We start from the raw sequence: 59,483 nt of genomic DNA, 5'->3' as shown, positions 1-59,483 counted from the left end.
GTGCCAGCTGCCAACTCCACATGGGTCTTTGAGGAAGCTACGACCTTACTTTTTCCTTTATTCTTCATTGAGGAACCATTCTTGGGCCCCTTTAAGACCCAACACTTGACCATTGGGCTTGAAAGGCACCCGGCCCACATCAAAATTAGGAGGCCAAGCATGCTTGGACTGGGTTGAGCCCACTCCCATCTTTATGGCCTACCTGCCATCAACAAGGCCCACACCTTCGTGTCAGCTTAGCGACAGCCCGCACGCAGCCCCAGTCAATGGCCCAAAGCGGTTAGTGCCTAGGCTTAGGTCTGCAATGGCCTCCGCATGCATCTCCATAGTCCCCATGTCAGATCCAACCTTTGGATTAGACTTTGATTTGACCGGAGATCGCCGTTGTGCGAATTTGATAGGCTGGATCCAGCCATTGAATTGGGCCACTGATTTGGCCAATCCGAGTCCCCATCAGCCACTTCCAACCCGAGTTGATTCGTCTTCGGATCTGGCTGAGTCAACCTGGCCACCATCTTTCTCGAGCCGGTCTGAGTCTGTCTCCGGCTAACACCGGTGGATAGCCACCAAAGACGGCTCCAGGCACGTCCCCTCTGGCCAGTCATCAATAGGGTCCTACCGATGAGATCTCGTCAGGCCGTCACCCCCTTTCTCCGATCTAGCACATCTTCTCCGACAAGTGGAAGCGGCCGCAATGGAAGCAAATCCCCTCAAGATTTTTGTAGATGAATCTCTGTCAGAAAATGCCAACCGGTCCTTTAACAAGCATCCCCGACCTCAATGATCGAGGGAGATCGACCTTCACACACACGCTCGGATGAAGCCAAAGTGTTGTGTCGTGCAGTCATCCGCTACAGTTAGATTTTCGACCAGACAAAAGATCTTTCAGATCGCTGCCTCCTCCTAAAATTTTATTGGAAGCCACGGAAGCCGGCCCAAAACAGAGCCATTCCGATCGCACCCTCTTCCGGAAAGGACCCCGGCCGCTACGGCAGATGCCGTTCAAAAGCTGTTTTGATAGACACCCAGAAGGTTGCTCGAACATGGCACGTACCATGTACGGGCAGAGTAATACATTTTAAAGAATTTTAAATCATGACACTGCTTTACTATGCGATACAATCAATCCTCGACTTCGTGCTATGGTACGAAGAACTCTGGCAAGGCTTGGCGCCAATAATATCTTTGGATTCGTAAGGCCAAAACTTAACAGATTATTTAACTCAACATCTGACAGCTAAAACTAAGCCGGAATTTCCCACTTTTTCAGTTGATTTACTTTCTTTAAAATTGCTAGTGTGCAAGTCGCCCTTTGCTCAATCAGCTCTGAATCTCTCTGCCTGAAGATTGGAATTTTCAGCGACAGGGAGAAATGAGAATAATATATATATTTTTTTTGAGAAGATAAAATGGGTATAATATGTCTTACAAAAGAGGGTAAAATATCAGATATGTGACAAGTTCAATTATCTTCACAATGATTTGAACGAAGCTGGTGACACTTGTCAGGCACCAACGGCCAGCACCACCAGTCCCCGCAATCAAGAAATCGTTCTTCCAGACAACGCGAGGAGATGGTACCTTCATCCTTTCCATATCTTGCAACAATTCTGATAACGAAGTGCTTAATTTACGACAAAGATATTGAGTTTCACCGTCCAGAATTCTGCCATTTCACCATCCAGAAATTTAGTTTCAGCATTTCATTCCAATAAATTGTTCAATTCATGCCAAAGAGATACTGCATTCATGCCAATTCTCCTGCTTCATTTGTCATGTAACTCGGTACGATCATAAATTTCAGCTATAAAACCTCTACATTGGTTCTCCTTGAACCCAACTCTGTCAGACTTACCTATACACAGCCAATCCAATCTCAAGCTTGACACTGGTATTAGTGTCCGATCCTGAACATAGGCAGTTGATAATAACCTATACACACGGTCAATCAAAATTAAGCTCAACAATACAGTGTATGGATCATCCGAAACTTGAACAGCGACATATTGTATGGAAATTCCAGCGTGTTGAATGCAGCCAATTCACAATAACCTATACACAGTCATCGAACATGTTCCTTCAACCCGCACATATTGATTCAACAAAATTCTTAATACAAACTAAACACGGCCATAACTCTATCCACATCAAACACGCATCCTACGACCCAGACACAGCTATAATTTTATCCTCGTCATGGTACCTAATCTAAAATAAGTTCCAAAGAGGATGTCCAAAAGGAAACCTCATATCACGCCCCAAATCCGGGACATAACACGGCCATGCTACCGAGAGATGGAGCCCACGATAACACGAAGCCAATCCATCATAATCATCTAAAATCCGTCAAATAAAAAGATTCAATTCTATTATTCATCAAATAATCGAACCAATATTGGTTCAGAGCATCTAAATCCAAAAGCAAATACCAACCCGAATCTCAATAGTTATAAATAACTACAAATCCGTGATTATAAAATAACTAAACTTCTGCTACCAAATTTTCAAGCTTGCTATGCAGATCTTCAAGCTTGGATTTTTTGTGCCGATCCTAACCTTATTCCTCTGTTCAAACAAAAAGAAAACAAAAAGAATATGAGCTACACTAGCCCAGTAAGTAGAACTTGCGCTTCCTTATCGGATCAAGCATAAATTTTTCATGATAATACAATATTTAGAAAATAACAGATAATACAAAATAAAGTATTTCATAGAGCATATAACAAAACAAGTTATAAACTCATCATGCATGCATAAATCATGTATATTTCACAATCATGAATCATAAATCATTTTCATCATGTATTCATGTCATGTTTCAAAACATTGCTCACAGATATTCATGCTAAGGTCACTATTATACCTGTGACAGGGCCATATTTCTTAATCAACAGAGTTCTTAATTCATGTGCCAACTTTATACCCGCTGGCAGGGCCATGTTTCATATGGATGCTAGCTCCGGACGTCGACCTTCCCGAAGGGATTCATTCATAGCCATCTGAGAGTCTTTTTGAAATCATTATATCTTTTTCTTAAAACATACATATACATAGATGGAAAACAATAAAATTTCATACTTCATAATCATGCAATTTTTTATAAAACATATTCATAAAATCAATGCTCATAATAAAACATGCTTTTTCATATCACATATGCCGATCTTTATTTTATGAAAAATTATGATTTCATCAATAGCAATTCTTTGCATAAAAACATGATCATTTAAAAATAAATAAGAAGCATAAGATCTACTTACCTCATTCATCTTAGATCTTCAGACTTCATTAGAAGAATCGGCTAATCCTATTTAAAATATCAAATTATTATCAAATTCTATTCCATAAATATAACAAGATTAAATCATAAGGAAAGAGGACTGTTGACCGGATGTGTCGGACCATCAAGATACCAGGATAATTCAGGATCTCTGATCTGAGGGTCAAATTCAAGTGACTTGATCAAGAAATTGTGAAGCACAGATTAGATTAAGATCAATCAATAGAGTTCATTAATAATGAATTTGAAAGATCTTTGCTACGATCAAATGAGATTGACATACAGTACGGATATCAAAGTAATTTCGGATCATCTTGTTAGAGTCAATATGAACCCCTAAAAGATGAAGGCAGGATTTGGTACAGGATTCATAGACCTTCTTAGAGAGAGAAAGTCAATCATGAGAAAGAAAGTAGAGAGAGAAAGTGAAGAGAGAATCTTCGTATCCTTCAAAAGTGGCAATCATGATTGAGATCATTAGAGGTTATATCAGGGTGACTTAATATGAATTAACCATGATTGATATTATCAATTTCAAATAAGGATTGGATCGGAATCCAATCTACTGCACGAATTTCGGAGCAGTCTCAGGTCATCATATTTTCATCTCAAGTTTATCCTAGGGTCTATAAAGCAATCAGAGAGAGAGAATGACTCTAGAGAGATAAAATCCATAAAAAAAGATAAAAAGTCTAGAGAGAGAAAATAAAAAAATATAGAGAGAGAAAATAGAGAGAGAATTTAGAGAGAGAAAATATAGAGAGAATGTAGAGAGAGAAAATTCAATTTTAGAGAGAGAAAGATTTAAGAGAGAGATGAGAGAAACTTTCTCTCACATGTATTTATTATTATTATTATTATTATTATTATTATTATTATTATTATTTTCTTTTTTTTTTTCTTTTTTTTTCTTTTTTTCTTTTTCTTTTCTTTTTCTTTTTCTTGTTCCCATGGCCTTCTTTGGCCGAAATAGGGGACTTAGAGGTCCCCGTGCCTTTGACCGGCCGATCATGGCCATTCCCTGCCCGACGATGGCCGGCGGTAAGGGGCGACCCTCCCGTGCTCGGAGGCCGAAGCCGGCGGTCGACAGTGACCGTCGGTGCCATAAAAAAAATCAAGAAAAGGGAGAGAAGAACATGGCTTTCTTCTCCGACGAAATTCGACGGCTCCTGTCGCCGGCGGTCGTATCCACAGGCATGGGAAAGAAGGGAGAGAAGAGAGGAAGAGAAGGAAGGACTTACCACGGCCTCCGATGACCCCCACCGACGTGAAATCGCGGCAAGCACGAGTCGAGGGGCCGCGACTTCAATCGAGAAAATCGGAGAAGAACTCCGGCGATCGTCGGTGACTATTGTGTCCTCTCTTAGAGGAGAGGAGGGGGTTCTTATAGGGCTCGTCCTAGGGTCTTTTAATGGCCCTAGGACTCTGATTCCTGATCGGAACCGGGGAAGGGGAAGACTCCGATTGGGAGTCTTCTTCCCTATTTTTTTTTTGGGTGGGCTTTGTGGCTTTAGGCCCAGTGGGCCGGGTTATCACATTCTACCCCCTCTAAAAAAAAATTTCGTCCTCAAAATTTAACATACCTTCATTTTCAAATAAGTATGGATATCTCGTCTTCATATCATCTTCAAGCTCCCATGTAGCCTCTCTCTCTCTTCATAATTACTCCAATGAATCTTCACATATGAAATGATACGCCGTCTTAGAACTTACTCTTTTCGATCAATAATTCGGAGGAAAAATTTTTCATAGATTAAGTCTTCATGAACTTGCAATGATTCATACTTTATCACATTATTTGGATCAGGTACAAATTTTTTTTTTTTAGTAGTGAAACATGAAAGACATTGTGCACTTAGAATAAATCTGGTGGTAAAGCTAGTTCGTAAGCAACATCTCCTACTCGGCTCAAAATTTCAAAAGGTCTAATATATCGCAGACTCAGCTTGCCATGTCTCCCAAATCTCATGACACTTTTTGTAGGTGATACTTTTAAAAAAATATGATCATCGAAGTGAAATTTCAATTCTCTTCTTTTTCTATCTGCCCAACTCTTCTGTCTATCCTATGCTGCTTTGAGTCTTTCTTTGATCAGATAGATTTTCTCTCTAGCATCCATTTATTATCAGTAAAATTCTTCATTATTTACAACTAACGTATTTCATAATATCTTTTAATTTAAAGGATTAATATTTCAAATCAATTTAGACCACCACGCTTTTGCTGCGCACTCTGATCTCAACTTACCAAATTATCTAAGTCTATCAAAAATAAAAATATCTTTATATATTAAATCAATCAGAGATAGATCCAACTTTTAGATTTCATATACAATTTAGGATAAAATTTAAGGTTTTCTTATCATTACTATCTCTTAGGCATAGTACATCAAAATTAAATCTTCATCCACCTTCTATGTTTGAACTTATTACATAAGCTTCACCACTCCTCAAGAATCCAATATGTCTAGAATTAATTTGAGTTAATCTTTGATTTACCTTACAATCATTTAGACAACTTCCAAACCAACTTTTTTTTGCAAAGAAATTAACATCAGAATCAGCAAAGTTATCATATCCTTTATCCATATAGGTTTAGCATTCCAATGTCATCAAATATACCTAACATAATATATCAATACCTTCCACTTCATTCTAGGGTCAACACTTCTCGTACTCAGATTAACCTTGCTAATTGAAATCTAAGATATAACTCGTCAATTCTATTATAGATATCATATGCCACTTATGCATAAATTTCATCATAATACCTATTGATTCGAAATCAAATTATTAAATCCTTTCTTTTATATCTATCATGTTCCTCATGATTTTAGCCTCAAGTTCAAATATCACTAAAGTCACAATCCCGAATAATGATAACCTTAAATTCAAATACCACTTAAGTCATATCTCTAGTGATCATAACCTAAACTTTATATCATTCTATCACGTTCTTAATGATCATAATCTTAAGCTCTGATATTATCCATTATACTCCACTCGGTCACATCCTATTGATCATACATAAAATTTTGATATCACTTTATAATCTCAATGATCTTAAACCTAAGCTCTGATATTATTCTATCATATCCTAATCATTTATATTATTTATATCATAATCTCCAAAGATTATAACCTAAGCTCTGATACCATAAAATGTCACACCCCAAATCCGAGACATAACACGGCCATGCTATCGAGAGATGGAGCCCACGATAACACGAAGCCAATCCATCATAATCATCTAAAATCCATCAAATAAAAAGATTCAATTTCATTATTCATCAAATAATCGAACCAATATTTGTTCAGAGCATCTAAATCCAAAAGCAAGTACCAACCCGAATCTCAATAGTTATAAATAACTACAAATCCATGATTATAAAATAACTAAACTTCTGCTACCAAATTTTCAAGCTTGCTATGCAGATCTTCAAGCTTGGATTCTTTTTGTCGATCCTAACCTTATTCCTCTGTTCAAACAAAAAGAAAACAAAAAGAATATGAGCTACACTAGTCCAGTAAGTAGAACTTGCGCTTCCTTATCGGATCAAGCATAAGTTTTTCATAATAATGTAATATTTAAAAAATAATAGATAATACAAAATAAAGCATTTCATAGAACATATAACAAAACAAGTTGTAAACTCATCATGCATGCATAAATCATGTATATTTCACAATTATGAATCGTAAATCATTTTCATCATGTATTCATGTCATGTTTGAAAACATTGCTCACAGATATTCATGCTAAGGTCACTATTATATCCGTGACAGGGCCATGTTTCTTAATCGACAGAGTTCTTAATTCATGTGCCAACTTTATACCCGCTGGCAGTGCCATGTTTCGTGTGGATGCTAGCTCCGAATGTCGACCTTCCTGAAGGGATTCATTCATAGCCATCTGAGAGTCTTTTTGAAATCATTATATCTTTTTCTTAAAACATACATATGCATAGATGAAAAACAATAAAATTTCATGCTTCATAATCATGCAACTTTTTATAAGACATATTCATGAAATCAATGCTCATAATAAAATATGCTTTTTCATATCACATATACCGATCCTTATTTTATGAAAAATTATGATTTCATCAATAGCAATTCTTTGCATAAAAATATGATCATTTAAAAATAAATAAGGAGCATAAGATCTACTCACCTCGTTCATCTTAGATCTTCAGACTTCATTAGAAGAATCAGCTAATCCTATTTAAAATATCAAATCATTATCAAATTCTATTCCATAAATATAACAAGATTAAATCATAAGGAAAGAGAACTGTTGACCGGATGTGTCGGACCATTAAGATACCAGGGCAATTCAGGATCTCTGATCTGAGGGTCAAATTCAAGTGACTTGATCAAGAAATTGTGAAGCACAGATTAGATCAAGATCAATCAATAGAGTTCATTTATAATGAATTTGAAAGATCTTTAATACGATCAAATGAGGTTGACATACAGTATGGATATCAAAGCAATTTCAGATCATCTTGTTACAGTCAGTATGAATCCCTAAAAGATGAAGGCAGAATTTGGTACAGGATTCATAGACCTTCTTAGAGAGAGAAAGTCAATCATGAGAAAGAAAATGGAGAGAGAATCTTCGTATCTTTCAAAAGTGGCAATCATGATTGAAATCATCAGAGGTTATATCAGGATGACTTAATATGAATTAACCATGATTGATGTTATCAATTTCGAATAAGGATCTGATCGGGATCCAATCTACTGCACGAATTTTGGAGCAGTCTCAGGTCATCATATTTTCATCTCAAGTTTATCCTAGGGTCTATAAAGCAATCAGAGAGAGAGAATGACCCTAGAGAGATAAAATCCATAAAAAGAGATAAAAAGTCTAGAGAGAAAAAATAAAAAAAAATCTAGAGAGAGAAAATAGAGAGAGAATTTAGAGAGAGAAAATGTAGAGAGAAAGTAGAGAGAGAAAGTTCAATTCTAGAGAGAGAAAGACTTAAGAGAGAGAGATGAGAGAAACTTTCTCTCACATATATTTATTTTTTTTTTCTTTTTTTTCTTTTTTCTTTTTCTTTTTTTTCTTTTTCTTTTTCCTTTTTCTTTTCTTTTTCTTTTTCTTGTTCCCGTGGCCTTCTTTGGCCGAAACAGGGGACCTAGAGGTCCCCGTGCCTTTGACCGGCCGATCACGGCCATTCCCCACCCGGTGGTGACCGGCGGCAAGGGGCGATCCTCCCGTGCTCGGAGGCCGAAGCCGGCGGTCGGCGGTGACCGTCGGTGCCATAAAAAAAATCAGAAAAAAAGAGAGAAGAACATGACTTTCTTCTCCGACAAAATCCGACGACTCCTGTTGCCGGCGGTCGTATCCACAGGCATGGGAAAGAAGGGAGAGAAGAGAGGAAGAGGAGGAAGGACTTACCACGGCCTCCGATGACTCCCACCGGCGTGAAATCACAGCGAGCACGAGTCGAGGGGCCGCGGCTTCAATCAGAAAAATCGGAGAAGAACTCCGACGATCGTCGGTGACTATTGTGTCTTCTCTTAGAGGAGAGGAGGGGGTTTCTTATAGGGCTCGTCCTAGGGTCTTTTAATGGCCCTAGGACTCCGATTCCTGATCGGAATCAGAGAAGGGGAAGACTCCGATCGGGAGTCTTCTTCCTTTTTTTCTTTTTTTCTTTTTTTTTTTGGGTGGGCTTTGTGGCTTTAGGCCCAGTGGGCCGGGTTATCACAACCTCAGTCACAATACATCATGGAAACCAGTGCCCAGCAAAAATGTTTTTCCTTGATAAGAAGTCCCCTAAAGGGAGGATCCTTCAATTCATTCCTTTTTTTTTTTGGCTTTTTCCTCTGCTGGCTCAGGGGCAGCAGCTGCAACCAAGCGCTCGGGGCTGCAGATTTCTGCTGCAGTTGGAAGACTGTCAGCTTCGTCTGCGACTGGTGTAGACTCTTCTTGCTGATGGAGCTCGCCTTGAACTCGTCTGGCTGTGTCTCTATTTATTTGGGCTGTATGGTTGCGGTTGGGTCGTCTTGACCCATAAGCTTATGTTTGTGCTTGTCTGAACCCTGTCTCTTTTTGTTCGAGCGGGTGGAATAGTTTATTCGCCCGTCCCAATCTTGGCTCAGTGGTGAATAGGTATTCTGAAAAATTATACATCATTATTCTCTAAACTAGAATAAGATAAAATTATTTTTCATCATTTTTTTAGAATAAGCTACTCTACGGTGAAATATGGAATAGTTTAAATTAGATGAAAGGAAATAAGAGGCATATAATGCACCTCTGATCAAAATTGTAAAACCTATGAACCCCACTGCCATTTCATAGTATGTTTGAAAAAATAAGATGGAATAAATCTTTATTCCACCTTGTTCCTGGCAACCAAACGCTATCAAAGGATTCGTAATTGATATCCATATCCATTGCACGTAAATCCCCTTCCAATCCAACTCTACGTCGGCACCATCCCACGCCATGTTTGTCCCTCGCGTGCATTGCACATCACACCACCGCTGCCTCTTTCTTCAGCACAAATGCATCCGAAAACATATTCTGCCCAACCCAATGATTAAAGCCAACAACCCACTGCCCACTCTGACGCTGACGTTACATAATGCCTGATAGTCTAAATACTGAAAAAAGAAACCTTCTCCCACTGGGTGACGCAATACAGATGCGAAGAACCAAACTTTGTTAAGAATTTGGGAAGATGAACCGAATAAAGAGTTTGAAAGAGAACAAATAACAAAGCATATAGAATCCAAAGACAAGATCAAGTCAATCCGTTTCTGATAACCATATCCAACAAAAGCCTGGCCACAAGGCCGAAAACAAGCAGCCTTTCAACAAAAAAACATGACATCTTTGACGTTGCCCTTGATCTGCGGAAGCTGGCACACCACAGAAAGCTTATCCCTGGTGTTGGACCTACCAACCGATGTTGATCCTCCATCCGAAAGATCAGCCTCCATGTAATATCTTGCTCGAAAAGCAACCAAATGCGCATAGTATGCTGGAGGGACTGTGCAAAGAAAATAAAATTTTTAAATATATATAGATATATAAGAAACGAGACAAGGAGACAAGTAGAAGAGCAGACCAGAGATTAGCGACTACAAAACCTACCAACTGAGATGGATCGAGTGCAGCAAGCATACCTGCAATTCACAAGCAAGAAAACAATAAGACATGCAGATGAATCAAGAATAGAGTAAACAAAACAAGATCTTCATAACATTAAGAACCAAGGCAAACAAACAACCTATAAAATGAAGCCAAACTAACTAAATATTTTTCAACATATAAAGGGGAGATGAAAGTTTAACTCACGTATAACAAAGATTGTTAGTCAACATTTGTAGTTTATCAGCAGAAAAATAATTCTCATCCAGCAATACATGATAATGTGTTGGTCTGCTGGTCCCCTGAATGAAAACAAATTGGTTAATATGATAAAAAATATTCAGAGAACTAGGCAAAACTTGAATGGACAAGTATTTACAATCAAAATGATTAGCTGTATGCCAGCATGGCTGCAAATATAGAAATCAAACTCTGTCGGATGGCAATCTTTGTGTCCACCACAGTTCCTGAGTAAACATATTATAATGTCACTTTCTACTCCAAGCATACAATAGCTACAGAACGATACCTGGTAATATATTTCCACTTCTATCTGTTGAATCTCGATCCCATGGACTTGAGGAAAGACTGGAGGAAACAGACGAGTATGATGCCTCTTCTGTACTACAATAAATGTTACAGGAGGAAGATACTCATCCTCTGACGAGGCACAAGCCTGGCATGTGCATGCAAAGCAATAACACAATTAGGGATCAAAGCATGATTATAATTTACCGGAGAAAATTAATCATCGGCCAAAAAAAAAAAAAATCAATGATGCATATGCAGGTTAAAATAAGAATTACCTTCCTTATGGCATCCATCTCATGAAGCAATACATCAGCAAACTGGCCTTCACTAACACCATCCCTGCACATCTAACATGTCAATGCTTCCATTGTGTGACACAAGAACACAGTTCCAACAGAAAGGTTAATATTGTTAAAGCCTGTAGAATATAATTCTATGTGGCTTCCGATTTGTCGCTCAGTGGAAAGAAAGCAATAACTCCTTGCAAAAGCAAAAGAACAAAATAAAGAGCATTTAAACTCAACATCACATATGTTGAATCTAAGCCTTTAGACTAAACTTACCTTATCATGCCACCGTATACAAGCCTCTTCTGTGGGTCCTGTTTAAATGTAAAAAGATCTTGTATTATCTCCTGCCTATGTTGTTGGGCAGAGACTAGACCTTTGTACTTCGTGATCTCTGGCCAGTCCATAGAAGCAACCACCTACACAAAATCGAACAGCAATATAAAGATTTGTAGAAATGTGGGGCCAAACCTATGCCTTTGAAACCATAAAATGGGCTGCTAAAATAAATGAATGCTTGTGCGAAAAGAATTTACAAATAGAGATAACTACTGCGACCATATGAAAAATAACTCTTTGATGATAAGGGCTTGATTGACCAACCTTAACAAAAACAGATTACATTAACATCAACTTTCTAGTTCTTTTCCATATTTAAATTTGCAAAAGGATGTGTTACAAAGAATAGCCAAATGACAAGCACACATGCAAGGGATCCCCTAACAAAATAAACATCATCCACAATGGAAGCGATGAGAAAATCAAACCGCTGCAATCGACGAAGAAGAATCTTCCCCTGGAGGTGGATGTGTAACATCAGCCCCAAATATAATTGTTGGCACATCAGTTACAAAGGGAATGTTATAATGAAGGGCATCTTCCAGTACTGTGTTGCGCCCTCCAACCTGTCCACTTAAGCATGCAAGCACATCAGAAAAATGATTCATCTACATTAACCAAAATACATAGAGTCACTAACCTTAACATTGATTTTTAGAGCAACATTCTCAAGATACTGCTTGCTTCCCTTAGAAACATGTCTTGGTAAGCAGCATTGCGATACAATGCCAAGCTCAGTTTCACATACCCGTTTGAGCTTTCCTGTGAACATATAGTAGAAAAAGGGTGGGAAGAATTAAATTAAACCTGGTTATATAACAATCTAAAATTTGCATACCATAGAGTCCACTTGTTTCAGGCAATATCACAATCAGCAACTGAATATGCTTCCCCTGCATTCCCAGGCAACCTAGTTTTTCTGTAGATTGATTATGGACATCTCGAAGGGCAGATTCCATGTTATCAGGGCGGGCTGACCGGATGTCAATAAATGGTTTTGGATTGAATACCTTTAAAATTTACAGCAGAATTAGATATACTTGACGTGAATGCAGAATTGCAGGTGCAGAAAGCTGATAAGAAGTCTTAATACCATCCCAATGTTATTACACATCCCAACCAGATCATCACAAAACCGAAAGACATAATTTGCTTGAAGATGTGAAAAACTCAAACATGTCCAGTACTCTACCATGCCACCATCAACCATTTTCTGCACATTCACCACGAAGGATTAACTCAACAGTAAACCAGAGTACCAGTAAGAAAAATGCAGGTTGATCACAAGCACAAGGATTATAGGTGCATATCAAGCAAAAAGTACAGATACTATACTGGAAAACTAGATAGCGGAGATGCACTGGGGCAGAAAAAGTCGTGCCTAAAAATGGAAGAAGAAATTTTCCAAAAATTTGCACTAATTCATTAGAATTAAAAGGCACCTGAGAAATTGTACAAAGGATGAAAAAAATGAAGACAGAAAAGGATAAATTACTGGGAAACCTTTGTGTTTGCTATGGAACATGTACGTTTTCCAGCAAAATGGCAATTTTTCCTTGCCTGCACATACAATAACTCTAAGAGATCCAAAGCCTATGCAGTAACAGTAAGTGAGCTAGAAAAACGCTCTATGATTTAAATTAATGCACCATTTTAATTCATCAAATGATGTAGACCAATTCAGCACCTGCTTAGCAATCCACCCACATCTGCAGGTGGCTTTGCTTTAATCAAGTAGCCAGACCCCCCACTAGACCTAAGCAGTCAGAGAGATAGAAACAAGAAGAAAAACTTGCATCACCTTGTTGATCATGTTCCATTTACCCACACTAGGACTGCACATCTTCTCTTTCCCCAAGTCATGATATTTTAGCTGAAGCACTCAAACAAAGTGATTCCACATTAGTGCAGGTAAACTAATTTCAAGTAAACATGATTACCACAAGTAACATACCCTTGGAGGTGGCAAAACTCGGGCATCAACTGTTGCAAGCTGATTCATAATCTTGATTCCAAACTCTTGCATAGTTATCATTATTATAACTGTTATGAATCACAATCTGCAATAGTGATTACATCAATATAGATCCAAGTCGATGGGAAGACCTAAAATTTTGCTCAATAAGTTTCAATCAGCAAATCCATGATATCAAAGCCAACTTGGAGGAATACAAAGCAGCCACAAAATCTCATCAGGAATCCAGAGATCTTTGGACTAGCGATGCATCTTTGAAAGCTAAAATCAAGTTCAGGAAAAAGAAAGGTTCAAACCTCCCGAATATTCTTCTCCCTCTCTTGAGGGCGTTGGCATGTAGACCTCAATATTTCAGTTACTTGCCGCTCATTCAGCTTTTTCCTGTACCTCTGTCCTTCCAAAATTTTGCAGACCTAGCAACAATTTGAATACATCAGCATCCACTATTGTCAAAATTAAACATCAAAAATAACAATCAAAATGAGTAAACATATAATAATGTATAAATGAAACAAAACAACCTCCATTGGCAAGTACGTTGGCCTGCTATCACTCCCAGCTTGAAGACAAGGCCAACGGGTATACTTGAGATTGTAGTTGTAACGTTGTCTAAAATACTGGACGACAGAAATCTTTGCTGCCCCTTCTTCGGGGGCAAACCTGAACAAAATGCACCATCCTCACATCATAATATTAAAGGAATGGAGAAGAGGCCAAAGAGAATGAAGAATGGAGAGAAACAGAATACATCAATTGATTCGTTGGCATTGAGGTTATCCCTGTGATCTTATAGCGTATGCTTGATTCTCTCCTATGAATGACATTAACCCTTAACCTCTCAGAGCTTTCTTTATCTACAAATTTGAAGCAATAAAATGTGATAAAAAAGGTTAAGCAACGCTTACTACAATAATCAATAAGCAGTGATCAGTCGACAGGATGTGTACCTTGACACGGTCTGAGTCAGATAAGGGCCTCGATCCATCTCGGAGATGAAGATACTCAAGTACGAAGTCTACAACAGGTACAGACTTATAAAATGACGTTGCAGCAATGTCTGTGATTAAGCATGAGATGCCAGCATTAAGTGATGCAACAATATATCGAGATGAGATACAGTACTAACATGTTTTACCCAATGCAATCCCAGGGAATGTCAAACGAGAGACATATACTGCAACTAAATTTAAACCATAAATTGTAAATAGTGCTAAGCTTGACATTGAAAAAACAATACCAATGTTCAAAGAAACTCCCATCTGCGTCGGCCGAAGACTCTGATAGTAACCCTTCCAACATTCTACGCCATCCCCAATATCCTTTGGATTTCCAAACATGGGAGAGAAGAATGACCTTGATGCAGTAGTATAACTGCACCAAGCAAAATTGGACAGGTTGAAAAGCTCAGTATGAATGTCCTAAATGACTAAGATGACGAACGAAAGAAAAGGAACAAAAACGCTACTTTATTGAAGGCGACTCCCTCAAAACCACATCAAGTACTTGGATAGTTTCTTGCGGAGCGTCCATGTGCCTCCCACGTATGAACTGTTGGAGATGGTGGAGATCAGCCCGCCCGGCAAGCCTAATCGTCACTTTGTATTCCTTCTCTCCCCTGCCATACCAAATAACTACCAACATTAATCAAGCACCAAAGAACCAACCATTCAAATACCATGACGGGAAAGACACGAGTCACGACAAGGATTTCGAAACAACAGCCTGACCGACCTCACATTGCCATTTCCACCATTGGGGGGCAATTTTATCACGAAAACCTTGGACGTAAAAGGCAGAGCACCAGCAGTGTACAAGCTTTTCCTTCCTCATAAACAGGCACTCGCCTGCCTAACGGGACTCCTTGTGCAACCTAACAAGCTCGCTGATTATATTTCTGTTGGTAGTCCTTGATATACACTCGGGGTTGATTGCAACCTAATCAATCCATGGAAACGAATACTTAATTCAAATAAGCTCCAAGTACAGCACATAAAAACACTATAGATGTATGTGAGATGGAACAGAATAAGTTTCCTAAAAGAAAAAAAGAAAAGAAAAAAATCATCAAACTACGATGATTTTTTATTTTTTTTTTAAAGAGAAAACAATCCAACATCCACATCGAATCAAAACTCTAAATACAACAAATAGAAGAAAACTCCCAAGGCCTACATAATCTAAAACCGGCAAAAACCATTTTATTTGAAGAGTCAGGAGAACGGAAACATCGAAGTAAAAGAACATAGAAAACAAATATCGGGTTTAAAAAAAAGAAAACTAGCGACCTAAACGAAGAAACAAGATGTTGAGGAAGAGTGGTTCCGTGACTCACGTCATAATGACACAGGTCCTTATCCGCCACTTCCACTAGGAAGTGATTCGCCTTCACGACGAATCTCCTCCCCACCGTCCCGAACCCCGGCCGCGGCGGATGACTCAGCGCTTTGCTTGACGCCGGAGACGTTGCCGGCGGCAGCGGCGCAGCAGAGCCGGAGGCCCTGGACTCCACTGGATCACTGATGGAGAGCCGGCGTTCCATGTCCTGACTCAAGGACGAGGAGGAGGCTGTCGCGGTCGCCGACGAGGGTGGATGATTGGCCTGCCCCTTCCACTCCTCCTGTGGCGGGGGTGGGGATAGTAAGCGGCGTCCGGCGGAGGATCGTAGTGATCTCGCTGAGGAGGGGGCGGATCGTTCCCTTCTTCGTAGCCACCACGGCGGCCTCCTCCACCGCCCCGTCCTCTGCCTCGTCCGCCTCTACCGGCCCGTCCTCCTCGCCGGCCGGAGGATGGAGCATCGGGTTGCAGCTCCCGGTAGAAATCGCCTCCTCCCCGGCGGCCGCCGCCACGCCTCGACATCTGGAGATCGATCTCGACAGAGAAGGAAACGTAAACGTACAGAGAACAGAAGAGAAAACGTCAGGGAGGCGAAGGGGCGAGTAGAGATGAAGAAGAGAGAACAGGTGTGTGGCGTTTATATAGAGCAGAGTGGGGGAGAGTGGGAGCGGGAGCTGCGTCACATGCACTCATTTTCCAACCCTCTTGCATACCCGCCACTCAGACACGTGGGCCTGCGTGACCGTGAGTCGTTGCGTCGTCCGCATTCGCGGTGAGCCTCCGTCTGTCACTGACGGTCACCATAACGTCCGTCAAGGGGATGTGAGGGAATGAATCAATGAAGCGACCGTCCAGGCGCGGGAAGTCGGAGTGCATGGTCGATTATGCCTCCGTTCGAATTCTAGAATCCCGGCGACGTGTGCTCGCAAGCTTCGTAGGCTTCAGGAATTGAAAACTAGCGGTGACCAGACCAGCCAACGCCGTACCACCCCGAAAGGAGAAATTGCACCTGGTCCAATTTCCCTTTTGAACCAGGGAAAGGGTCACTTGGGTCGACTACCAGGAGACCGCCGACCCACCAGGGTACGGTCTCGGTCTACGACTGATGGTGACTAGCTCACTGGCGGTGACACGATCCAGAATGGATGTGGGCATCCATGCATCGATGATTATGATTCATGGGAGTAGTCCCGGGACAAATCTTGCCACTGTTTTTTTTTTTTTTTTAAGTACAAAATCATGGCAGTGGTTGCATATATTTAAAACATCTAAAACTGATAGGCCGCGGGAGGATACTTCTTTTGATATAAAAAAAATTAATGTGCTTTAGCATAATAGTGATCTAAATTTGTTAACGAGAAAAAAAATACAAGAAAAAAAAAAATCCTTCAATCTAATAATTAAAATTTGAATTTAAAATTTAAATTTCAAATTCTTCTTTACTAATTTATCAACTAATATTTAAAAATTTAAAATTTTTTTAACAAAAATTGAAAGAGAGGATAATGGAACTATCAAGAAGCATGTATTTTAGTTAGGAAAGGAGGGAAAAAAAAAAGAATGGCATGTATCTTGAATGGTAATTAGATATATGGCGATCGTTTCATAATACTTCAAATGCAACAAACATATAATCAAGCCTATCATTGTGTAATTAAGAATTAGCTTGTAAAGGTTGACAGTACTTGATATGGCACAAACAGATATTCAATTTGAATCAATCCAGTAGCTTCTACTCAACCCACTGCAACCGAGGCATGTGTCCCATGTCATCCAGGAACAATGTGACCATTGATTATATTGGTCTCATTTTTGATATAGTCCGGTAGGTTCATTTCACAATTCAGCAAATAATAACGAGCAGCAACGATTTAAGCTTATAAATAGGGCTTCCCTTCAGAAAAAGAAAAGAAAAAAAAAACATATAAATAGGGCCGCATGGTTAATCTGCACCTCGCGGGCGTTCTACCTCCCTGATACCCATGAGAAGCATGCCATGTATTCCATGCATGCATGCATAAATCCAATCCCAAATTTGCATGCACGGGGAACGGTACGGAAGATATACGGTATCGGCCCTGGGCGGCGGGAAGGCGGGGATGTACTCTGGCCAGCGGGGTGGAGTGCAGCGGGGCGCGATCCCCTCCCCCCGAGCATTATATATATATATATATATATATATATATATATATATATATTTTATTATATTTTATTTATTTGGATGGAATTAATTATATTTTATAAACAATAGACCTCAATGACACGTAATAACTTATGGTAGCTTCTCATAAAATGATTATATCTGCGAAAAATAAATTCGATCGGCATAATTATTTTCACCTTGGTACTTTTCAACAATTTTAACTGATTTATTTCAAGCTTCATGCTTCTTTTATACCCGGTCCGACGATAGCGTCTTTAGTCCTATTATTTAGTCTTCTTTGTCTATTTCCATATATGCACTCTTACATATGGACGAGGGACTGGAGTTGCCAAGAACGATAGCACAAGTATGGAATGTGACATGCACTTGTTTAATTCGAGAAGATGATATAATCCGAGTTATGATACTATTTTTTTTTTGAATTTATTTTTTTCATTAATCTATCTATTCGCTACCATTATAAGAAGCCAAACATGCACATTGTCAAATAAATTGGCAAGCTAGAAAAGATAATGAGAACTATTATTGGAGGTTTCCTAAACAAATATTTTCCAATCTCCTAATCATGCAATCACTATATTTTTTAAATTCATTTTAAAATATTTACCAAAAATACATTTTAAAACAGTGCCACTTTGTTTACTTACACATTATGCATGTTTATTTGGTAATTTTGCATTAGAAAAGAGCATTTTGAGGTCAATTTGTTGCTTGCGTATGTATCAATTATACGTATTTTCTATAATTTTTCTCCATTTAATATGCCATTTGAATTTACGATTCTGGTACTACTCCACCATTCTTGCCATTTCAAGGTCATTAATATCTTCACTTTGTAAAGCTCCTCGCCTCCTTCCCCTCACGGGGGAGGTCATTATTGCCCATTTTTATCTATTTCATTAATACTCCACTATAATAAAACTTTTCATCACTCTTTCCTATTAGTGTGTGTGTATGTATGCATGCATGTCTAGGGAGCGGATCCTCTGCTAATTTTTGCACCATGCCATATATGTTTGGATTATCTCACATGAAATAAAGCACATCCTATAGAATTTTTTTTTCAAAAGATTTAATGTCCTGATAGGATCTCTTCTTAAAACTAATGATGAGATTTAATGATATGGCTTGATTTAATGATGCATATTAAAATAATATGGAGTTAAAATAAATTTAATGGCAACACTCTTCTTTTCTCCTTTGAGAGAGGATGGCCTCCTGTATTGCTCCTCCCTCTCTAACATTGATTTATCAAGAAGGAGTTTGATCAATTTTTAAAAATTAATATTATTTTATTTTTTAAAAAAATATTCATCTTAGAAGATAGTGGATTTGGTCTGATCTTTCTCGATGAACAACGACAGACCTTCTTAACTCTCTCATCCTCTAAATCTTTCTTAATCAATAATAATGTAAGAAAGATATTACAATCCTTCACAATCATCATTCATCATTTTTACCATCACACCAATAAAGATCATTCCATATTCATTATCATTGTTCTCTATTTCTTTCATTTTTTATTGATCATGTTTTATATGGATTATTATTTTTTATCGCATATTAAGTGTTTGTGAAAGTGTCCAATAAGCTAACTTATCTATGAAACATGTAATAAGTAATTGAAAAGTATAAATATTTATATTATAATATATTATATTGTTTGATCTTGTTGCCGCTGATAAAAATTATTTTTGTAATAAAGAAAAAAGAGCTTGGTGTGCCACTGACGAAGTAATGAAAGGAATGGTACGGTGGATGCTTTGTAATAAAGTAATGACTGGGCAAGGAGAACCTAGTAAAATAGAGTCCGGTGTAGGAAATTGTTTGGTCTAATATGATTGTTTATGTCAGATATAGGATCAAAAAGAAGAGTCTTAAATGAAACCAATATCTATGGAAAAGGCTTATTGTCTATGTTATTGCATTGTTTTGTTGCGTCGTCTACCAGCCTATCAAATTTTTAGTAATAAAAAATAAAAAGCAAAGCCAAAAATATTTAATTAAGAACTTAAAAAATTATCATGTTGTAGCTCATTATTGTGCTTGTTAAATTAGCAAGGATATATGGATGTTGTTTTCCTTTCAAAGCCTCTAAAGATAGTTTCTTACAATGTAGCCTTGCATTTATAACTATAGAATATATTAGAAAACTATAACATCAATCTAAAGACGACATAACATATTAGATAAATAATCGTTATTATATTGACTAATTTATTATGCAATCAATAATCTTATATATGTTTGAAATCTTTTATTGTATGTTGTTACTAATATTTAGTTAATTTATGCTAATATGCGGGAGGCAGAGAGTCAAGTTGATGAAAATATGGTTGATTCCCATGATTTTCATAGATACATCCCTAAAATAGGCATGGAATTTGAATCTGAAAATCATACATACGAATTTTGCAATCATTATGGATGGATAATTGGATTTAGTATTCGGAGAGACTATGCAAACCAACATCAAAAGACCAATCAAGTAACCTCTGAAAAATTTACTTGTTGTAAAAAGGTTTCCGACTTCTAGGCAAATGTGATGATCATGTAAAGAATCATCATGCTGAAATGAGAATCGGCTGCATGGCACATATGCTTAGTAAGTTCAACAAAAATAGTAGAATATTTTAAATTGAGAGCTTTGTAGTGGAGCATAACCATCCTCTTCATATTCCATCATGCTCCTACATGATGCCATCCCAACGTAAAATATCAGAAGTCCAGATATATGAAATTGATTTAGCAGATGATGTCAGTATTAGGTTGAAGGATTCTCTTGAAATCATGAGTCAGCATGTTGGCGGTAGGGCCAAATATTGGATTCACTGAACAAGATCACAAAAATATCCTTTGAACCAGACGACAATGAGAAATGGAACATGAAGAAGCTGGGGCGCTGATGAAGTATTTTCAAGAGCAATTATTGAAAAATTCTGCTTTTTCCTATGCAGTGCAATTAGATGCAGATGAAAAAATAACCAATATTTTTTAGGCAGATGCTAAGATGATTATAGATTATGGTTATTTTGATGATGTGATTTCATTTGATACAATATTTAGAACTAACAAAGAGTTTTGACCTTTTGCATCCTTAATTGGTTTCAATCATCACAGGGAGACAGTCATTTTTAGAGCAGCTCTTCTATACGATGAAACTATCGAATCATTTCAATGGCTATTTGAGATTTTTCTTGAGGTGATGTCGGCAAGGAAGCCAAAAACTATTTTCATAGATTAAGATGCTGCCATGCCAAAAGCAATTTCACTAATGATACCAGAAGTATACCATCGATTATGTACATGGCATATGAAACAAAATGCCCTCAAGTACTTGAATCATTTATTTAGGGATAATAGTGATTTTAAAAAAGAATTCAAGAAGTGCATGTATGAATGTGAGAAGATAGATGAATTTTTAAGTTTATGAAAGAAACATGACATTTATGAGAACAGTTGGTTGAACAAAATATTTGAATTAAAGGAGAAATGGGCCAGAGCATATGTTAAGTGGAGCTTTTCAGCTGGTATAAAAAGTACATAGTTAAGTGAAAGCTTTAATTCTGCCTTAAGAAATTATTTAAAGTCAGATATGGACTTGATATGATTCTTCAAATATTTTGAGAGGATAGTTGAAGATAAGAGATACAAAGAATTAGAGGCTGAGTATTACTCTAGATAGAGGCTGCCAAAGCTTAAGATTAAAGCCCCTATGCTAATACAGACTGTCGAGATTCATACAAGTGCAATATTTCAGATTTTTCAAGAAAAATATGAAGAGTTCATATCAGCCTATATCATACATCGAGATGAAAGTACACCAACTTGTGGATATATGGTTGCAATATACGGAAAAGAAAAACAATATAAGGTGTTTGCTAACCCTTTGGATTTGAGACACATGGATTTTTGTGCAGCCATGCAATTAAAGTTCTTGATACATTAGACATCAAAGTTATACCAGATAAATATATTTTGGAAAGATGGACCAAAATAGTAAGAGATGGTTGTGTTTATAATTTTCATGGGAAACAAATTGAAAAGGATACAAAGTTACAGGTTTCAAATCACTATAAATTTTTGTGCCCAAGATATATCAAAATTATTGCTAGGGCATCAGAAGGTGAGAAAGTATACCAACTTTTATACAATCATTCGATTGAGTTAAGCAAAAAGGTGGAAGAAATTATTCAAAGGTAAAATAATGTTGACCAAGCCATTACAGAAACTCCTGATCAAGTAACTTTATTCGATGCAAATTATAAAATTGAGGCAAACAAAGAAATGGAGAATATAAATATTACAATACCAAAAGGACTTAAAAAAAAAGAGGGTCATAAGGGAAGGACCTGACGTAAGAGTGGCATAGAGAAAGGCTTGCAAAAGATAAAAGGGAAGCCTATGAAATCCAAATTTTCACATGTTGCAATACCACCGCCCATCCCTTTGGATTATAATTTTTCTAAGATAATATTGCTTATGATTAACCAGCAATTTTTTATATTAGGCATAAGACCTCCTCTTTATATGCTATCATGATTGGTGCAGGGTTCGAACTCATTATCGGCAAGTGCTCACATTTCTTTCATGCCATATCAAACATGTCATGTTGTTACTTTGTCTATTATGTCCTAATTAAGTACTAATTACTCATTATATTTATGATTTTTACCAATCTAGCCATGCATATATTGTAGGGTACTACAGTTTCTGCACCATTACCTTGGACAAACCAACAAGATCAATCCACCAGCATTCCAAGTTTCACTCAGTTATTAAAGATAAATTATTTTGAGAATTAAGATTATAGTACTACGTATGAACTTATACATATGTAGCGTATAGAAGCATCTAATTAAAAGTTTTGCATTACTTTTGTTCTTCACAGCAATCAATGCTAAATCCATCATCTCAAAGCTCATAATCATCAAATAGTGTTCAATGGAGCCAGGTATAATAAATATATTATTATGGTTTTATATTTCTTTTAGGTTATATGTGTAAATAATATTCTCTTTCTAATGTTTTTCACGTTAGGTAAGGAGTATTGGATGCAAGCAGCCGCTGATAAGTTCAAATACTTTTTTTGAGAAGGATAACAAATTAAAAGATTTTTTTGATATATGCTAAAACACTAATTATTTCATCATTGCAAGTTCAAGTTGACGAAATATGTCTTATGTTATATTTATAAATTTTTTATGACTTTAGACCTGTTGGCTTTCTTGGTGAAACCACCATCGATATTGTAGCTTAAATTTTGTGAGAAAGTTATTTTTTGAATGGTTTTAAGATGTCGCCAATTGAACCCTTCTTGTAAATTAATCTTGCATTCAAATCCTTTGACTATCCTAAATGGCTTCAAATTTATCGGCCTCCTGTATATGTAAGAGCATGCTGTGAGCATTTTTTTTTTCCAAAATAAATCCTCAAAGCTGAATGGCTTTCCTTGTATGATGATTTTCTGCATATCCTTTGAACTTCTAATTACAGCAAAATCTTAAAATTATGTTACATGGCAAGTTATGACTAGTACTTGCACGAGTTTGGAGCATAGTACGTCTGATGCTCATTGGACAAATCTTTAAAGCCAAGAATGGTTTCCATTGTATGAAAATTTTCTGCAGATCCTTTAAACTTTTCATTACAGCAGAATCTTAAAATCAGGTTGCATGGCAAGTTAATGACTAACACTAGCATAAGTTTGGAGCATAGTATGTCTGATGCTCATTGGACTTTTGATGGGTTATTTTTAGTATTAGTTGTTAATCATACATCAAGACGTGCGATAGATGCAATATTTTAGTATCTAAGTGTCTATGCTCCCATGACACACCTTCTCAAGCACCTTATCAGGCGGTGCAAAAATTTCAGAAGTATAGGACCAAACCCAAATCCGTAAGGCCATGAGGGGAGAGGTGCACGCTTTATTAAATTTATTTTAATGCAGAAGTGACTTACTTAAGTGTCTCCACTAGCATCCGGGAAGGTATAGAATCAAGACTGTGTAGATTAATGGCCTCTCGTGTCTCTGGGTGCAGTTCCAATATGATTCTTTTAAGCAGGTCATGGGGGTCATAGCTTTGAGATACAGAAATCCATGTGCGACAGCAGCAGTGGCGGACGACCATCCCGGCTTTGTACGAGGTGGTGACCAAGACGATTTTGCCAGCGGCTCCCATGGCCCACACGGAGATCACGGTGTGCTGGGACTCCACATCCATTAGCCATCTCATGAGCAGATCTGTGTGCTTATCAAATCCCACCATCTCCTCTTCTTGGATGAAATGTGCTGATTAGAGAGGAAAGGAGCAGTACTGGAGGCCGATAGTCAGATCCATCCCCCCCTAAAAGAGAAAAGAAGAGCGTTGCCATTAAATTTATTTTAACTCCGTATTATTTTAATGTGCGTCATTAAATCAAGCCGCATCATTAAATCCCATCATTAGCTTTAAGAAGAGATCCCGTCAGGACATTAAATCCCTTGAAAAAAAAAAGTTCTAATAGTTTACCATTGGATGTGCTTTATTCCACGTGGAGGTAATCCAAGCATGCATAGCACGGTGCGGTGCAAAAATTGCCTATATGTATAGATGTATAAACAGTTAAATGTTAAAGATAAAAGTTGGAAACAGGAGCAAGTCGCTTTCTCTATATTTTGAAACTTGGATTATTAAAAGCTTTTACAAAGAATCTTGTAAGCTGTAAAATGTTTGTTGTGACTCCGATTTATTAAATAAATTAAAAAAAAAAAAAAAAAAAAACAGTGAAATGAAACTTTTCTTCTCCCAATTTTAGATCATCTATTTCTGCCCTTAAGGTATGATAAGCATGGACACAAGAGGATATCCTTGTTGTGCTGTAACAATGGAAGGGCTTCCTGAATGCAACCACCACATTGCTGAGTCGCCTTCCAAGATGGTATGAGAGCTAGGGATTAAACAGGCACCCAGCAGTAACCAACCCTTTCCCCTGCTGGCATCGTACAAAAAGGTTGGTTTTGCAGCACCGATTTCGGTACACATTCCGCTACCATGCTGCTACAATGTCGGAGTAGGTTGGTTTTGCAGTACTGACAGTCGATGTGCCCATGGTACCGAGTATTGGTTTGCTACCGATACTGTATGATACATGCGGTACCAGGTGTGACAGTCCAATAGGGTGAACCTTGATTAAACCACACTTGTCTTTTCATCTAAGAGGTCTTGTTTTGACTCTGGATAACCTTCATATCTTATAGTTTTTCACATTTACCATTATTGAAAATAACTACTGAGAATAATCCTGTTCTTTGTGTAATGCTCACAGGATGCATTTTTACCTCATGAGATTTCCTTAATGCGGTTGGAATATGGGCGCAGCCTATTTTTTCTTTCTTTTTTTTAAAAAACAATCTGATTTACTTCTTGAAGAACATTAGGATGAAATTTCTATTTATATCATAGAAAGGAAATCGTTTAGTAGTTTAGTTTTATGTTATTGATGAGCCACCATGAGGCGCTGTATTTTATCTGGATGGTGAGCCTTTGTTAGATTTTTGACTGAATTTAGCTTTCTCTGCAGGTAAAGATCATTGGGGTGGAGCCCTCTGATGCAAATGCTATGGCATTGTCTCTGTATCATGGTCAAAGGGTCATGCTAGAGCAAGTGGGAGGATTTGTAGATGGTGTGGCTGTTAAAGTAGTTGGAGAAGAGACATTTCGCTCATGCCGAGAACTGATAGATGGAGTGGTTCTTGTTGGTCGTGATGCTATTTGTGCATCTATAAAGGTTAAGCTTTGTTCTTTCTTTTCATTCACGATTTGTGGATATTTTTATGAAATATATTACACCAAAAGACTTGAAAAAGCATCGTTATGAATCACATGCCATCTATAAAAATTATGCCGCAGGGAGCACACTACCCAAGTACATGACTATTGGTTCTAATGTTGATTACCTGAAGTCTAATGTGGTTGGCTACAGGGATGCTTTGAGTGATATTATATTAATATATAGCATACAGTGACACTGTCAGGTTTTGCATTCTCTAGTCTTTCTTGTAGGGATTCATCGCACGATCGGGAAGTGTCGGTGGGAGCACTTGTGCCAAATGAATCAATATGTTGACATTTGTTGCATTGAACCTTCTGATAGACAAAGAAAGAGTTCACAGATAAACTGTCATGCTTTCTTAATGGAAAACAAACTGATGGAAATATCTTATGTTATCGTAATAATTGGTCATATTGAGCATCAGGTGATTGAGTGAGCAGTTTTATTCATGAGACATGAACTAAGGGTGGCATTATATTTGGAACTTCCTAAATACATTATTATGCTCTGATCAACTTATTGAACTGTTATTTTGTTGGACCAAGTGTTTCAGGACTTGATAATTTGAAACTGGAAAGATGAATCTGTAAAGTATGTGTACATATTTTACTGATTATGGGGCTAGCAATGATTTCTTTTTAATTGAATACAGCTTATTGTTAAAGATGATACGATCTCTTAACAAATTTTGCCAGAACTATTTCTGTCTATGATGTTTTTCAGGCCCCAATGCTTCACTGTATTTTATACTCTGATACAATGAAGAATTTTTCTAGGCCCTGCATGTATTTGACTTATTATTTATTTAAATGAAGCTATTAAGTATTTTATGGCTAGCAAGCTTGGAAAATGAACTTCAAGTGCAAACAACTTTTAGTGCTGTTGTCGATAGAGGTGATTCTGGAAATTTCTATAAAATAACATTCCTTTCCTCTGATGCTCTTATTGTCATCATGTTCTGCTATAAGATGTCTTCTTAAGTGATATCATAGAGTTTCTTTTGCTTCATCACATTTGAGTTTTTCAAGAATTAGAATTTAGTGTCTGTGTACATTTTTTATTTATATGTTTTCTGTAACAATTGTAGAAAACAATGGACTTGAAACTTGAAAAATTTAAATTCATATGCAGGATATGTTTGAGGAGAAAAGGAGCATTTTAGAACCAGCTGGTGCCCTTTCTCTAGCAGGGGCAGAGGCATACTGCAAAAACTATGGCTTGGAAGGTACAAATGTTGTGGCAATAGCTAGCGGTGCAAACATGAACTTTGATAGACTTAGGTTAGTAATCGAACTTGCCGATAGAGCTGTCAAGACGGACCGACCCTATTAGAATTTAACATCTCGAGATTCGATTCACAATAAACCCGCAACGAGATCCAAGACGACAAACGGAGTCTAATGAGTCCAAGAAGAGCCCAAATGGAGTCCAGATGGAAGAGATACGTGCCAAAAAAGTTGGTATGACCCATGGAGTGGCAGAGGCCGGCGGTGGGCCGGCAGAGGCTGTGACAGAGTGAGCACCATTAGTGCACGGCCCAGTGCGTGGATGCGTGGTGCGCGGCCTAGGCCTAGGCGGGCGTGCGTAGGCGTGGCCCGTGCGAAGTTCTTACGCGATCCATGTGTAGTGCGACCGACGGTCCACGGGGGCGTCGCGTGGACCGACAGGCCATTTTCCATCCGTTTCTTATGGTCCACAATAAACTGGGCGGCATTTTTCTGTGTTTCTTACAGTTTATGGGCAGTCTATGGGTGCAGTTTTGGTGTGGGAGCGCGATCGAATGGCTGACGGCGCATGCGGTCTTGATCGGATGGTTTAAAGACTGATTTGAGTCCTGATTCAACTTTGTTTCCATGTGGGACTCGATCTTAGGCCTTTAAAATCCTATGGCCACAACAGAGAGCTGTGGCATGACTTTGGTATTTAGTAGCAATCCGAGAGAGGCAGCAGTAGGCAACAGCTGCAGACCATATGGTCGTTCGACAGAGAGTAGGGGTACAGGATACCTCGGATAGACTGTCACATAGCGGTCGTTCCAGAGATTCAAAAATCTTCTTGGGTTCTAATGAGAGCTTTGTAAGGGTAGCTTCTAGTTGAGAGAGATTGTGTATAAGGGTTGAGAATGTGAGGATCTCCTGTTGTACTTGTTCTTTTTCATAGTGAAGCTTTACATGCCCCGTGGAAGTAAGCTTTGGGTTGATTCACGTACTTGATTTTTTTCTCTTGTCTTATATTTATTTTTTCTTTTTTCTTTCTCTTGCTGATTGAGTGCAATGCGAGTGGTATCGAGAAGGTTCTGTGGTGGTGGTGTCCAGACCAGACATCCCCAACAAGTGGTATCAAAGCTCAGACGGAATCAACACATGGTTGCCCAGATCGTGATGGTATTGATCGAGATCGAAGAAGATGGAGAAGATAAGTTCAATCAAGGTGGAGATCAGTAGATTTGATGGAAAAAATAATTTCTCTTGAAAAGTCAAGGATGAAGAATGTGCTCATCCAGCAGGGGTTGATCGACGCTTTCTTATATGAGAAGAAGCTGACTACCATGAAGGTGATGGTTTGAAAGCAGCTTCAGATACAGACGGTGAGTACGATCCGCTTGTATCTAGCGGATGACGTGGTGATCCATATGCTTGACAAGATTTTTTCGATGGCGATGTGGTCGAAGCTCGAAGAGTTGTACGTAGCGAAGTTCCTCACCAACACTCTCTTTCTCTAGAAATAGTTGTACCAACTACGCATGATCGAGGGACAGAGCGTGTAAGAGTATCTAAGCAACTTTCAGAAGATCCTCACCGACTTTCTCAGCATTGGTGAAAAAGTTGAGGAGAAGACTAAAGCATTGGTCTTGCTATTATCCCTTCCTCTTTCGACTCCTTGATGACTACTTTTCTAGTAGAAAAGAGTGCCATCAAGATGGAAGAGGTGACTTCTGCATTTCTCCAGAACGAGGTTCTCAGGCGGAAGAACAAGGCTTCGAGTCCAGGTGGTGACTTAACTCTGGCGGTGACTGAAGCGTAAGTGGCAAAAGATGAAGTGATAGGGGATCGTGATGTGGGTAGTCTAATTCAGGACAAAGGACTACAGCAAGATCAGATGTTACCGATGTGTCGAGTTAGAGCATCGTGTCAGAGATTGTCCTTAACTTAAGAATCGGACAATGGCTACTATGGCGGGGACTAACAGCGACACTAAGATCGTTGATATGCTTATGGTCTCAGATGAAGTATCTACTCCTTCCCAATAGTAGATTTTAGACTCTGCTTGTTCTCATCATATCTATTGTAAAGAGGAGCTGTTTAAGTCCCTAGAGAGTAGAGAGGATACTGTTTGTTTGTCGGATGGATCGAGCTGTGCGATTAAGGGTATCGGGATAGTCAGTGTAGAGACACATGATGGAGCAATGAGAAAATTGGGTGAGGTCCGATATATACCCAGCTTTAAGAAAAATCTAATTTTTCTCAGTAGACTGGATTCGACTGGCTACAGATGGAGAGCTGATGGAGGAATCTTGAAGGTCATGCGTGACAATAGGATCACGATGAAGGGGAAGAAGTATAGAGGACACTATCTTTTGGCAGAAAGTCCAGTGTAAGGTAGAGCTTCAGGAGCAGGTAGATCAGGCACAAGATGGAAGAGTCAGGAGGACGAAAGGCGACATCGCAAGGTGAGATTTCTATTATCATAGGAGACTATCTCGAGCAGATCTCAGATCAGAGAGGATACAACACGTGACAGAGATGGGATTGAGCGGCCTGGCTCGACTCTCATATTTGTCCATCCATCAGCAGCAGGTATTTGCCCCAAGATATAGGGACGAGAGATTAGCTCTCAGAGTTATTATAGAGGCCGACTATCGAGTCGAGATGAAAATTGTTAGAATTTGATGCCTCGAGATTTGATCCATAATAAGTCTACAGTAAGATTTAAGAGGACGAACGGAGTCCAACAAGCTCAAGAACAGTCCAAATAGACTCCAAACAGAGGAGATACTTGCAAAAGAAGATGGCACGACCCATGAAGCGACGGAGGCCGATGGTGGGCCGACGGAGGCCACGACAGAGCGAGCGCACATGGTGGTGCATGGGTTGGCCATGAGCGTGCAGCCCAGCACGCATATTTTCTTATCCATGGGTTGGCCACGAGCGTGCAGCCCAACTCCCATATTTATCTATCCATGAGCAGCAGGCATTTGCCCTAAGATATAGGGACAAGAGATGAGTTCTCAGAGTTATTATGGAGGCTGATTATTGAGTTGAGATGGAGATTGTTAAGATTTGATGCTTCGAGATTTGATCGACAATAAGCCCACAGTAAGATTTAAGAGGACGAACGGAGTCCAACAAGCTCAAGAATAGTCTAAATGGAGTCCAAACGAAGGAGATACTTGTAAAAGAAGGTGGCACAACCCACGGAGCGATGGAGGCCGATGGTGGACCGACGGAGGCCGCGACGGAGCAAGCACACGTGGCGGTGCATGGGTTGGCCACGAGCGTGCAGCCCAGCATGCGGACGTGTGGTGCGCAGCCCAAGCCTAGGTGGGCGCACGCAGGCGTGGCCCCTGCGAAGTTCTTACATGGTCCATGTGCGGTGCATGGACTGACAGTCCATGGGGGCATCACGTGGACCGATGGTCCATTTTCCATCGATTTCTCATGGTCCACAGTGGATCGAATAATATTTCCCCATGTTTCTTGCGATCTACGGGTGCAGTTTTGGTGTGGGTGTGCGATCGAACGGCTGGCGGCGCATGCGATCTTGATAGGATGGTTTAGGGGCAAATTTGAGTCTTGATTCAACTCTGTTCCATGCGAAACTTGATCTTAGGCCTTTAAAATCCTATGGCCACAATAGAGAGCTGTGGCGTGACTTTGGTGATCGACAGCAATCCGAGAGAGGCGGCAGCTGCAGACCATGTGGTGATTCGATAGAGACGAGAGGTATAGGGTACCTCGGGCAGACTGTCACAAAGCAATCATTCTAGAGGTTTAGGGATCTTCATGATTTCTAGTGAGAGCTTTGTAAGGGTAGCTTCTAGTTGAGAGAGATTATATATAAGGGTTGAGAGTATGAGAATCTCATCTTGTACTTGTTCTTTTTTATAGTGAAGCTTTGTATGCCCCGTGGAGGTAAGCCTTGGACTGATCCACGTACTTGATTTTTTTTTCTTATCTTGTATTTATTTTTTTTCTTTCTTTCTCTTGCTGATCGAGTGTAATGCGAATGATATTGAGAAGGTCCTATGGTAGCGGTATCCTAGCCAGACATTCTCAATAAGCTCGCCCCAACCCGCCCCAATCCACCTCTAAATAGAGCGGGACGAGCTGACCCATTTAACTAGTGGGTTGGGAAAACTCCAACCCAACCCGACCTGCCATGGGCTGTGGGTTAAATGGGCCAACCCACCAAAAAAAACTGTAAACCTACGGAAGCCCACCGGAGAGGGGGGGAGCAAGGGGATGTGAGTGTGGCAGCCGTGGGGGATGTCATAAGGAAGGGACGCGGATACTGTGGAGGGTGGGGTGGGGTGTGGGCATCGGGGCGAGGCGTGGGGTGCGTGCGACCATAGGAGAAGTCACAGGGACTAGGGTGTGAGCATCGGGGTGGAGGATCTCGACGGGGAGCAGGGGGAGGGGGGAGCGTGGGGGGATGGCTAGATGGGAGCGCAGCGCTGGGGAGGAAATCCTTCCCTCTCCTCTCCATATCCCCTCCATGATCTCTTCCAAGCTCATCGAAAACCCTTCCCCGTCGATGGTCGGCACCCCCTGGATCAGGTCCAGGACCTCCTGGAGTCCCATGATCTGACGGCTGACGAACCTCCACAGCTCTCTCACGATCGAATAGTATCCGGACACTGAGTCCAGTCAGAGGAGCGCCATGAGGCTAGAGCTGTCAATTTGGATTGGACCCATTGGATTGGCCCACCCTACCATATGAATGGAGCGGGTTGGGTTCATCTTTTAGCAACCCATTTAAAGCAGGTCAAATGACCCACCCCATTTGAGTTGGCGGGTCGGGGCGAGCAGTCCCGCTCCTCTTTTTTAGTAAAAAAAATAATATCAAATCTCCTTATCTAGCTATCCCCTTTTAAGTTTCAATTGCATGAGAACTGAGAAAGAGAGGAGAGAGAGAGAGCTCCCCGACCCCCTCCTCCTCCAACGACCTCCCGACCCCTATCCCCATCCCCATCCACCACCCCATCACCACCCTCAACGTTGTCACCATTAAGATCCAGTCGGCCTTCCACGACCACTTGGGCCGATCCCTAATCAGTAAGATCCGAGCCGTCAACGTGAAGGTCGGGCGGATAGAGCGGTTGATCCAGCGACAGGAGACGGTGGATGCCATCCGACGGGATGAGCGAAAGCGGCTTCGGGTGAGCGAGGGCCTCATGGTGCTCCTCCTCTGATTAGACTCAGTGCCTGGCCACTATCCGATCATGAGGGAGCTGCAAAGGTCCATCAGCTGTCGGATCGTGGGACTTCAGAAGGTCCTGGACCTGATCCTGGGGGCACTGGCCATCGGCAGAGAAGGGTTTCCAACGAGCTTGGAAGAGATTGTGAAGGGGATGTGGGGAGGAGAGAGAAGGGTTTCCTCCCTGGCACCGCACTCCCATTCGGCCATCCCCCCGTGCTCCCCCCTGCTCCCCGGCAAGCTCCTTCATCGCGACGCTTGCATCACGGTCCCCGCAACTTCTCCTGCGGCCGCACGCACCCCCCCACCCCGGCCTGCCCTGCGCCCATGTCGCGGTCCCCACGACTTTCCCTGCGGCCGCACGAACCTTGCCCCCCACCTCGCCTCGCCCCGCCCAGGTGCCCGCACCCCACCCCACCCTACGCGGCTTCCGCGCCCCTTTCTCATGATGCCCCCCACGGCCGCTGCACTCACATCCCCCCGCTCCCCCCTCCTCAGCGGGCTCCCACAGGTTTATAGTTTTTTTTTTGACAGGTTGGCTTGTTTAACCCGCAGTCCATGATGGGTTGGGTTCGATTGGGGTTTTTCCAACCCACCAGTTAAACGGGCCAGCTTGTCCCACCCCATTTAGAGGCGGGGCGGGGTGGGCCGGCCCATCTTGCTAGCTCTACATGAGGCCCTCGCTCACCCGGAGCCACTCCCGCTCGTCCCATCGGACGATGTCCATCATCTCTTGCCGCTGGATCAACCGCTCCATCTGCTCAACCTTCGCATCAATGGCCCAGTTCTTACCGATCAGGGATCGGACCAAATGACCGCGGAAGGCCAATTAGATCTTGACGGTGGTGATGCTGAGGGAGGCAATGGGGAGGTGGACGGGGATGGGGGTCGGGAGGTCGTCGTCATCGGAGGTGGTCGGGGCCCACTATGCGGGCACTGGGGTCGGGTGCTCTCTCGATCTCTCCTCTCTTTCTTAGTTCTCACACAGTTGAAACATGAAAAGGGATAACTGGAAAAGGAGATTTGATAATTTTTTTTACTAAAAAAAGAGGCGGGCCATCCCGCCCCGACCCGCCAACCCAAACGAAGTGGGTTATTTGACTTGCTTTTAAATGGATTGCTAAAATATGAACCCAATCCACTGTTAAGATTTAATGCCTCGAGATTCAGTCCATATTAAGCCCACAGTGAGGTTCGCGATGACGAACGAAGTTTAACGAATCCAAGATCACCTCAAACGAAGTCTGGATGATCGAGATACGCTCGATTGAAGTTGGCACGAAATTTTAAGCAGTGGAGGCCGGCGGTGGGCCGGCAGAGCAGCAGTGGCGTGGCTGCGTGCAACAACGCGTGGCCCGGGTGCGAGCGCGCAGCCAGGCCCAGGCACGCAGGCGCGGACATGGCCCAGGCCCATGCGCACGCACGCATGGGATCAGGCGTCCGGATATCCCGATCCACGATGGATCGGGCGGTGCATGGATGGGCGCGTGGATCAGGCACCCATTTCCCATTGGGTTCTCACGGTCCACCATGGATCGGACGATGTTTCTCTTCCATTTCTCACGATCTATAGGTTATTCCGTGGACCAATGCGCGATCTTCCTGAAAGAATAGACGCGTGATCTGGCATGATCGGATGCAATCCAACGGCTATTTTTTGATCTGAAGTACGATCGGATGGTCGATAATCTTCATAGATCCCATCAGGAGTGTGATTCTGATATAGCCTAGGTTTTAAGCCTTTATAAGGCCCTGTTCACGAAACAAAAGATGGAGTGTGCAGCTTTGTTCGGTGCAAAACCTAGAGAACAGAAGTGAGGCACCCACAGGAGCAGGGGCTTCAGGCAGACTGTTCGACAGCAGACAGCGATCACTTCAGGGGTTCAGGGAGGTCTTTCTAAAGAGAGAGTTTTTGTGAGAAAGAGCTTCATGTGAGGAAGAGATTGAGTGTACAAGAATTGAGAGTGTAATCTCCTCTTATAATTTTTTTTCTTTTCTCATGGTAAAGCTTGCATACCCCGTGGAGGTGAGTCTTTTTTTGGATGATCCACATATTTGATTGTTTCTGTTTTATTTCTTCTTTCTTTCTGTTGCGACATGCGGTATCGAAAAGATCCTGAGAGGTGGTGTCCTAGCCAGACATCCACCAATAATTGATATCAGAGCGAGACGGTATCAGGAAGAAGATTGCAGTGGTAGTGAGCAAGATTGAAGATGAAAAAGATAGGATCAATCAAGATGGAGATCAATAAGTTTGATGGAAAGAGTAATTTCTTTTTATGACAGGCAAGAGTGAAAGACATGCTCATTCAGTAAGGATTGATCGATGCTCTCTTATGCGAGGAGAAGCTGACCACCATGGAGGTGTCGGGTTGGAGGCGGCTTCAGATACAGACGGAGAGTACCATCCGTATGTACCTAGCAGATGAAGTGGTGATCCATGTGCTTGACGAGACTTCTCTGACGGTACTGTGATCGAAGTTCGAGGAGTTGTATATGGCAAAATCTCTTACCGACACCCTTTTTCTCTGAAGGTAGTTCTACCAGTTGTGGATGACTGAGAGATAGAGCATGCAGGAGCATCTTAGGTACTTTCAGAAGATCCTCACCGGCCTCCTCAACGTTGGCGAGAAAGTTGAGAAGAAGATCAGGGCACTGGTCTTGCTAGCATTGCTTTTTTCTTCATATGAGTCTTTGATAACTGCTCTTCTAGTCAGAAAGAACACCATCAAGATGGACGAGATCACCGCGGCGATTCTCCAAAATGAGGTTCTCAGGAGAGAGAACCTAGCTTCGAGCTCAGGTGGCGGCAGCTCAGCTTTGGTGGTTTCGAAGGAGCAAGAGGTGATAGATGGAGTGACAGGAGATTGCGATGAGGGCGATCCAAGTCTAGGATGAAGGACTTGAGCAAGACCAGATGTTACCAATATGATGAGTTGGGGCATCTAGCCAGAGATTTTTCTCAACTCAAGGATCGGACGAGTGCTACTGTAGCGACGGCCAGTAACGATTCAGAAAGAGATGTCCTGAAGATATTTGACGAGATATCTACTTCTTTCCAGCAGTAAATTTTAGATTCTGCCTGCAGAGAGGAGCAGTTTGACTTCCTAAAGAGCAGTGAGAGCACTATTTATCTGCCGGATGGATCGAGCTGTGCAATCAGAGGCATCAGGATGGTCAGCTAGAGGACATATGATGGTGCAGTAAGGAGATTGGGGAAGGTCCGATACATACTCGATTTCAGGCAGAATCTTATCTCACTGAACAGACTGGATTCGAGAGGCTACAAGACAGTAGCTGATAGAAGAATCCTGAAGGTGCTACGCGATGATAAGATTGCTCTAGAGGGGAGGAAGAGGACGAGAGGATATTACTACCTGATGGAGAGACCAGTGCGAGGTGGAGCTTCAGAAGTCAGGTAGAGCCCAGAGCGAGGTGGAGCTCCAGATGAAGGTGGATCGGGCACGAGACGCGAGACTCGAGAAGATGAGAGGTGATATCGTAAGGTGAGATTCCTATTGCCGTAGGATGATATCCCAAGCAGGTCTCAAGCCAGGAGAAGCACAGAATATGACAGAGATGAGATCGAGCGATCTGGCTTGACTCTCATATTTGTCCATTCATGATCAGCAGGTGATTGCCCTAGTGCATGGGGGTGAGGAGATTTAGAAGTTCTTAGAGTTAGGAGGTCGAATGTCGAGTCAAGATGAAAATTGTTAGGATTTGATGCCTCGAGATTCGATCCATATTGAGCCCATAGCGAGGTCCACAATGACAAATGGAATCCAACAAGCCCAAGATCACCTCAAACGGAGTCCGAATGATTAAAATACGCTCGATTGAAGTTGGTACGAAATCCGAAGTGATCGAGGCCGGCGGTGGACCGGCGGAGCAGCGGTGGTGCGGCAGTGCAAGGCTCGGGGGCGAGTGCGTGGCCCAGGCGCACGTGCGCGGAGCGCGGCCCAGGCCCAGGCCCATGCGCACGCGCATGCGGGATCAGGCTCCCGAATATCTCAGTCCACGATGGACCGGGCGATGCATGGACGGGCGCATGGACCGGGCGCCCATTTTCCATCGGGTTTTCGCAGTCCACCGTGGACCAGAGACGTTTCTCCTCCATTTCTCACGGTCTACGAGTTATTTTGTGGACCGATGCACGATCGGATCGCTCAGGAAGTTCGCGATCGGACAGCTGTGAGCCATCCCTAGAAGAATAGATGCATGATCTGGCACGATCGAATGCAATCCAATGGCTATTTTTCGATCTGAGGTACGATCGGATGGCCGAGAATCCTTACAGATCCCATCAGGAGTGTGCTTCCGATATAGCCTGGGTTTTAAGCCTTTATAAGGCCATGTTTACGGAACAGAATTTTCTTCATTTTGGAGAATTTTCTAACTTTTTGTGTTGCTTTTGAGTGTCCTTTAATGTTAGACCAACTCTTGGTTTAATCATATTTTTGCATATAATGAATCTAGTGCAGAAATATATATGTCTCTGAATTTTTGAGCCATTTGGCATTTGCTATTGCAGTGTTGGACTTCACATTGACACCGAACTTGGGCCAACGGTGGAGCGCTTGAGATCTGCACAGCTAAGAACGTTCAACCTTACCAATGATGATATGGTGAAGCATCATCTACGATACTTCGTATGTTTCTCATCTTGGTGCATCGATAATCTCTGTTAGCATTCTCTATTTGGTTTGTCTAAGCTTAGAAATTGATGTTGCACAATTTAAGGAATTAGTCTATGCTTGATTTTTTGTATTGGCCTGTTGTGAATGGTTTAGGTGCATAATAATTTACAGGGTCGGCTTCAAGCTGCTGCATAATTTAGCATTTTGATATGCCTAAGTTGTGTGCAACCCTATGACACCTTCATCTTTTGGGAACTGGGATAATTTTGATCCAGCGCAAATACATCCAATCACTTATCAAAAGATCTCACGGCTCACCAGTAGTAACAGAATTCCAACAATAGAAACTGTGATCAGCATCAGCAATTGGCCACCCAATCTGCAGGCTGATGATCTTCTTTGTAGGGATGGGGATAGCTTAGGAGTTACAAAATGAGATGGCACAGGGTTAAGATTTGCATTCTCATTGGGGCATCTGTCGATCCAGGGGATCACTGTCAATGTGTCCTCTCCGAGCCAGCGAGCTAGATACGTTGGCTTGCAAGGAGGTAGCTGCATAGCAAGGCCCTTCCTGGCAGTGCAGTTTGACACCCTTGTCTTTCGATGTTGCTGTTTTATGCGCATGCATGTGTCTCTTACCCTTAGGTATGGATGTGGATGATGACCATATATGTACAAATGTGCATAAACAAAGCTGTAGCAAACATATGCATGCATGTGTATGTATTTAATGTATGTTTATTTATTTTTGTATTGGTTATATGTATGCATGCATAAATGTTCCTGTATGCAAGTACACTTATGCATAGACATATTCATTTCATATGCAACAATGTTCGCACCTCCTTATGTTGTAGCCATTTCTAACAAATTTTATGGAGAATGGGGCATAGACTATGCCGACTTTATATGTGATGGGGAAGTATGGTTTTTGAAAATATAGCTATATGAAGTTGTAAGAATTGGTGCAAGATTTAATTCTCTTGCTTTATCCTAACAATTAGATTGTTCATTGTCATCTCTGTTAAGTTATTACACTGGCTTATCTTATGACCTTACATATGATGTTTCATGGCCTTGGAAAAGTCAATATACCATACATGGCCTTGGAGAAGACAATATGCTATGTACCAGTAATGTGTTTTATTCCTTTCTGGTATATGTTCAGATGGGAGGCCAATCAAATGTCCAAGATGAAGTACTTTGCCATTTATCTTCCCTGAGAGGCCAGGTGCTCTTATGAAATTTTTGGATGCCTATAGTCCACGTTGGAATATCAGCCTCTTTCATTATCGAGCTCAGGTTTTGTTACCTTTCTAATGCGTGTAAACTTTCGTCGCTTAAATTTTACATCAGCTCAAAATGTTACCAAGGGACATCCTGTACAAGGGAGGAAAGCTTCCTGTTAGTGAGCCAAAAATTCTCAAGTTCTTTTGTAGAAAAAAAGCAAGGGTTGGTTATACTTCTGGAGATCAGGGTGGTAGTGTGTGCACTTGCTCAGAACAAAAGAACATTTTATTGACACTTTGTATTTTGGTTTCTTTTCTTTGACAGGGTGAGACTGGTGCTAATGTGTTGGTTGGCATCCAAGTCCCAAAGGAGGATATGGAAGAATTCAGGAATAAGGCAAACAATCTTGGTTATGAGTATGCATACGAGGTGACCAATGAAGCCTATAAGCTTTTAATGCAGTGAATAAAAATCAAATCAAATCATGTCATTGCGTGCAATGGCATCAGGGTTGTTTGCTCTGATCACACACTGAGAGGAATCTAGGGCCTAAGAAGATTGATTTCTTCTATATTTTTATGGTCTTTCTTTGTGGGCTTAGATCTACATCTGCTGCCCTAAATATTAATCTGGGTCCTCAGTATTTATCTAATCTATAGGGTTGTAAATAAGACTGCGACTTAATCATTTTGTATCCCTAGTCTAGAATGGAGTTTCTTTGAATAGAATAAACGATGGCAATGTATATTCTCTCAAAACCAAAGAAATTGTGAGGAAGCTTCATATAGGTCTTGCAGCCAGTTTATCAATAACTCCTTTTTCTTTTGTACTATATTAACTGATTGAGTATTGGACTAATGGACCACATGTGCTGTTTTGAGTGGGACGTTTCAGCTGGCAGCTAAGAAATAAAACAAATGTTCCACACTTGTTTATGCTCTACTAAATTGTGGTGATTGAATATTCTTGGGAACTTATATTAGCAAGCAATTGCAGTACTTGTATTCAAATTTTATATTGTTGGCTGGAGACTATTCTCCTCCACATTCCACCGATCCTTTTCTATTGATGGTGTACTTTTATAATGGGTGATAAGGGTGTCACTGAGTCAAGCTTGGATCTGGTCAAGCTCGGTGTGAAATTACTTTCAAGCTAGAAAGTTGAGTTCAATTCGATTTGATTATTATTATTTTGAGCTCAATTCAAAAATAATTTTGAACTAAGTCAAATATATACCTAATTGATCAGCTTGAAAAACTTAAATGGAGCTAGAGATCAATTTAAGTTCGAACCAAGCTCAATTCAAGCATGGATTAAAATGCTTGATGCAAATTTGAATTGACACCGAATGATTTGAAAAAGTAAATGAACATTTAAGCTTGAAATGATTTTAATATTATATATCATTGGATCTATGATCTAATGAACATGCACATATATGCGCCGCGCACACGCATGCATGAACTTTTTGAGCCAAACTTGATGTAGTCTGGATTTATTTTTGGCTCAATTTAATTTAATCTTCAGTCTAGATTTTTGGCTCACGCAATTTAGATTGTTTGACACCTCTAATGGTTGATGGTGTGATTTTTTTCTAAGAAAAATCTAGCAGATGGAACATCCTGGCGGACATCCTTCAATTTGTTAACAAGCCAGCACTTTCTTCCCCTACCCTATTTGGTCTCCCCTCCCTCTCCCTCCCTCGCGCGCGCGCGCGCTCACAGATGCGTGCCAGCATACACGCGGACACCCAAGCAACCATACACAGGCACACACATGCACGCGCACATACACACGCGCAGACACCAAGCAACCATACACAGGCACACACATGCACGCGAAAAATACACACACGTGTGCATGTGCACACAAGCACGTGTGCTTGTGTGCACACGCACATATGCGTCATACACGCATGCACACGGGCTTCTTGAGCCAAGCTTGACTGAGCCTGGGTTATTTTTGGCTTAATTTGAAGTTAGTCTCAAGCCTGGATTGTTGGCTCGAGCTGTTCAGGTTGTTTGGCGCCACCTAATGGTTGATTGTGTGATTTTCTTTAAGGAGAGCCTATTAGATGGGACATCCTGAGGAAACACCCTCTCGAGTCCTTAACGCTTTCCTCAATATATGGGGATTACTCCGATCAAAAAAAAAAAAAAAAAAAGGAATGGAGAGAGAGAGAGAGAGAGAGAGATCATCCAGTATTCGGTCTCCCCCCTCGACGGAGTCAAGTGCAGCGCAATGCAGCTTCTGGTTGTTCCGGTTAATTAGGGCTCAAAACCAAGGAAAGATGCCATATTGACTTTCCCTTCACCTACAGCAAATATTACGTCCGATTAGCGGTGTTGGGCCTAAAAATCAAGTGTTCCAGATCTATTACTTTACGATGCAGCATGAAAGCTGGTACATTCCTCTGAATCCTGCTTCAGTTAATTTTGGATCGTTGTGCCCCACTTTATATCAAATACAAGGAAACAACAACTACGTAGCTGGGAATGCCCTCTCTTCTCCCCACATCGCGATCCCACCGATCCCTTTCTACTTGTCCCACAGCCCCACTCATCTCCAGCTGTCTCCAACCACCATCATTCACACTTCACACCACCCCTCCCTATTTCCTAGCCTTTCAACTCTTTCTTCCCCTACACTACTACTCTCTTCTCCCACCATCTCCCCATGCCACCGAAAAGCCAAAGACTGATGTGCGCTTAAAGGAGATAATTAAGGTGGAATATGGGTGGACCAGTGATGCTGCTGATAGTCATGGCTCAAGTGTTGTTGTTGTTGTTGGTCGGGTTAACGTTGGCGTGGGTGTGCCAAGGGCAGAGCTTGGTCCCTGGGGTCATCATCTTCGGGGACTCGGTCGTCGACGTCGGGAACAACAACCACCGCCTCACCCTCGTCAAGGCCGACTTTCCCCCATATGGGAGAGATTTTATCCACCACACTCCCACTGGAAGGTTTTGCAATGGCAAGCTAGCCACCGACTTCACAGGTGATCACCTTAGACGTACCGTACCATATATATATATATATATATATATATATCATAATCATAATAACATCGTAACCACCAGATCTTGTTCTAATATCTATTTAGCCTGGGCTTTGCAAGTTTTGGTCTGAGAGCTAACTTTGTTGTTATGCCAAATTTTAAACAAGCCAATCTTTGCCCTCAAATGGCCTCCTGAAACTAACATTACGGGTATTTAATTTATTTGTAATTGCAGTGGAGAACCTCGGGTTCACTTCATATCCACCAGCATATCTTAGCGAACAGGCCAGGGGGAAGAACCTCTTGTCTGGTGTCAACTTTGGCTCTGGTGCCTCCGGCTACCTGGAAAGTACATCGATCCTCTATGTGAGTGCTTTCCACTCAGATTCACTTGGATCCGATCACGTCCAGATCGATGTAATGAACTTGTCTGGATTCTAGTAATACATAAGAATGATTCTATATATGTATGTATGGTTAATTGGCAGAATGTGATCTCGCTGGACCAGCAACTGAGGAACTACAAGGATTACCGGTCCAAGGTGGAGAGGATCGCAGGGAGGACCAATGCGACGGCCCTCTTCACCGGCTCCATCTATGTGGTGACTACGGGTACCAGTGATTACGTGCAGAACTACTACATCAACCCCTTGCTTAATAGGGCCTACAATCCGGATCAGTTTGCCGACTTGCTCGTTCAGAGATTCAACACTTTCATTGAGGTGAATTTCTTGTTAATTTATATCCGTCTTTTTATTTTAATTTCCATCTAACATCCATTAGCACATCAATCATACAGTAGTTAATTTGGCATACATATATAAAGTAGGAGAGGTAAAGTAGCATTCTTCTCACTCATCATTGCCGTTAATTAACGCGTGGTCTACTTTTTTCCAACGCGTGCTCCACCTTCACACTTTGTTGAGTTCCACGGAGGAGTGTGATTTAATTATGAGAAGAAATATGTGGTGATATGTAATGTAAGCAGTTCCTCCAATTCCAAAGAATATTTCTTTTTCTTAATAACATTTTTATTTTTAATATATAAAATATTTATTTAATCTGGAATTAAAAGCTATTTGATTTTCTTAATTTGCTGAGAAACAACCTATTGAATGACATGCCGCATGCCGGTTTCCTCGTGATCACTCTGGAGTCTGTACGCAGCTTAGACAACAGCTGTACAACCTCATCATCTACCGGAAAATAACGCGCCTTTAATGCATTTTTTTGTTCATTATGGGTGTCATCTGGTGGTGAGGGCTGAAATAATATTGTAGTGAGAGAGTTAACGGACAAAATAAGTACACTGCGCGAGTCAGGGTCGTACAATCTTTTGCGACGCCTATTTGCGTGGCATCTTATCGGACAATTATCGCGTTACTTAAGCAGCCAAACATCGGTAGGTCCACCATGTTTCAGTCTTCTCCAGAGTGGAATGGTATACTGCTCCCCCGGCGCGAAAGACGGCTCCCAAAGCTTCTCTCTCGCGTCCCTTGTAAGCGACGCCACGCAGCGAGGATCCACACACAAGCAGAATACTCTCAAGTTTCTTGACCCAACCCTTACCCCTTCCTATTTAATTATAAGATAAAAATATTATCATCTTCTATTAAAAAATAAAACTATTAATATCCTACTCTAACTAAAAAAAAAAAAATCAAATATATTATATCTAAGATTCAACCTAACTAAAATAGGCTGGCACTAAAAAAAACAAGCTATTCAAACTAGAATTCTAATAAGAAACAAAGTAAGTTAGGAATAGAATCTTCATACAAAAAGGACACATAATAGACTTCCAACACTTCTCGTCATCATGGAATCCCTACCAATAATATTGGACTTGTTGACGTTGGAATGCCACAGCAATTATTGTCAATATTGTAATATAGAATAATTTATTAAATCAACTAAATCATAGGGCTTCTTTATTGATTTGAATAATAACTTTGTTGTTTCTTCATCTTTTTTTTATGCATGTTTTGGAGTCGGTAGTATCTTCTAACACTTTCTCTCAGCATCGATCCATAATTGCTATGTCAAGATTTCATAAAACATCCATCCGACGACGATGAACAGAAAGTTTTTGGTTACAATCTCTGCTTACTAGATAATCAATCATTATTTACAAACTCATGAAATCAATAGTAAAACTTTGACTATATTTATATGCCTCCGCTTAAGTAGCTATAATCAATCACTAATCTCAAAATCGATCATGATCGGTCTATTTTAAGAAGCATGCTATTCTATAAAGTGGCGTCCTATCCCACAACTCCACCAAGTTCTTTTCTTCTTTTCGTAAAAGACCATCAAAATGATTCTCTCCTATTATTTAATTATTACGTGGTCCAACCTTCTCACTACTCCTACATGGATTCTCCGTGGATGCAGTTAGGGATATATACTTCGCTTTCCACTGAGATTAGTTTAGTACTAAATGATACAAGCCTTGTATATGTAGTAAATGCTGCCCAGGCGTAGCGCAGATAAAGAGTTTGACTTACGAAGCGAGTACGATTTGATCAAAACTTGCCTTCCTAACATGATGGACCAGGTTCTATACAATATGGGAGCTCGGAGGATCGGGGTGACGTCGTTGCCGCCGCTGGGCTGCCTTCCAGCGGCCGTCACACTGTTTGGGGGCGGCAGCAATGACTGCGTTGCTCGCCTCAACGATGATGCAATTGTCTTTAACAAGAAGCTCAATGCAGCCGGCCGGGCCCTGAAGAAGAGCCACCCAAAGCTGAAGCTGGTCATCTTAGACATCTACAAACCCCTCCTCGACCTCATCAGGCACCCTGAAAATAATGGTATAACTTGTGCACGCACTCCTATATATATTTCACTATCTAGCTGGTGATCGGCTGAGGTGTCGGTCTCTTTTGATTCTTCCCTTCATTTATTTTTGGGCTTTGGGGCTTTGAAAAGGGTTCTTTGAGGCAAGGAAGGCATGCTGTGGGACCGGAATCATCGAGACTTCTTTCCTGTGCAATGCGGGGTCACCGGGGACGTGTGCCAATGCCACCGGGTATGTGTTCTGGGATAGCTTCCACCCTACAGAGGCTGCCAACCAGGTCTTGTCAGATGCCCTCTTCATCCAAGGCATCGATCTCATCTCTTAAAACAATGCAAAAGTATTCATGATGATCTACTATCAATTTATCCTTATCCTACCATCTCAAATTCCGGAGTTGGAAAATTATGTTATGTTGGAAATTTTACTAGTATTAATTATGATAATGAAAAGCCGGTGGCTAAGCTCTATGTTTTCCTGTTTGTTCTTTAATTGCCTTGTGGAGAAACAACCAAGAGCAGCGAAGGTTCTGGTAATTAAGAACAACAGATAACGCATGGAAACGGTATATCCAATGAGAAATTTGAGAAATTAAAATTCTGCTCAAATCAATGTGGAATAATTCAAACTCCAACCGCATGCAGTGGCACTTGGAAGAAACAGAAACTTGAACCGAGCACTCAAAGGGGGAAGTTGGTACCATACTTGCAAAATATAGATTCCGCTGTGATTGGTGGTATTCCTTTCATTATCTCAAGGGTCTCCCTCGAGCCAGCCTAAGATATGCCCTTCAACCAAGCAGAACATCCTAAATTCTCAACCATACAGAGTATACCCTCATCAAAATATCTTATCAATTTGCTCTTGGACATTCCCATCGAATCAACAGTAAACCACCTTCGGATTCGAGAAATCCAAGTCTCTTCCTGTCCTGGAAGTCTGTTAGTATCATAAGCAATTCAACAGGGCCCAGCTTAAGCTTCCGGAATGCATTGTGGAACACCCTGTGCCCAAGAAAATAAAAGATATTTTAAATTTTCCATGTAGGCCAGTGCAAGCAGTGTCCACCTTGACCTCCGTAGATTTCTCTTGGTGAATCGACATGGTTGAGAAAATCAACAAATTTTTTACATAATTTGATGATGTTGTCATGAAAGAGCAAAACATCAATAATCATCGATCTTCTGTAAGTTTTAACATACTACAATAAGGCCAGGAATACCCAAGCTCTCAATTGAAAGAACCAAATCAGTTGCTTGTCGACCCAAAATATAATTCAAAGGAAGCTCTTACAATAGGACCGAAATAATACGCATAAACAATTACACGTTCAATAGTTCTGTCAATATTCTTTACAACAATGCACTCACATATCTTTCCAACATAAACAGCTAAACTTTGATTTTGTCAAGGAATACGGGAGATGGAAGTAGAAAAATATTTGTATCTTCATTCTTCAAAGCCAGTGTTTCGAACTGATTGCATAGCGTAGCTTGTTCCTCGAAGTACTCGACCATGCATGTTAGCAGCTGACAAATTTGAACAGAACGATACAAGCAACAGATCGAACTTAGAAGATAAACGAGTTATTCAATATGTAGATCTTGCAGTTCAGAATAAATCAAATATAAGCCAATATATAGTGGCAATAACTACTAAAATGAGAAAACTTACGGTAATTCTATTAATTAGGTTGAGTGTGGTGTAGCACATGGAAGCTGAGGGAAAACGATCCACATCCAGCCCACCTATCATGGCCCAAAGAGGTACATCACATGCAACCTGGTATACATTCCAAACTCAGCTATAATCCACAATGAATCCACCATAGCCATAAAAGGACAAATTACGGACCGAGACCACTTGATGAAGAATTTTCTTGAGGTTTTAGGATCCACCAGTTGCACTTTGCACAAAATTTTGAAATTCTTCCCCAATTGAAAGCCGGTAAATTGCAGCACTAAAGTCAGATTCAAATGAAACCCGTTTCTCTTAAAGCATGAATAAAATGAACCTGGTCAAGCCACGAGATCCAGATGAAATTTTTGAATATAAAAAATATGAGCAACGGGGGAAATTTTGAATGTTTATTTGGTACAATTATCGAAGAGAAGAGATAAAGAGACATGGATGGGAAGATCAACACCATTGGCGCCTCATGCTTCAGTTTCCATAACCCTTGCAGCATGTTGACCACTTGGCCGCCTCCCCAATCCGGGTCGGGGGTCTGCTAGCTGAACTTGTTCCCCCTTCTCCTATGTGCCACCTGTGGGTCATCGACCTCGACCTCCCCGACCAAAGGCTATCGGGCCCCCCTCTTTCCTTCATCTTCTTCAACCTCTCTAAACTGGAGATCATTATCGTCTATCATAACCATCTCATAGGCCCTATTGCCTCCGGTCTCCTCATCGTTCTTATCTTACTCGGCCTACATGATGACTCTCTCTCAGGCTCCATACCAGCCAATATCTCGGATTGCATACTTAGCTTCTGTGATCTTTCAAATAACTGTATCTAGGGCTTCATCCCGACCTACCTCTTGGCTATCACCCCTAGCTTTAGCCACATCAACCTTTCCTTCAACTGTGTCAACAACACCCTCCTCATCTCTCTCACCCACCTTCACTCCCTCCCGCTTATCCATTGAGCTTCATGAGAATCATTTTGAGGCCTATTCCCACCTCCCTCCCCCTCATGCCCTCCCTTCTTGATCCTCTCCCTCTCCCACAACCATTGCTCTAGCCCCGTCCCCTCTTCCCTCTTCTCCAACTCCACCCTCCACATTGCATATCTCACCTACAATGCTATCTCTCCTACACTACCGGCAGATTTCTCTAGCACACTCATCATCGTGGATGTCAAAGACAGTACGTCAGCTCCTTCCAGCATGGTTAGCTGATCTCAGCAAGTGTGTTGTCTTGGACCTCTTCAGGAAAGAGAGACATAGTGACGGAGCTTGAAAGATTAGAGAGTGAGTCGAGGATGTCACCTGAGAGGGAACTAAAGAGTGACTAGCGACAAGTAGTTGAAGATTTCTCATGGGAGATGTGTATTGGAATGTCGGATGAATATGTTGCTAGGTACGTATCAACTGACCATATAATGTATATTCGTGAATACTAAGTTCAATAAATTATGTATTAATTTATTTATAGATATATATTAGATTGTTGCTGGATGTGTATCATAAAAGCTTACAGTATATATCAATAAACTATCTAGTGTGTATCATTTGCTCATGTGATGTATACTAATGAATACTATATTTTGAAAAATATGTATTGCTCTATCTAGAAATATGTATTAGGATGTTGAATGAATATTTTACTAGGTATGTATCAACTAATCATATACTGTGTACTGGTAAATGTTAAGTTCGATAAACTATGTATCAATTTAGCTGTAGGTATGTATTAGGTCATTACTGGATATGTATCTAAAAAGTTTATAGTATATATCACCTAGCTATATATTTAGTATGTATCATATGGTCATATAATATGTATCGTTAAAAAATATAAGCTGAAAATAAAGAAGAAAGAGAATATCTTAATTACGGGACTAATAACTCCATTAGTAGAAAAAGTTTTTAACTTTTAGGCTTATTCTTTAAGATTGGTATTAAGAGAAATATGACACACTATGAAGCCCGCCCCATATGATTTTTGTTTAGAGAGAATGCTCCAGCGATGGTTGATATACACCTCAAAACCAACCATAGCTAGCGTGACATCATTGATCATTCAAAATTCATCACAAATTAGCCAAATAGTCCTCCTCTCAGCCAATCAATTTTTATAATATGGCTATTCCAAAAAGTACATGGAGATATCTAAATTATCTTCCACTCAGTATAATTGGCCCACAATGGACGAAACATTCTTTGTAATAGTGAGATACGCATCTCATGATATCTTTTGAATGTGCGAATGATTATCTATAATAGTTTTCCTCATACATCCCAAAATTCCTGTAGTGATGAGCTCCAATCCTCATCTATAGAAACTATTTTCAGAGGTTCTCCAAATATGTCGAGATCTCGAGTTTTAGGTCAAGTCCAGTTCGAGTACAGAGTAAAGGAAAGTTGAGACTAGTAGTTGCAAGCTCCCATGGACTTTTTAAGCTCTCGCTTTTCTTCTTCTTCACAAACACACTAACTTAGACTCTTTCTTTCCACCTTCCACTAACCTCTTCTATTATCCTATAATGATCTGACTTAGGCATTGAAGGGTTGCTTATCAAAAAACATTTGCCAAATGAACTTTTTCTATTTTTGGTGTTTTAGAGATGATCCAGATGTTAGAGTGAAGATCTAGTCATCATCAACCATTTTGAGATCTCCAGCCAGCTACTTGGATCCCTTGACCATTTTATCCTTCTTTCCAGCTTACCAAGTAGCCCTTCAATCTGAGTCAGATTGATCCTTGAGGTAACAATTGACATCCATAAGATCGAAGAGATAAGAATGATCCATCAGAATGGGGCTAGACAATGAATTATCACTAACCCGTAGCTCCTATAGTTGAGCTGCTTGATTGCTAGGGGGAAGGATGCTAGATAATGCATTTCTAGAGAGGTACAAAATTATGAGCTTGCCGACATTGGCTAGCCACATCAGAAAAGAGTTATAGACGAAGGTGATAAAGAGGGAGGGCTTGGAGGAGTAAGAGGAGGGGAAGGAGCTGGAGAGGTGGTTGTGGGTGAGGGAAAGGATCAGAAGCGAGGGGATGAAGGGAGGGCGGTAGCGTTGGGATCATTGAGATTGTCACATGAATAAGAGAGAGTGGAGGTGGGTGAGAGGTGTGGCGGTGTGGAGGGTGCCACTGAGGTGGTTGAAGGAGATGTTGATATGCTTGAGGCTAAGTATTAGACCCTTGCTAGTGGCTTACAAAGGTTGGTATAGGCTGGTGCCTTTGCCGTGCCAATCTGGGATGGGCAGGAGCATGGCTGGGGCTTCGTTACAACTAGGCATCAATTATTGATCCGATGCATGGATGGTCAGACGAGATAAAGCATGCAGGGATATTGACAAAGACGCATGCAAGATTGGGCATGAGCAGATGCATGTCCGACCTAATAGACGTAGGCCACGGGCGTAAGGCTACGGGGTGCGTAGGTGCACAAGGCGCATGGGGGTGCATAGGCACTTGACCGGACGCACAAGCGCCAACAGTGGGATGCACAGCCAGGCACGTAGTGGAAAGCACAGGCACGCATAGCCGGACACACGACAATTATGCAGCAAGATGCATAGGTGCGCACGATTGGATGGCGATGGGATGCATGGGTGCGCACCATAGGATGCACGACCAGACAAGCCATAGGATGCAAGACCTAGGCGATGAGACTCGAGTCTAAGCGTTGGACAGTTTCTAGCAGTTCTAAACTTTTTGGAGGAGTTGTTCAAACTTTTTGGAGTAGCTGACAATGGTTGGCAGTAGTTTTGGAAAGTTTCTAATAGTTGGAGGGATTATCCACCACTATAAGAAAACAAAATTTTTATGACGAAATTATTTACTACGAAAATATTTTTCATCGTAAATAACATAGTAGTTATGATAAAAATATATTTTCATCACAAATACAGCTTATTTGTGATAAAAAATTTTCATCATAAATAATCGATAAAAAATCAAAAATTAAAAAAAATAAATGATAGATTGTTTGCGATGAAAATTTTTCATCGTAAATAAGTTTGTACTTATGATAAAAATTTATTTTTTATCATAATTATTAAATTATTTTTGATGAAAAATTTTTATTACAAATAATCGATAAAAAATTAAAAATTTTAAAAAAATAAATATAGATTATTTACGATAAAATATTTTATCATAAATAATTATGTATTTATGATGAAAAATTTATTTCCATCATAAATACTAATTTATTTATGATGAAAATTTTTATTATAAATAATTGATAAAAAATTAAAAATTTTTAAAAAATAAGTGATAGATTATTTACGATGAAAATTTTTTTCTGTCGATTTTTGCCATGCTTCTCTTTCTCTGCCGACTTTTACCCCTCTATTGTACTAACATTCTCTTCAACCAGCCGCAAAGTCCAGACTTGCAATTATCCAAACTTCTTCTTCCACTCATCTCCTTCATCTCTTACTCTTCTCTTTTTGTACTAACTCTTAAATTTTAAAGATTTTTAGACCGTCAAATACTTGAAAAAAAATGTTGATTCAAGCACAGCAAAAATCGAGGGGGATGAATTATTGGTAGATGCTATATTTTCATCGCTAATGCCTAATTATTTATGATAGAAAATTTGGATCGATCAATTCGGATTAACTCGGATTGGATCACAGATCAATCTAGCTCATTTGCACTTCGAAGATCATGAGCATCGAATAGCGTGCATCCCGCATTGCATCCAACGACGTGCATGCCGCTTCATATCGAACGATCCAAAAATTATTGAAATTCCTATACTCTCAGCATCACATCGGAGTTCTCATCATCTCATTTGCAATCATAATATAGGTGGCATGCATCTACAAAAGTATTTGTGATGTAAAAATATTTTCTGTCGCTAATTTTTTGGTTAAATTTTTTTAGAGAAAAAAATTTTTCGTGAGAAAAATTTTTTTGTTAGAAATTATTAGTGGCGGAAACATATTTTATTGTTAATAATGATTATTAGTGATGAAAAATTCTATTTCATCACAAATTATTTTTTATAAAATTTTTTGGTTAATTTTTTTTAGACAAAAAGATTTTTAAAATTATTAGCGACGGAAAAATATTTTGTGTCGCTAATAACACTTATTAGAGATGAAAATTTATTTTTCATCATCAATTCATTTTTTTATGAAATTTTTTTTGGTTAATTTTTTTTAGGAAAAAAATTTTAGAGGGAAAAAATATTTGGTGGGAATTGTTAGTGACGAAAATGGAATATCCGTGGCTAATAATAGTTTTTAGCGATGGGAATCACCTTGCGTCGCTAAAAATTTAATAAAAATCCCATGCCACTTCCGTCTATCTCTCTTGGTTCTCGCAAAATCCCTCCTCTCTACCTCTCTCTCCCCCACTCTGGGCTTCCACCGGCTAGCGAGCGAGGCTCCCCTGAGCTTCCTCTCTGTCGTTAATGGTGGCCTCCTCCTTGCTCTTCTCACCGCCATCTCTCCATCATTATCGGCATCGAGCCCTCCCTCCCCTCCCTTCCTCCATCCCACCACCATCGAAGCCCTCCTCCCCTCCCTTGCTTCATCCCGCCACCATTGGAGCCCTCCCTGCCCTCCCTTCTCCATCCCGTCATTGTCGGAGCCCTCCCTCCCCTCCTGCCCTCTCTTCTTCCATCTCGCCACTATCGGAGCCCTCCCTCCCCTCTCTTCCTCCGTCCCCCACCATCGGAGCCCTCCCTCCCATCATCAGTCACCCCCTGTGTAGCGACTGGTGGCCCTCTCTTGGCTCTCGATCCACGATGTGTCCCCTCTTCCTCCAACAGTCCGTCCCAAGCTCCTCCAAGCACTTCCCTCCCCAAACCTATCAACCCCCCCTCAGGAAAGGTATCATCTGTATATTCTTTAGTTTTTTTTTTAGCATGTTGTACTGGATTGGAGGTGGTTTTTTTAATAGATTGATTTTGAGGATTATTGGCTATTCATGCTGATTGTTGAAAATATTTATTTTGATTAGTTGTGCATGCATGTTTTAAGAAGTAAAAAAGATTAAAATCTCAATGGATAAATAGGATGTAGAAATTAGTTGTATTATGAGTGATTCTTTTAATTGCTTTTATGAAGCGGACAGTTGTTCATGCCAAGGAAAGCAACAATGAAGATAGCTTTCATGCTTGATAGTTGATGTAAAGAGGAAGAAAAATAGGGAGACCTAATGCCGTATGGAGCAGGAGGGAGACGACCACATTCGAGTTTCCAACCTACCCTTGAGGATGAGCCTTCCCCCATTTCCACTGTCACACCATCAGAGCTGCCAGAGGATGCTGCAGAGGCAGGTCTGAGTGTTTTTTAATACTTTTTATATAATAAAATTTGATTTTAATTGTATCTGTTAGGTTTATAGATAGCTATCATACTAATAATTTATTCATTATTGTTTCAGGCCATTCTTCGTAGGTGGTGAGGCGAGAACAAGATCTGTCGAAGAACCTCATCCTGGAGTTTGAGACGCGAGCACGAGAGATAACATCTCTATATCGAGATTTCGTCTAGCTTCACCATGCCCATTAGGGGATGGTGCGAGCCATGACAGACTGAGTTGGGCATCATATGCTGCAGCTATGCCCCTATGATGCTTTTCGATTGGCGTCACATTACACTGGCTCACAGGAAGGTCTTCTATAGCCACTTACAGATAAAATAATATTTAATAAAATATTTACTTAGTACTATATTCTTATAATATTTATTATTGGCAGGCTATATTTGATATTTTTAATTTCGAGTATGATTACGTGTGGCGAGCTGTGGATGATCATCTATGCTCATATTTCAAGAATTACCGACATCGCATTCATCACCACTGGCATGTTGTAGTACAGGACCAGAGGGTAGAGGCAGCACAGTAGCGCCATATGATAGCATCAGTATCGAGGACTGGCTGTCATATACCACAGGTATGAGGATCCGATATATCAGGTTAAGCATCCAAATTTTTTTTTAAAGTTTAATAATTAAATTATTTATTCTTAAATTAATTAGTTATTTACTAATTTGACTGTTAATTGTATAGGATGATGTACCCGAAATTCCATGAATCGGATGAGACAGACCGTCTCGTACTGTGGGGGTTTGAGGCTGTTCACTTGCTATATAGAGCAGATGGTAAGTAATTTCTATTTAGCATATTTTAACTCTTTAACTATTTAAAAAAATTATTAATTATTTTCAAATTATAGAGAGATATAGAGAATGATGAGCTTCCTAATAAAATTGAGATCTACAGCAGATCCATCAGTGATGGTCAGAAGAGTGGACAGCGGAGAGCCAGGAGCTTTATGTAAGTTTTTCTAACCATTTTTTTCATCGGTATTTTGATTTTCAGTACAAACTTAGAATAGCTATAACTTTAATTTTTAGGATGTATGATAGAGATAGATCCCAGCCTACCTTTGAGGACTCGATCGCATCCACAGATAATGAGATCTGTGATCGGATGCTTGGTACAAAACTCTATCATGTTAGGGGGCTAAAGCATGAGATTAGAGCTCCTCCATCCTCACCCTCGTCCAGAGCTGACATCCATACTACCTGCGATGCTCAACTGGTAGAGATATAGAAACAGACTATTGAGAATTGACAGCAAGTTGATGAGTTGACTGTACGCATCGATCGTATCAGTTATTTCAGATATAGATGATAGAGCGGATGGTGCAAATGAAGCAGATGATGGAGCTGATGAGGCAGTAGTAGACGATCTATCGTACTCCATCCGTTCTCCTTCTCCAAATCAGATGCTTGACGGTTAGCGACTTATTTTTATATTTTTTATTTTTATTTTGGATCTCTTATAATTATAAATTTATTTTTTTATAATTATATTTTAATATAATAAAATAATCAAATTTATTTATGAATTTTTTATGTGAATTTTTTATTTTTATTTTATAGATTATAAATATAAAATATTAAAATATAAATTAAAAATATATATTTATAAATTATTTTTAAAAAATATTATATTTTAATTAGCGATGAATTATTTACGATAGAAGATTTACATCATAAATAATTTATTTTTTTAAATTTAATTTTTTTTAAATTATTCATGATCAAATATTTTTATCATAAATAAATTTTTTACAATGAAAATATTTATGATGAAAATTTTTCATCAAGTAATTTATTTTATTTTTTAAAAATAATTTAAAATATATTTTTAAATTATTTAGGATGAAAAATTTTTGTCACAAATAACCTTATTAGAGATAAAAATAGATTGATCACTAATATTTTTATTTATGATAAAAATTTACAACATAAATAATTTATTTTATTTTTTAAAAAAATAATTTCCTTTCTTAATTATTTGTGATGTAAAAATCCATCATAAATAACTTTATTTTCAACAAAAATAAAATTTTATCTTAGATGTGGTTATTTATGATGAAAATTTTTAAATTAAATAATTTATTTTATTTTTTAAAAAAATATTAAATTTATTTATTAAATTATTGATAATAAAAATTTTCATCGTTAATAGTTCTATTTATGATAGAAATATATTTTCATCATAAAATTATTTATTTATGATAAAATTTTTCATCATAAATAATTTAAAAAATAATAAAAATATTCAATAAAAATATTTCTTCACAAAAAAATATTATTAGAGATGAAAATTTTTATTCCATCGTAAAATATTATCTGCGATCTCATTTTTAACGACTAATTATTAATGATAAAATTTTTATCATAAATAATTATTTGTGATGGTAATTTAGTATTTATGATGTTTTTTTGCATCGTAAATATTTTTTTTGTTATAGTGCTCTATATAATCTTATGTATGCTGACCCTTGGTAGCAAGTCATTGGAGTATCTCCTTAGTGAGATTCAGAGATTTTAGATGGATCTTTTATATCCAGATTATATAAAAATTATAATAAAAGAGATATATGGGATTTCTCTATGTGCCTTGAATGTTTGCCTTTATTTGGCTCGGTGTTTCAATCCTTGAGGTGGGAATTGTAAGAAGGCTGGCTAGATGAGGTATCTGTTAGGATTTGATGCCTCGAGATTCAGTCCATATTGAGCCTACAATGAGATTCGGGGCAAAAAATGGAGTCCAACGAGACCAAGATCACCTGAAACGGAGCTCAGATGGAGGAGATACGAGCTTTTGAAGTCGGCACAAGATTGAGGCGACGGAGGACCACCGGCGATCGGCGGTGGGCGGCAGCGGCGGCGCGCAGGACGTGCGACCCAGGCCCGCGCGGGATGCGCGACCCACTCGGGCGGGCGGCCCAGGCGGGCGCGCGGCCCAGGCGCACGCAGGCCGGCGCCGCGGGCCGGCCCAGGCCCAGCGGCCTGCTGGCCATTTGCCCCGGTCCACGGCTGGGCCTGTGGACCCGCGGGCGTTTCCCACATGTTTGCATGGTCCATGGTACTATTTCATGGACCGGTCGCGATCGGCGGGGGTGGGTTGATCTATTTTTTGATCCGACAGTTCAGAATCTGATTTGGGTTGATTAAGGACTCTTAAACCTAATCTAATTAGGTTTTAACCCTTTAAAAGAGCTTATGGACGAAACAGTAAACAGCATGGTTGGTTTTTGCGCCGTACGAGAACCAAAAGAGGCATGAGGCTGCTATGAGAGAAGGAGCAGGGCTCCTGGACAGCAGTCGCCAGGCACTTCAGGGATTCAGGGGGTCTTCCAAGAGAGAGAGAGCTTTTGTGAGGGGAACTTCTAGTGAGAGAGAATTGGGTGTACAAGGTTGAGGGTGGGGTCTCCTCTTGTAAAATTTTCTTTTTCATAGTGAAGTTTGCATGCCCCGTGGAGGCGAGCCCTTTTGTGGCTGATCCACGTATTTTGATTGTTTTTTCTTTTATTTTGTTTCTTCTTTCTTCCTGCTGCATTGCGTGGTACTGAAAAGATCTTGGGAGGTGGTGTCCTGGCCAGACATCCACCCAACAAATGGTATCAGAGCAAGGCGGTACAAGAAGCAGATTATAGCGGTGGTGAGCAAGATTGAAGATGGAGAAGACAGGAACAATCAAGATGGAGATCAATAAGTTTGATGGTAAGAGCAATTTCTCCTTATGGCAGGCAAGGGTGAAGGACGTGCTCATCTAACAGGGGTTGATCAATGCTCTCTTGTGCGATGAGAAGCCGACCACCATGGAGGTGCGGGATTGGAAACTGCTACAGATGCAGGCGGTGAGTACCATCCGCATGTACTGACGGATGAGGTGGTGATCCATGTGCTGAGCGAGACTTCTCCGACGGTGCTGTGATCGAAGCTGAGGAGTTGTACATGGCGAAGTCTCTCACCAACACACTTTTCCTCTGGAGACAGTTTTACCAACTGCGGATGACTGAGGGACAGAGCGTGCAAGAGCATCTAAGCCACTTTCAGAAGATCCTCACCGACCTCCTCAGCGTTGGCGAGAACGTTGAGGAGAAGACCAGGGCACTGGTTTTGCTGGCATCGCTTCCCCCTTCGTACGAGTCCTTGATAACTGCTCTTCTAGTGGAGAAGAGCACTATCAAGATAGATGAGGTCACCGCGGCGATACTCCAGAACGAGATTTTCATGAGGGAGAACCCAGCTTCGAGCTCAGGTGGCGGTAGCTCAGCTTTGGTGGCTTCTGGAGGAGCAGGAGGCGGTAGACGGAGTGATAAGAGATCGCAATGAGGGCGGTCCAAGTCCAGGAGGACTTGAGCAAAACCAGGTGTTACCGGTGTGAGGAGTTAGGGCATCTAGCTAGAGATTGCCCTCAACTCAAAAATCGGATGGTGGCTTCTGTAGCGACGGTCGGCAGCGATTTAGATGGAGATGTCCTGGAGATATCTGACGAGGTATCTACTTCTTTCCAGCAGTGGATATTAGATTCTGCATGCCCCTATCATGTATGTTGCAGAGAGGAGCAGTTTGACTCCCTGAAGAACAGTGAGGGTACTGTATATCTGTCGGATAGATCGAGCTGTGCGATCAGAGGCATTGGACGGTCAGCTGGAGGACACATGACAGTGCAGTGAAGAGATTGGGAGAGGTCCGATACATACCTGATTTCAGGCGGAATCTTATCTCACTTAGCAGACTGGATTCGAGAGGCTACAGAACGGTAGCTGGTGGAGAAATCCTGAGGGTGCTATGCGGCAATAGGATTGTGTTGGAGGGGAAGAAAGGAAGCAGAAGATATTATTACTGGCAGGGAGCCCAGTGCGAGGTGGAGCTTCGGGAGTCAGGTGGAGCCCAGAGCGAGGTGGAGCTCCAGGAGGCGGATCGGGCACGAGACAGGAGACTCGGAAGGATGAGAGACGACGTTGCAAGGTGAGATTCCTATTGCCGCAGGAAATGCTCCGAGTAGGTCTCAGGTCATGAGGAGCACAGCATACGACAGAGATGGGATCGAGCAGCTGGCTCGACTCCCATGTTTGCCCATCCATGATCAGCAGGCGATTGCCCCAGGGCATGGGGCGAGGAGATCCAGAAGCTCTCGGAGTTTGGAGGAGGCCGAATATCGAGTCGAGGTGGAGATTGTTAGGATTTGATACCTTGAGATTCAGCCCATATTGAGCCTACAGCGAGGTTCGCGGTGAAAAATGGAGTCCAACGAGATCAAGATCACCTGAAACGGAGCTCGGATGGAGGAGATACGAGCTTTTGAAGTCGACACGAGATTCGAGGTGGTGGAGGACCACCGACGACCGGCGGCGGGCAGCAGCAGCGCAGCCGCAGGCGGCGGCGCGCGGGACGCGCGACCCACGCGGGCGGGCGGCCTAGGTGGGCGCGCGGCCCAGGTGCACACAGGCCTGCGCGCGCGGGCCGCCCAGGCCCAGGCAGCCTGCTGGCCATTTGCCCCGATCCACCGTGGATCGAGCGGTCCACGGTTGGGCCTGTGGACTGCGCGGGCGTTTCCCATGCATTTCGCACGGTCCACGGCACTATTTCGTGGATTGATCGCAATCGGAGGACGTGGGTTGATCTGTTTTTTGATCCGACGGTTCAAAATCTGATTTTGGTTGATTAAGGACTCTTAAACCTAATCTAATTAGGTTTTAACCCTTTAAAAGGGCCTGTGGACGAAACAGTAAACAATGTGGTTGGTTTTTGCACCGTACGAGAACCAGAAGAGGTGAGGCTGCTGTGAGAGAAGGAGCAGGGCTCCTGGACAGCGGTCGCCAGGCACTTCAGAGGTTCATAGGGTCTTCCAAGAGAGAGAGAGCTTTTGTGAGGGAACTTCTAGTGAGAAGAATTGGGTGTACAAGGGTTGAGGGTGAGGTCTCCTCTTATAAAATTTTCTTTTTCATAGTGAAGTTTGCATGCCCCGTGGAGGAAGCCCTTTTGTGGCTGATCCACATATTTTGATTGTTTTTTCTTTTATTTTGTTTCTTTTTCTTCCTGCTGCATCGCGTGGTACTAAAAGGTCTTGGAGGTGGTGTCCTGACCGGACATCCACCCAACAGCATCCAGTGCCGCACAAGGCTGAGATCTTGCGAAAAATTTTAATCCAAGAATCGACTCTATGACAGTTGGTATTAGAGCCACGTTTGGGTACTCTGTTGGTAGATTTTCATCAAAATTCTTATCTTATTTTGCTGGAGCAAAAGGGCGATGCTCATGTCGACTGCTGGAAATAATATGGAGGCTCTTAAAAAATGGATGGCTCGGGTGGAGGCAATGATCGAGGTGCCTCAAGTTAATCTTGATTTTTTTTATGGGATATAGAGGAATTTTTTAAGGCCACTCAGATTTTCAAAGATGAGAAGGTCTTAATCACTAGCATGTATCTTACTGGGATGTTAAACTCTGGTAGAGAATCAAAATTGAAGATGCTGCTAGGCCCTCCATTGAGATGAGGGAGGTGCTAAAATAGGAGTTGAAGGAGCAATTCCTTTCTTACAACATGGTCTGGGTTGCAAGAGATTCCTTGAAAAGATTGAGATAGATTGGATCGGTGAGGAAATATGTCAAAGAATTTAGTTCCCTTATGTTGGACATCAAGGATATGTCGGAGGCAGATAGGTTGTTCAACTTTCTGTCTGATCTCCAATCATGGGTACAATTGAAGTTGCGATAGTAAGGTGTCAAAGACTTGCCTACCGTATTGGCTACTGTCGATGGATTGATGGATCTTCAGATCTCTAAGCTCAGCAATAGTTCTTCTTCAGGCTAGATTCAATTTGTGGAGAAAAACTAAAAGAAGGAAAACAAATACAAAGATATCAGAGACAAAATGACCAAAGATGTGGATAAAGAAAAGGCCATAGTGGAGAGTTCTCACTCAAAGAAAAATGAGGTAACCCTCATCCTAGATGTTACATTTGTAATGGCTCTCATTTGGCTAAGAATTATCCCAATCAAAGTAAGCTTAATGTTATTATGGCAGAGGATGGTAAAGATGGCGGATCCGATTCAAATAGTCCACAAAAAGTTGCACCATTATAATTACTTGATATAATTCATATGGTAAAGGCTAAAATTTGTTTCAAAGTAATGTTTGTGCCCATGAAAGTCAATAGATGTCAGATATCAGCAATAGTGGACACAGATGTGACTTAGTTTTATGACTAAAAAGATGGTGAACATTCTGAGCTTGAGTGTAGTAGAACACCCAAGCCGCATCAAGGCTGTCAATTCCAAGCACGAGCTGTGCAAGGCATGGCCTTTGGCATCTAAGTAGCCGTCAACATATGAGACGGCATGATAGACCTGATGGTGGTTCTATTAGATGACTTCAATATGATCCTTGGCAATGACTTTTTTGTTACTGCCAAAGTAGCTATATTGCCATATCTATTCAGCTTGCTGCTCGGCAATGAAGAGAAGCCTTACTTTATTGCAGGGCATAGCATCTGGACTGATGCTAAAGTTTGCACACCCAAGGTGGAGATGGTCTTTGTCATGTAGTTGGCCTATGGCT

At 40.8% G+C, this 59,483-nt stretch overlaps 1 protein-coding gene and 2 pseudogenes across 1 annotated transcript; 2 read left to right on the top strand and 1 right to left on the bottom strand.

Annotated features, from left to right (window-relative positions):
- Positions 1 to 10,000: 10,000 nt before the first annotated feature.
- Positions 10,001 to 16,475, bottom strand: LOC105046474 (protein argonaute MEL1-like; annotated as a pseudogene).
- An 8,376-nt stretch (positions 16,476 to 24,851) lies between these two features.
- Positions 24,852 to 38,587, top strand: LOC105046475 (threonine dehydratase 1 biosynthetic, chloroplastic-like; annotated as a pseudogene).
- A 2,166-nt stretch (positions 38,588 to 40,753) lies between these two features.
- Positions 40,754 to 44,387, top strand: LOC105046402 (GDSL esterase/lipase At5g03810). Its single transcript, XM_010924979.4, has 5 exons — positions 40,754 to 41,117; positions 41,353 to 41,483; positions 41,606 to 41,839; positions 43,678 to 43,933; positions 44,052 to 44,387. The coding sequence occupies exons 1-5, from the start codon at positions 40,856 to 40,858 to the stop codon at positions 44,243 to 44,245; spliced, it is 1,077 nt and encodes a 358-aa protein (XP_010923281.1). The 5' UTR covers positions 40,754 to 40,855; the 3' UTR covers positions 44,246 to 44,387.
- The last annotated feature ends 15,096 nt before the right edge of the window (positions 44,388 to 59,483 follow it).

Source organism: Elaeis guineensis, chromosome 6 (assembly GCF_000442705.2).
Source record: "Elaeis guineensis isolate ETL-2024a chromosome 6, EG11, whole genome shotgun sequence".
NCBI lineage: Eukaryota > Viridiplantae > Streptophyta > Magnoliopsida > Arecales > Arecaceae > Elaeis > Elaeis guineensis.
Note: the sequence above shows the minus strand (reverse complement) of the source record. Positions and strands in the feature narration are given on the sequence as shown.

Excerpts from the sequence above, each read along its gene's own strand:
- LOC105046402 (XM_010924979.4), top strand. The coding sequence starts at position 40,856 with ATGGGTGGACCAGTGATGCTGCTGATAGTCATGGCTCAAGTGTTGTTG. Across the intron at positions 41,840-43,677 it reads GATTCAACACTTTCATTGAG|GTTCTATACAATATGGGAGC; the intron begins GTGAATTTCTTG and ends ATGATGGACCAG. Across the intron at positions 43,934-44,051 it reads CAGGCACCCTGAAAATAATG|GGTTCTTTGAGGCAAGGAAG; the intron begins GTATAACTTGTG and ends GGCTTTGAAAAG.